This window comes from Triticum aestivum, chromosome 5B (genome assembly GCF_018294505.1).
Source record: "Triticum aestivum cultivar Chinese Spring chromosome 5B, IWGSC CS RefSeq v2.1, whole genome shotgun sequence".
NCBI lineage: Eukaryota > Viridiplantae > Streptophyta > Magnoliopsida > Poales > Poaceae > Triticum > Triticum aestivum.
Window position 1 is genome coordinate 448,860,347 of NC_057807.1, and position 72,089 is coordinate 448,932,435.

Here is a 72,089-nt window from a genome sequence, read left to right on the forward strand (position 1 = left end):
TGAAGCAACTTGGGAAAGCGAGGATTTTCTTCGGACAGAGCATCCACACTTATTTAAGGATCAGCTGAAATCTCGGGGACGAGATTTTTCCTAAGGGGGTAGGTGTTGTGACACTCCAAAAAATTTATTTGGTTTTTATCAAAAACTTTGTGGTTTTGAAAAGAGGCCATTTAAATTTTTTTTTCTACTTTCAGAAAATCTTCCTCTTAAAAACTTCCTTTGCTTTGGCAAGGAATTTTTTTTTTCAAACTTTGGTGTTTGATCCTTTGAAAACTTCTTCTCTGTTGGTTCCCTCTCAAATTCATTTTTGGGAGTTTAATCCTTTTTCTTTTAAAATGAAACTCTATGAAAATTTGGGGATTTTCATATCTTGGAACCACCCTTGACTTTGCATTGTTCCCATGTGGTAAAACCCCTCCAAAACCTCCCCTACACCTTGTGATCAACCTAAGTTCTCTGTCCAAACTAATCCAAACAAGTTTTGGATTTTATTCTAATTATTTTTCCTCTCAAATCATTTCTGAAAATTATTTGGAGCCTGAGTGATTTTCAAAGCAAGTACCCTATTGCATTTGAGTTTTTACCTCAAACCAACTCTCCTGGATATTCCTTTGTACCCACAACTCAGAACCATCTTGAACCACTCCTCCTCTTTTCAAATTTTTCAAAATTCAGTCTCTGCAAGTTTGGACCAGATTTACCAAATTTGATGAAATTCATATCTACACTCCTCCAAAAATTCCACCAAAATTCAGGCAACCTATTTGAGCAATGAGAAGCCACTCCACCAAGTTTCAGCTCAAGGAAAAATCCCCAGAGGCCAAATTCATTCTGTCGAACACCTTGCATGCACTGTTGCTGTTCAAAATTCAGAAAATTCAGTTTCAGTGTCATCTTGCGTTCGTCAGTTTCACTCACGCGTTCACAGTGCACTTGGCACGTTCCTCGTAGCCCCTCCCTCTTGTCCGGAGCTTCACACGCGTGCGTGGAGCCTTCCTGGCATCGGTGGCGCGCTGGCCCGCCCTCGCCGGCGTCTTCTGAGGCGTCGGGACCTCCCGTGGCGGCCGACAGAAGGCACACCACGGCAGAACGCCGTTCAGTGCCGCCCAAAGCCCCTTGGCTCTCCGCGTGTCCCTGCCATGCCAGCGCACGCCCGTGGCACCGTCGCCGTGGCCCGGCAAGCACGGAACGTGCTCCCTGCCGCCGACGGGCCGCGCCACCCCCATTCCGTCGAGCTCACCCATAACGCCAAACCCCAGCCCGTTTAGCGCCTAAATGGGACCGGTGGACCTCAACGGCGCTGCCCAAGCCCCTAATCCCCCTGCACATCCACGGCACCGCCGTAATCACTCGCCGGAGATCCCCGTTCACGGCAACCGCCTCGGGCCGCCTATAAAAAGTGCCCCCGAGCTCACCCTCGTGCACGCCTCATCCCCACTCCTCAACAACGCCATGCCAGGCCACTCGGAGGACCTCGAGGAGGTCTCCCCCCCAACTCCGGCCGCCCCGATCCGCCTCGGCCTCCACCACGATTCGCTCCGGTGAGGCCGTCCCCGGCGCCCAAACCCCGTCTGTTACTCTCTCTAGCTACCAGGAGCCTAACCCCCTCGTCAATTTGACCTCTGCAGCCCTGTCCGACGAATTCCTCGACCACCCGAGCCGCCGTCCGCCGGAGCAAAGCTCGCCGTCGACGTGGTACTCGCCGGCAACCACCACCACCACCAACCGACGCGGAATGGCGCCCTGAGCACGGAGGTACCCTCCGATCCCCCTGCCTCGCCGTGGATCGCCGCCGGCGACCACCGCGGCTCTCGGGCGCCGACGAGCTCCGTCTGCCTTTTTTTTTGAAATTCAAACCTGACGCGTGGGACCCCACCGTCAGCCTCTCTGCTCTCTCTGTTGAAACGTTTTCTGGAAGCGCCTTCGGGCAAAGTACGTTTTCCCTTTGAGCTGGCGTAGTTTCTGCCGAAGCGTTTTCTGTTTTTATAAGCTAGCCCCTGGAAACTTTCTGTTTCATTACAGATGAGTCCCTGGGCAAAAACCCTTATAACTTTTAAACAGAAAAGTATTTTTGATTGATTCTTTTTCTGTTCTCTTTAAAATTTTGTCTAGTTTTGTATCAGATTTATTTGAAAAATATTTGGTTTACTTTCTGTGCACTCCTTGGTATTTACGATAGCGCATATATTTTCTTTATACCGTAGATACCGAAGGAGGTGACGGAGCCGCGAACTTCACCGAGCTAGGCTCCGACTACTCTGAACCAGGCAAGCATGTTTGAACTTTTGATATGATGAGTGTCTTGGCATGTTTTGCATTTAGTTAGTTTTATGGCATGTTGAGAAGCATATCGATGAACGTTATTTTATGCGATAATGAGGTAAGTGAGTTCGATGATCCATAAGTGGATGGATGTAAGTATGAATGACCATGTGTTGGCATGAGGATGGGTGAGATGGCAGTGTTGTAGCATGCCAGTCTTATGCCAGACTATGTGACTTCAGTGTCAAACCGTATCGGTCCAGTTCCTCTCATTCCCTTCCCTGTACTACCACATGTTTTCCGCAAGGAATATGGTTTAGTAAGTTGCAAACCGCTTTTCTGGTACACACCAAAAAGGAGAGGCCGTGATGATGGTTCCATGGCCCTGGATTAAAGCCAGTCATCCGGTCAGGGGGCATGGGTGTTTCCGGTTGGGACCGAGAGGGGGGCACCCCTTAGAGCGCGCGTATATAAATTGGATCCCATGCTATTCGAGATTGTGATTTCCCCGTCTCCAAAGTTTTTCTTGGACGATGTCTAGGGTGATTCCTAGCATCGAGAGGTAGGATGGGTGTGTACTGGTTAGCTGTGTTTTCTTCCGAAATACCGTAAACGGAACTAGTCCTTCGTGACTACGAAAATCCGTTGGCTGTGGGAAAATTTTTGTACAAACTCTGCAGAGTCATATATTCCTCCAAATCATCTATTCCCTGTCCTAGATCGATATTATCTTATCCTAATAAAATGTCAGTTTTGATGCCAGAGACTCCGGTGAAACGCATGAGTGCTAAGTCCGGTTAAACGAATATTCCTGTGGATGGACTAACCCATTTATTCTCAAGAATTAAATGTTTATTATGAGTATTATTTACTTGTGAATAAAAGCCCTTTCTGCGATGTTGCTCAGACGTCCGACTGTGGCATTGTTGTATTTTACTTTCTGTCAAAGCCCTTTCTGTGATGTCGCCCCGACGTCCGACTATGGCATTTCTTTTAAAGCCCTTTCTGTGATGTCGCCCCGACGTCCGACTGTGGCATTTCTTTTAAAGCCCTTTCTGTGATGTCACCCCGATGTCCGACTGTGGCATTTCTTTTAAAGCCCTTTCTGTGATGTCGCCCCGACTTCCGACTGTGGTATTTCTTTTAAAGCCCTTTCTGTGATGTCGCCCCGACGTCCGACTGTGGCATTTCTTTTAAAGCCCTATCTGTGATGTCGCCCCGACGTCCTACTGTGGTATTTTTTTAAAGCCCTTTATGTGGTGTCACTAAGACGCCCGACTGTGGCATCATTTCCTTATATTTATATGTTCACCTTTCGAGGCGTCGCTTCAGACACCCGATCGGTATTCATTTATGTTTGGTGGGGATTTCAGGCGGACTACCGCCGTTTCCCTTTTACCTACCTTGTTATGCTAGTTTTTGATTGTACATTGGTGAATTATTCATGACGCATCCATGCATGCATTTGTTATATCTCACGTCTGAACTGTCTTGCGAGTACTTTCAAAGTACTCACTGGCTTGTTGATTTGGCCAGATGCTGACGAAGGTGATCTCATGGATGAAGAGTTTGATAGCGAGTCCGACACCTAGAGGAGTCCCAGTCAGTCTCGTGCGACCCTGGATTTGGTCACTGTTTTATATCCGCTTCGGCTACCTAATAAATTCTTCGAGCCTCACCTCGACGCTCGATGAGATGATAGACTTAGAGTCTTGTATTTCTCTCCCCGCTGTGTTTCTCCACCACCGCCATATCCTCGAGTCAGTAGTATGCCTCCACACCACTGTGTCATGTCCGCCATTATGTATAATTATTGGCGTGCTTGTAATAATTTGGTTGAGCAACCGCAGTTCAACCCTGTAATATATTTTATGCTACTGGCTTATTGTATCAAGAATCTGTCTACCAGTGAGGAGGATTTCTCTCATACTGGACTCAAAAGATTGGTTTCTCAATAAATATTTTTATTGGAAAACTGGTCGTGACAGGGCAATAAGAAAATCAAAAGATCGGTGCAAGTACAACCAAAGAAAGCAAATGCCGAGGTAAGAACAAAGGTAAAAAGCCGAAAGTCACTTTCGCGCAACTATTGGAAAAATATCAGAAGATAAGTGAGGAGAATAGTGTTTATCGGTCAAGTAATGAAAGAGCACCAAGACCACCTCGTAGGCGCAAACCTGAGGATCGGTATTGGCAAAATTAGAATTCTAATGCAGTATATTCATATCCATATTTTGTGCCACCAATGCCAATGCCATGGTACCTTCCTATGATCATGTAAATCCATGTCCATCGTGGGACAGGTATGATATAAGGGTGCATTCTTCATCTTATTTTAGACCATCTCACCAACATTATGCAGCTCCAAAAAGATCAACATTTGAACAAGCACATGTCAAAGACCATGTCAATGATAAGTAATCAGTCCGGAGCTCAAGCAAAAAGAAAGAGGTGGTCAAGCAAGTTTACCGTGTTAAAAAAGATGGTCGTAAGAGTGCTACTTCAGATTCGATCTCAAATGAAAAAGAGCCAATTAAAGTGTTGACATTGGCTACTAAAGGAAATGAGACAAGTCAATCAAGTGCCAATTTTGAAGAGAAGAAGTTGAGAGTGCACAAGGTAAAACCAGAATTGTCATTGCTTCAAACAACATCACAGCCGGGGTGCTCACTCAGCTTATCATATTGGCAAAAGAAGAAATTACAAAAACTTAGGGCACAAGAACTTGAAGAAAGGAACATGGCATGGATTCCCAAAGGAAGTACTCAAAATAAGAATTATGTGCAAGCTTCCATTACAGGAAGTGCCGCAAAGGTGAAGAAGGAAAAGGGTGAAAACTATGAAGGAACAAGTCGAAGGGTTCAACATCTTCGGTCCACACATTACCCATATTCCTCAACTATGCTATTGCATGCATATGTTATGGAATTCGTCATCAGGTTTGGTTGGTTACCCTCAATGGGCTTATTTTAATCCATGGATACAATATAATTTTTTACATCATCAAAGGGTATTACCAAATCATTATATGTTCGATTAGCTTCACTTTTGTTGCTAATTTAAATGGCCGATATATACTTATTGTCCTAAGCACGTACAAAATGGATGATGGGGTGTTGACATCGTGCTTAGAACAAACTTCGTGCAAGTTATTTTTCGCGACACAAGTTTTGCCGAAAAATAGGGGGGGGGGCATGTGTTGACACCAGATTTTGGCATAGTCAAAAACATAATTAAGAAGGCCGCAAACGGAAAAGTGCTCAAAGTGAGAAAGTTCTGTATCGTAAAAAGGAAAAACTTTGATATTTGGGGCATAGCCATCCGATCTCTTTTCTAATGCCAAATTTGTGTTTGAAATACTAAGATTTTGTGTCCAAAACACTATTTGTCTGATTACGCCCCCGAGACAGCCTCATATGGAAAACAGATCTACATGAATTGTCTTCATCTCATCGACACAATCGATTTTGATATAAAAATCGTATCTATCTGAGATCGTATGTAAAAGTTACAGCCACCTGAGTGCAGCCCTGTCATGGAGCAAAAGTGGCGTGCCCCATCAGACACGGTGTCTGATGGGTAGCGCGAGTAACAGTCTATTTTGCACGAGCGATTCGGCTATGAAGATTGCCTCGAATCAAAAAGCGTTCAACAAGAAAGTTGTTCGGTTCGTCAAAACGGTCAAATTTTCTTTTGGTCTCATCTTCATCCAAGGTTGTTTGTGGCCTCTGGGACCTACAAACCGAACTGATGTTCCAGACTTAACTATATCCGAGTTCTGTTAATTTTGAAAAGATTTGGACGTGATTTGGAGTCCTTTTCTTATACGGGAAGTCCATCGGCCCCTTATATACCTAAGGGGTGATGGCCGATTGAACAACACACAGCCGAACAAATTATCTACCACTTTTAATCTTTACTTCTATCCCTCCCCCTTGTATATTTCTTCTTGTTCTTTGTTCGTTCTTCTTCATTGCAGGGTGGGGAACCTCTAGTACCTAGGGGCGGTCAGGCCGACATAGGCAGCCCATAGCCTTTGTGCGTCCAGACGGGATCCCTCCCGGGCATGTGGGGTTTCGGGTCATAAAAAGCGATAGCCGGATTGCTTGCGTACCGCGCTTCCGTACGGGTCTCCTTTGGCGTGAGCTGCGGTGCATAAACCTCGGCGTTGTAGGTACACGGTGACGTGTTCGTGTGTGAACAGGTCCCACGAGGCTCCGCTGACCCTAATCTCGATCCTATAAATTCCTATTTTCAGAGCGAAAAAATAGGAAAGAAAGTTTCATCGTGTTTTACGATACGGAGCCGCCACCACCTCCTGTTCTTCATTGGAGGCTAGATCTTGAGCCCGCTTGGGGCTCTGGAGAGGGGGATCTTTGGCCTTCGTTATCAGCATCTATCCTCCATCACCAATTTCATGATGCTCACAGCTGGGAGTGAGTAATTCCTTCGTAGGCTTGCTGGACGGTGGTGGGTTGGATGAGATTTATCATGTAATCGAGTTAGTTTTGTTATGGCTTGATCCCTAATAACCACTATGCTCCGAGATTGATGTTGCTATGACTTTGCTACAATTAATGCTTGTCACTAGGGCCCGAGTGCCATGATTTCAGATCTGAACCATGTATATTTTCACCATTATATCTATGTTCGTGATCCGATCTTGCAAGTTATATGCACCTGCTACGTGTTATGATCCGCATACCCTAAGGTGACAATAATTGGGATTATTTTTGGTGATTACCATAGTTTGAGGAGTTCATGTATTCACTATGTGTTAATGCTTTGTTCTGGTTCTCTATTAAAAGGAGGCCTTAATATCCCTTAGTTTCCTTATGGACCCCGCTGCCACGGGAGGGTAGGACAAAAGATGCCATGCAAGTTTTTTTCCATAAGCACATATGACTATTTACGGAATACATGCGTACATTATATTTATGCACTGGAGCTAGTTATGTGTTGCCCTAGGTTATGACTGTTATATGATGAATATCATCAAACTTAATCATCGATCCAATGCCTACGAGCTGTCCACATATTGTTCTTGCTAAGTTATTATTGTTGCTGCTGCTATTACAACTGCTACAAAATTATTGCTATCACAGTTACCGTTACTACTAGTGTTACCACTCCTATCAAAACTATCATACTATTGTGCTACTGATCATTTTGCTGCAGATATTTAATCTCCAGGTGTGGTTGAATTGACAACCCAACTGCTAATACTTACAAATATTCTTTGGCTCCCTTTGTGTCAAATCTATAAATTTGGGTTGAAAACTCTACCCTCAAAAATTATTGCGATCCCCTATACTTGTGGGTTATCAATCATCTCTTGGGACCATGCCAGCCGTTCGCTAGTCACGTCCTCTACTATGTAGATCGCGCATCTGGCGAGCTTCTAGCTTCGGCGTGTGTCCTCTATTGTGAATATCATGTTCACAGAGGCCTCAGCAGGATACCCCTTAGCACTGGGGAGGTCGTATCGTGCGCCACCATGCAGGCAGATCGGTTCAATTGTAGATCTCCTGGGCCTTGCCTTGCCTGTCATACACATGTTTGATGTAGCGTGAAGGCGAGATGTCAAGCAATTGCCCTGATCCATCAACGATCAGCTTGAAAGAGCGGAATGTGAGGTTGTGGCCTGGCGAGAGATCGCCGGCCTTTAATGACTTTTGAAGCAGGGTTCCTTCTCCGGTCAACGACCCCAGTGCATGGCGCGCTAACAAACGGAGCAAATTCCCATCATATCCATTGGTAGGGTTAATGACGAGACCAGAAGTATCGAAACAAAGTTTGCACACACAGTTTACCCAGGTTCGGGCCTGCGAAGAGTAATACCCTACATCCTGCTTTGTCTTGGTATTCGTGGTGAGGGGATACCTGATACATCTCTAATGTATCAATAATTTTTGCTTGTTCCATGTTGTTATATTATCATTCTTGGATGTTTTACAATCATTTTCTAGCAACTTTATGTCATTTTTGGGACTAACCAATTGACATAGTGCCCAGTGCCAGTTGTTGTTTTTTACTTGTCTTTTTTACTTCATGGAATATCAATACCAAACGGAGTCCAAACGTAGCAAAACTTTTTGGTGTTTTTTTCAAGACCGGAAGACACTCAGTGGGCCAAAGTAGTACCAGATGAGAGGCCCAGGCACGCCCAGATGGGTTGTGCCCACCTCGGTGACCTCTCACGCCCCCTCTTCCCCTATAAATTCCCAAATGTTCTAGAAACCCTAGGGGAGTTGACGAAACACAATTCCAGCTACCACAAGTTCCAGAACCACAAGATCCAATCTAGACACCATAACGGAGGGGTTCATCATCCTCGTTGGTGCCTCTCCCATGATGTGTGAGTAGTTCATCATAGACCTACGGGTCCATAGGCAGTAGCTAGATGGCTTGTTCTCTCTTTTTGATTCTCAATACAATGGTCTCTTGGAGATCTATTTGATGTAACTCTTTTTTTGCGGTGCGTTTGTTGGGATCCGATGAACTTTGAGTTTATGATCAGATCTAAATCCATGAACATTATTTGAGTCTTCTTTGATCTCTTATATGCATGATTATTTATAGCCTCATATTTCTTCTTCAAATCTTTGGTTTACTTAGGCCAACTAGATCAATTTTTCTTGCCATGGGAAGAGGTGCTTTGTGACGGGGTTCGATCTTACGGTGTTCTTTCCCAATGACAGAAGGGGCAGCAAGACACGCATGTATCGTTGCTATTAAGGATAACAAGATGGGGGCTATTCCTACATGAATAGATCTCGTATACATCATGCCATCATTCTTATTACATTACTCTATTTCTCCATGAACTTAATACACTAGATGTGTGGTGGATAGCCGTCGAGGTCTGGAGTAATATAGTAGATGCAGGTTAGGAGTCTGTCTATAAATCTTGGACGTGATGACTATATATTGATCATTGCCTTGGATATCATCATAATTATTCGATTTTCTATCAAGTGCCCAATAGTAATTTGTTTACCCACTGTGTGCTATTTCTTGAGAGAAGCCACTAGTGAAATCTAGGGCCCCCGGGTCTATTCTTTATCATGTTTGCTATAAGATCTAATTTTGTTTGCTTTCATTTCAGATATATTATTCCAAAAACCCAAAAATACCTTGCTACATGTTTTATTTCTTATTTTATTTCGCTTTTTATCGAGAGCTATTTATCCAATCTATCACAAATATTTTTCTGTCAACTTGCCAATTTCTGGTGTCGTTACCCAGGAGGGATTACCAACCCATCTTACACATCGGGTTGCAAGAACTTGTTCTTTGTGTTCAGGTACCATTTACATAGTATTGCTTGGTTCTCCTACTGGATTGATACCTTGGTTTCATAACTGAGGGAAATATCTACCGTAGATGTACTGCCTCATCCCTTCCTCTTTGGGAAATACCGATGCAGTTTCAAGCAAGATCAATACCTCGTGCAAAGCACTATAATGGTATTTGAGATGTCTACCAAGAGTTGAGTATCATATTGGATCCCGAATGAGGACCCTAGACCTCCCTTTATATAGATAGGAGAGTTTCAAGCAAGATCAAAAGGAATTTCTGGCGTTGTTGCCGGGGAGACATCATCAACATCTATCAGGTTCCTAATCACAAATCTCAACTTCTTGTAATTTACATTATTTTCCATTTGCCTCTCATTTTCATCTCCCCCCACTTCACAAAAAAATTGCCTTTTTATTTTCCTTCCTTTTTGTTTGCCTTTTTCTCCTTCGATCCTTTGTTTGCTTGTGATCTTATTTGCTATCTTTGCTTGTGTTTCATATGTCTTCTATTTGCTTGCATCTTCACTTGCTAAAAATCTATTGATATGGATCCTCATCCACTTGCTAATCTTTTTAAAAGATCCAATTATGATGAACCAATATCTAGTGAGTTCAGTGCACTAGATTATCTTTATCAAGTTTTGCTTGATATTCATGAATCTGAAAATTATGATGAAGTGATAAAAGAGGAAATTTATGAAGTGATTCACAATAGTTCTTTCAATGAAAAGCATGATTGCAATGATATTGTTATAAATTCTATTAATGTCAATTGTGTTAATGATATGGAAAACCTCAAGCTTGGGGATGATGATATTGTTGTATCCACTACTTATTGCAATGATCATGATTGGGGTGATAATGCTTCTTATGATCTTGAAAATTAGTTTATGCCTCATGATGAATATGCTATTGATAGTAATGTTTGCAAAAGTATTGAAAGTGGGTTTGGATGAGTGTCAAATTTAGGTAAAAATAAACCCACATATTCGGAGAGTATTTAATCTTATGAATTGTTTTGATAAATGTGGGTTTGGTGAGGTCGTGACTTTAGTTGATGTTAACCCCACCATCTTGGAAGATTATAATTTTTTATGCATGTGGATCATGAAGAGAAAATTTATATGATAGCTATATTGTTGAATTGGATTATGATCCTACATGTGATTATTATGAGAGAGGAAAATATGGTTTCGGAAATTTTCATGTTACTAAATTACCTCTCTTCATGTTGAGATCACTATTGTTTCTTTCTTCTTGCTTGCATATGCTAGATATTTCGTATCTTGATAATTTGTTTGCTTATAAGATTCCTATGCATAGGAAATATGTTAGACTTAAATGTATTTGTCACATGTTTTATGATGCTCTCTTTGTGTTTCAACTATTATATTTCATGTGAGCATCAATAAAATCTTATGCCTAGCTAAGGGCATAAAACGATAGCGCTTGTTGGGAGGCAACCAAATGAATAAATTTCTGTTCTTGAGTGTTTACACAATTATGCTACTGTTATGATTGTGCTTTTATGTTTTAGTTAGTGTTTGTGCCAAGTAAAGCCATTGGGATCACGTTGGGTGATAGTTGATTTGATCTTGATGGAAAACAGAAACTTTTGTGTCCAGTAGAAGAATTTTGTAAAATCACAGAAGTGACGAAAAATTATGATTTTTTTATGAAGTATTGATATACAAATTTCCTACGTTGTCCTTATTTTTCAGAATTTTTGGGTTTACAGAAGTATGGACAAAGTCCAGATACCTACAGACTATTCTATTTCTAGAAGATTCTGTTTTCATTGCATTGTGTGCTTATTTTGACGAATCTATGGATTGTATCAGGGGGTATAAGCCATCGTAAAGTTGGAATACAATAGATATAATGCAATAATAAAATATGATTTTTTTTTGCAATAGTACTTAGAGTGGTGATTTGCTTTATTATGCTAATGGATCTCATGAAGGTTTTGTTATGTTTTTGTGTGATTGAAGCTTTCAAGTTTTGGGTGAGATCACAATGGATGAAGGAATAAGGTGTTAAAAGAGTCTAAGCTTGGGGATGCCCTATGGCACCCCAAGATAATATTCAACGGGAACCAAGCAACTAAGCTTGGGGATGCTCCGGAAGTCATCCCCTCTTTCTTCAAACGACCATCGGTATTTTACTCGGAGCTATATTTTTATTCGTCACATATCATGAGTTTTGCAGGGAGTGTCTTGTATTATATGAGTCTTTGCTTGTTTTGCTTATTAGTTTGTCAACTATTATGCTATTATTTGTTAGAATTGCTCTTTATGTTTCACTTAAATTTTTTGAGCTATGGAATTGCTCTAGTGCTTCACTTATATCTTTCTGAGAATGGTGTGCTTTAATATTTTTGAAGAAATGCTCTCATGCTTCACTTAGATTAATATGAGACTTAGTAAATTTTTGAAGAAATTCTCTCATGCTTCACTTATATTATTTTGAGAGATGAATTTTTTTATGCTCATGTTCTTCACTTAGATTTATTTGAGCTTGTCAAAAGCAATTGCAATATATACAATTAGTCCCAAAGTGATAGATATTCAAGAGGGATATAATAAAAACTTACATGAAGATCATTGGACAAAATAAACTTGATTCTTTGTAATAGTTTTTAGATATGATGATAGTGATATGTGAGTCTTGTTGGTCGGTAATTATGTTTTAATAAGAATATTGGTGCTAAGGTTTGTGATTCCCTATGCAAGCATGAAAGTGAATAGTTATGCAATGAAATTACATCCTACTTCTGGTGCATTATTCGGTGTTAGTTATGCTTAATGCTTGCTTATGTGATTTTTCATTTCTTGGTTAGTTACTTCTCAATCTTTTTGCTAGCCTCCACTCGTACTAAGTAGAAATACTACTTGTGCATGCAAAATCTTTAAACCCACTTTTTCCATACGAGTCCACCATACCTACCTATATTTGGTATTTCCATGTCATTCTAAGCAAATTTGTATGTGTCATCTCTAATTTTCAAAATGAATTTCCTTTTTTGTGCTCGTACCACTCATGAAGCGGCAGGGCATGGCCAATATTTTCCATGCTAGATGTGTTATTCTCAAGATGAGAGTGTTCATTCACTTGTCATTTCACGATAGTATGGCGGTAATAGGGATGCCCAGGACGAAATGAAAAAGAAATTTACTTTATGATGTCAAATAATAAATTTCTTGGAAAGTGTTGGTATGTTTGGGAACCACCTATGATATATCTAGCATGAACAGTGTTGGGAGTTACTCGGTCATTTTCGTTGACGGGAAAAGTATGCCTCTCAAAAAATTTATCTCTCAATTTAAGACTTGAGCTCTAGCACCTCTACAAATCCCTACTTCCCTCTACGAAGGGCCTATCTATTTACTTGATGCAATTTTTATTTTTTATTTTAGTCTCATTCTTCTCTTATAAAGCACCAACTAGGGGCCACTATGATCGTACTTGATCATTAGATGTAGCTAATATGCGAGTGTGTTTCATGAATGGATCAATGATTGAGCATGATGGCCAAGGGATAAATTTCTTTAGTGTTGATATTTTGAAAGACATAGTTGCTTGTTGATATGCTTGAGTATTGAAATCTTCATGTCAAAACTAGACTATTGCTTTCAACCATATAAAAGTCCAAATGTCCATGCTACAAAAGAAAAGAATATGTAATGAACATTTTAGGCAGCATTGCACATCAAAAATTCTGTTTTTATCATTTACCTACTCGAGGACGAGTAGGAATTAAGCTTGGGGATGCTAATACGTCTCGTTGCTATGTAAAAATTGTTGCGAAAATTTTCAAACCCTACACCCTTGGGGATGACCAAAATTCTTGGAAAACAATTGTTTGGCTTGTGGTAAATCGTAATTACCCATGTAAAAATAAAAAAACTGTAAGAGTTCAAACCTTACACCCTTTATGCATTGGGACTGCTCTACATATTTGGCAGCAATTGGTAAAAAACCATCACACAATTAATGAAAAAGTTAATGGGCGAACCACAATTTGTTTGCAACATATACGAACGAATTGATATCCATTTGATATTAATCGCGTGTTCACTCTTCCCAATATTCTAGTGTGCATGTGTGGGTGGTTTCCCCGGGAGTCCCGATTGATAAGGTATGTTCCCTATGTTTTTCTAGCGTGTGAAGTTTACATTCGGTTAGTGTTTCTCTCATGAGATTTAATGCAACAACAATGTGTGCGTGTTCTAGGATTTGAACTCTGGTTATTTGATTTGGTGAAGCTTCAACCAACTATGCTACTAGTGATTGTTGTATATTTTTACATATTGAAGGTAATCCAGCCATTTTAGACTACGCCAAATGTAATGTGATTTTTTTAATGTTCCCCTTTTAAGGGAAAAAATGTGATAGAGAAGGGAATTAAACCGTTGACCTGATGTGACGACATCAATTGAATCCAATAAACCAACTAAACCAAAAATCTTTTGTATGTATGTCTTCAATTGAGAGCTTATCCATATGTACATGAACCGACCGAGATGATCAGCCTGCCATGTTATAGTAGCAAACATAGTTATCAAGCTACTCATGCTAAACTTACCAGGCTACTCATGACATAGTTATCAAGCTTCTTGTTCTAAAGTTACGAAGGAGCTCATGCTAAAGTTACCAGGCTACTAATACTAAAGTTATCAAACTACTCATGTTATAGTGACCAGGCTACCCTGACAGAGTTACCAACATGTCAATAATTTAGGTACCAGACTGCTCATGCTAAATTTACCAAGCTACTCATGCTATAGTTACCAGTCTGATCATACTAAAGGTACTAGACTGACCATGCTATAGTTATCACGATGTCCATGTGTAAGTTACCAGGCTAATTATGTTGTAGTTACCATGCTTCTTATGTTGTAGTTATTAGGCTGCACACATTAAAGTTACCTTGTTGCCCATGCTAAATTTACCAACATAGTGATTATGTAGTTATCAACATGAGACAAATAGAGTAACTAGTTGCATGTACTACAATGTGTTCAGTGTGTTAGGTCACATTCACCACCGTAATAATCTTGCAGTTATGTTGGTGTTTGCGGCGAGATCTAATTCTAAAACCAATAGCTATCCACGAGTAATTTGATAACCTACATAATGTTCGTGGGTCGAAACACATGAGTGCTACTTCTTGAGCTTGCGTTGGTTTTTCCCTTGAAGAGGAGAGGGTGATGCAACACAGTAGAAATAAGTATTTCCCTCAGTTAAGAACCAAGGTATCAATCCAGTAGGAGAAGAACACGCAAATCACCAATACTTACACAAACAATCAAACACTTGCACCCAACACGATAAAGGGGTTGTCAATCCCTTCACGATCACTTAAAAAGTGAGATCTGATAGAGATAGATAAATTAAAACTAAACAAAAGATAAAATATTTTTGGATTTTTTGGTTCATAGATCTGAAAATAAAAGATTGCAAAATAGTAGATCGGAAACTAATATGATGGAAAATAGACCCGGGGCCATAGGTTTCACTAGAGGCTTCTCTCATGAAGGCAAATAATACGGTGGGTGAACAAATTACTGTCGAGCAATTGATAGAAAAGCGCAAAGTTATGACGATATCCAAGGAAATGATTATGCAATATAGGCATCACGTCCGTGTCAAGTAGACCGAAACGATTCTGCATCTACTACTATTACTCCACACATGAACCAACTCCTGCCTGCATCTAGAGTATTAAGTTCATAAGAACAGAGTAACATATTAAGTAAGATGATACATGATGTAGAGGAATTAACTCAAGCAATATGATGAAAATCACATCTTTTTATCCTTGATGGCAACAATGCAATACGTGTCTCGCTACCCCTACTTTGTCACTAGGTGAAATCACGCAAGATTGAACCCAAAGCTAAGCACCTCTCCCATTGCAATAAAAACCAATCTAGTTGGACAAACCAAACCGATAATTCGAAGAGAAATACAAAGATACCAAGTCATGCATATAAGAATTCAGAGAAGATTCAAATAATATTCATAGATAAGATGATCATAAATCCGCAATTCATCAGATCTCGACAAAGACACCGCAAAACAAGATTACATCGGATAGATCTCCAAGAACATCGAGGAGAACATGGTATTGAGAATCAAAGAGAGAGAAGAAGCCATCTAGCTACTAGCTATGGATCGACCTGTAGGTCTGAGTTGGACTACTCACGCTTCATTAGAAGGGCAACAGATTTGATGAAGATGCCCTCCGTGATTGAATCCCCCTCCGGCAGGCTGCCGGAAGAGGCCCCAAGATAGGATCTCAGGGCAATAGAAGGTTGCAGTGGTGGAAAAGTGGTTTCGTGGCTCCCCCTGATGTTTTTGATAAAAATGGTTGCGGCGGTGGAATATAATTTTATGAAAGCTCAAAAAGAAACTAAGTGGGTTGATACGTCTCCAACATATCTATCCTTTTTAATTGTTCCATGTTGTTATATTATCATTCTTTGATGTTTTACAATCATTTTATAGCAACTTTATATGATTTTTGGGGACTAACCTATTGACATAGTGCCAAGTCCCAGTTGTTGTTTTCGACTTGTTTTTTACATTGCAGGAAATCAATATCAAATGGAGTCCAAGCATCAAAACTTTTTGTGGATTTTTTCTGGACCAGAAGACACCTGTTGAAAGATTGTGGATGTCTCCTAGAGAGGGGGTGAATAGGCGCTTTAAAATAATTATGGTTTAGTCTTTAACAAATGCGGAATAAACCTAGCGGTTAATTTGTCAAGCAAAAAACCTACAACAACTAGGCTCACCTATGTGCACCAACAACTTATGCTAAGAAAGATAAACAACTAAGTGATAGCAAGATATATGACAGAAACAATATGACTAACACAAAGTAAAGTGCATAAGTAAAGGGCTCGGGTAAGATATAACCGAGGCACGTGGAGACGATGATGTATCCCGAACTTCACACCCTTGCAGACGCTAATCTCCATTTGGAGCAGTGTGGAGGCACAATGCTCCCCAAGAAGCCACTAGGGCCACCATAATCTCCTCACGCCCTCGCAAATGCAAGATGTCGTGATTCCATTAAGGGACCCTTGAGGGCGGTCACCGAACCCGTACAAATGGCAAACCTTGGGGGCGGTCACCGAACCCGTACACTTTGGCAACCCTTGGGGCAGTCACCGAAACCCGTCAAATTGCTCGGGGCGATCTCCACAACCTAATTGGAGACCCCGACGCTTGCCTGGAGCTTTACACCACAATGATTGAGCTCCAAACACAACCAACCATCTAGGGCGCCCAAGCACCCAAGAGGAACAAGCTCAAGGGTACCAAGCACCCAAGAGTAATAAGCTTCTCAACTTGTAACTTCCACGTATCACCGTGGAGAACTCAAACCTATGCACAAAATGCAATGGCAAGGGAACACGGAGTGCCCAAGTCCTTCTCTCCCAAATCCCACCAAAGAAACTAATGCTAGGGAGGAAAATGAGAGGAAGAACAAGAAGGAGAACACCAAGAACTCCAAGATCTAGATCCAAGGGGTTCCCTTCACATAGAGGAGAAAGTGATTGGTGGAAGTGGGGATTTAGATCTCCTCTCTCTTTTCCCTCAAAAAGTAGCAAGAATCCATGGAGGGATTCAGAGTTAGATAGCTCAAAGAAGGTCAACAATGGGGGCAAAAACGAGCTCAAGAGATGGGGAACCATTGGGGAAGAAGACCCCCTTAAATAGGTCCCCACGAGTCTACCCGTTATGTGCAGAATAACATAGGAGCGGTACAACCGCTAAGAGCACAGGTACAACCAGTAACAGGCAATAAGCGGTACAACCGGCCCACAACCGCCCAACAACCGCACCACAACAGAAACTAGTCCGGTGGTAGAGCGGTACATGTCCGGTACAACCTCCGGACCAATTCTGGAGCGGTACAACCCTCCAAACACCGGTTGTATCAGTCAACCGGTACAACCTCTCTATGGCGCGGTACAACCTCTCTATGTAAAATAGGTAGGATCAAAACAGCCACAACTTTCGCATACGAGCTCCGAATTTGATGAAACCAAGTTTGTTGGAAAGCTAGCGACAAGGGCTAACACAATCTTGATAGAAATAACAATAAGAAGAAAATAACAAAAGCCATAAGAAAATGGTGAGAACCCTTCCTCGAATAAGACCGGTAAAAACTCCAACACCGAAAACGCAATAGAAGAAGCATGTGAACTCCGTTTTCTAAGAACTCTAGCTTGTCATCAAGATGACCGTAAGCTTTAAGACTTACAAACAAAACCAACCAAGAACCAAGAAAGATGATGCAAGGATGCAATGGTTTGATCTCTCTAAAAATGATACGATCAAGCTACTCATCAAGAGCCCCCCTTGATAATACGACAATCGATCCTATAACCCGGTCTCCCAACTACCATCATGAGACCGGTAAAATAGAAAACCTATCAAGGGCAAACCTTTGCCTTGCACATGGTCCACTTGAGCTAGATGATGATGATCTTGACTCCCTGTTGGACCACCTTTCTTGATTGCATTGGCTCGATGAAGACTAGATGATTGCTCCTCCATACTCCACTATGGGTGAGCCACTCTTCAGCACATCTTCACAAGTCCATTAACAGCACAATGGATGGCAAGCTTCAAGCACTCGATCTCTTCGTGATGCTCCACTTGAACTTGCACACGACAATCTTGATGACGATCACCACTTGATGTCATCCTCTCCATGGGTTGAGTGATATTTTCCTCTTGACGCAAGCCCATGAACATGTACCAAACCCCACGTAGAACTCTCACATAGACCATGGGTTAGTACACAAAGCGCAATGGATAATGCTTACCATACCATGGGATCACTTGATCCCTCTCGGTACATCTTCTACGCTTTGTGAGTTGATCAACTTGATTCACTCTTGACTTAGTCTTGATCAACCTTGAATCTTTCCAACTCTCTTCATTTGGATGATGTCTTGAAGGTAAACATGAGTGATCACACAATCTTCTTCTTCAAGACATGCTTGCAATAAGCTCAACACTCACATGCCCAACCCTAGAATAATTCCTTAATAGCACCTTGGTCAACTCATAAACTCCTTGAAACCAACACATGGACTTCAAGAAGTGCCTATGGACAAATCCTTCAAATATAACTCAAGGCAACCATTAGTCCATAGAGATTGTCATTAATTACCAAAACCAAACATGGGGGCACCGCATGTTCGTTCAATCTCCCCCATTTTGGTAATTGATGACAATCACTTTCAAGAGAGTTTATATAAGGAATTATACATCACCATGCAATGCAACAACCACTAATGCATGTGTAAGTGATGCAAACGCTTGGGAATGCAACAGCCAATAATGCATGCGTAAGAGATGCAAACACTTGGGAACACAACCAAAGCAAGAAAAGATGACTCTCTAAACTTCTCCACAAAACTCTCTGAAACTTCTCCCCCATTGGCATCGATTGCCAAAATGGGAGAAAAAGCTTAGAAGGCCAATATAAATTGGGTTTCTCCACAAATTGTGTATTTTTCCACAAGAGAGTGGAATGCAATACACATATCCAACGGTAAATACTTAGAGGAAGACAAACTATATTGAGGCTCAAAGATTGCAAAAGAATGATATGCCACGAAGAAATAAGAAAGAGAGAAACAAGCAAACAAGCAATCAGAAGATACCAATTGAAGCAAGCTATCAAAAGATACCAATTGAACCAAATAGACCAATGATCCTACGTGCCACAAGAATAAAAGATATTATGATATGAGCAAAGGAGTGTTCTAGAGAAACTAGAGAAGCTCCCCATGATTTGTGCACAATTTAGTTTTGTAATTGGATACATCGAGCACAAAATAGGATCGTCACTTCCCCAAGATCAATAGAACCTCACGACAAGTGCAAGAGAGCGACGGAGTGTTCTAAATACACTAGTGAAGCTCCCCATGATTTGTGCACTCCTTAGAATATTTGCATTAGGATACCAAGTGCACAAAATAGGATCATCACTCCCCAAAAATCAATAGAAACTCACAACAAGTGTAAGTGAGCATATAGGAAACAAAGCCTAGCACTTGCAACAAACACATGGTTGAGCAACATGTAAAAGAGGCAACTTAAGAATAGGCTCAACCAAAATGATGTGTGTGAGTCATGGCAAAGCACTTGAGAAGACTAAAATAAGGATGAGCATTAAGCATCAACATAGTCTTGGATAAATGAGATAAACGGTGCATGACATTCCTCCCCACACACACCCAACTAACAAATGGGTTCACAAGCTCACTAAAAAGAAAACGACAAAGCTTGCGACAACCCATTGTGAAGATAGAAGAAGAAAGCCTCATCAAGACAAGGGATACCAATTAAGATGGCAAAAGCCTCATAAGGAGAAGCATGAGGAAAATAATCTTCACCACATAAGAGTGCATCAAGATGCAACGAGATAAGACATGCACTCAAGGCAAGAGCTTTCACGGAGCCACCAAAGAAATAACATAAAAAAGACAATGTGGACGTGAAAGAAAGGATATCATCTACAAATGTAATTTCTCTCAAGTGTATAAGGTTCTAGGTAGAAGAAATCATGATGATATATGTCTACAAAGAAGGATGTACACCTGAAATAGTTACAACACGAAGGAACAAGATATCCAAAAGGAAGTCATAATATACCAATAAGATATTTGCTTGGAAGCATAGCACATGGCTAGATATGGTCTTATTGTATATAAATGAATTCCTACCACACAACCATTAAAGACATCACAACTAGCAACAAGAGATTATTGTTTGGATGCTTTGAGAAAGGAACCAAGTATCACAAGAAAGAATGAATTACATGTCATGATAGAACCTACACAAGGTTGATGCAAGAAATGTGTGCATGAAGTAGATGATGATACTTGTTACCGAGATACCATTGGAAGGATGTAGTATATACCAATTGAAGGTAGATAGTAGTTCATTGATCATCCTATCTTGACTCCAATAAGCACATGGTGACAACACCTTCCTTGTGAGTGAGCCGAGCATCCAATGAAACTCCAAATTTTCCTAGAAGAACAACACAAACTAAACGGTGCCCAAACTCATTGGGACCAAAGAGTTATAAACACCAATACATAGGACAAACTCCACATAAATATGTGCATATAGATATGAAAATGAATTTCATGCACATCTCATCCAATTTGAGACTTGGTGGAGTTTCCCCTATATATTGGGTCAAAGAAAGAAAACATGCAGCCAAAGAAACTACATGAAGTTAATATGCATGCTCAAGACTTTCAAGAACCGATACCAAATGAAAAAGGGAAAAAAAGTTAAAAAGGATACCAAATGGAGAAATCATCACTTGGAAGATATTGTTAAAGATACATCAAGGAATGAGATATCCACTGAAACACGCTAAAATAAAGATGTCAAAATCCCAAAGAGAGGATGGTTCCAAACAAACCAAGCTCTCAACAAAGTTTCATGATGGCACAAAGTACCAAAAAGAAAGCGGCTTGCCTTCCACCAACACACACTTGATAAGGATCACAAGAAGAGCATTTTATAGAAAATAGGATAGCTCCCCCAAGACTAGTGCATTGTAGAGAATTTGCATTCGGGTACAAAATGCACAAGGTGGGATCACCACTTTCACTATATATAGAAAACACTAGACAAGATCAAGAAATTAACAAGATTCACAAGTGATATGGAAGACAAGGGAGTTGACACAAACCTTGGCAATAGATAAGGCAAATAAAAACAAAAGCCAATGTAAAGATGATCAATAAATTCTACCACACATAAGTGACTACCAATTGTCAAAAGACAAGAAGTATTTGGAAATAATTCCCGGTGGTAGATAACAAGGATATCCAACATCATCTTCACAACAAACACAAGCAAATTGCAACTTATAGATCTAACATGTCACCTAGGAACAATATAATTAATAATATCAACTCTAAGTGACAATATCTCAAATGTACACATTTTCTAGGCTTGTAATATGCACATAGCATATTACTCCCCCATAATGTGATACCAAAGAAAACTTAACAAGAGGAAATAAGAGGATCCAATGAGAGTTAATCAATGGACTTTTAAAATTTGAATTTCTCATGAGAGATATACCACCTAGAGACTAGATAATCTTTTAATATCAATACTAGATGGTATTCCTCATGTACACACATTTATAGGATTGTGAGGTGCATAAAGCACATCACTCCCCCAAAATGGGATGTTCCATTAATATCTCACACGAGCCAACTAGGATACAAACAAGAAGCATAAAGGTTCAACGCAGGACACACACGTGCATGATGTGCAAACCAACACACACATACTTGATTGCTCAAGATAAGCAAGTTAGAAGCACAACATATACAAACACATGCAAGGAACATAACCAAAACATGCAAAGGGGAAAGTAACTTTCAATGTAAACAATTTAAGTACAAGTTACCGCAAGGAGGCACATTGAATATAATATAGAAACTTGATAATCCAATTGACTTGGATCAAGACAATAAGAATGATGAAGTCCCATTAATTCTTCATAATGTAGCCAAGTCTCCAATGCCCTCCAACAACACCTATTGATCAAGTTTGAGCTTGGTTGTCCCCAATCAAGTTGGGTCCTAAGAGGTTAGTCACAATAGGCTTGGCTACCCAAATGGTTCTTTTCTTGACACCACTTTGAGTACCAACAAACTTGGCAAACACATTGCCAACCTTATCCTTCCCAAGAGAATGTATATCATCAATGATAATTGGGTTGGATAAGTTACCACTAGTGCATGAAGAAGCGATGTGACCTGTATCACGGCATAAAGCAACGTCTACTCTTCACTTTCTTCTCACTTGATTTCTCAACAAGAGAAGCATTAACTTGAGTCTTCTTGGGAAGTGGCCTTTCCTCAACTTGAGGTTGAACATGAGATTGAACTTGTGGCCTCTTCCCTTGTTGCTTGTCACTAATGGCCTTCTTCTTCAATGGGCAAGATCTAACATGATGCCCTTCAATTTTGCACTTGAAGCAAATAATCTTGCCGAATTCTTGACTTGTTCTTGGCCCTTCTTCTTGATTCTCCTGGACTTCTTCTTCTAACTGGAGTTGAATCGAAGTCCACCTTTATCATTGGGGGATTTTTTCACAATCAAGATATTGTTGAGTGTGGCCTTCCCTTCATGACACTTTTCCAAGTCTTTCTTCAAAGAAGTGACTTGTGACTTGAGCTCTTTGATTTCCTCTACATGGTTAGTCTCAACACAAGAACTAGAGGAAGTATAAGCTTCATCATTAGAGCAACAAGGCAAGGAAAGCAATTCATCACAAGATGTACCAATGTTATGCATGGATGAATCATGAGGACTAGCACAAGGCAATATAGCATTTTGACTAAAAGTAGTGCTAGTATCCACATGAGGCTCACTTGATGTTACCTTAGCAATCATGGCCTCATGAGCTATCTTTAGCACATTATGTGATACTATAAGATCATCATGAGAGCTTGAGAGCTTTTCATGGCTTTCTTCCAATTTCCCATAATTGCTAGATAGCAACTCAAGTTGAGCCCGTAGCTCAACATTCTCCTTCAAAATGGATGCTTCACAAGAAATAGAGTTAGGAGCAAAATCATCATCATTGACAACAAGAGGAGAAGGCAACTTGGCAAGCTCTTCCAAATAGGAAGCTTTAAGTTGAGCATGAGGCTCGGTGAGTTTGATGAGCTCACTCTTAATGACCCTAGAGCCATTTTCGAGGTGCTCAAAGTCCTCAAGGAGTCTAGCATGAGCAACTTCAAGCTTAGCATTTTTAGTTTTGAAATCATTGGCCACCTCAAGAGCTCTATCATGAGATTCCCTAACTCTACATAATTCTAGAGCAAAAGTCTCCTCAAGAGATTCGGAGGTGGTTTGTTCATGTTCAAGAGCTTGAGATAGCTCCGCGATCTCATTTGCGTAATCACGCTCATGAGCTTCCATTTTCTCAATGGTGACCCCATGCTCCTATAGATGAGATTCCAACTCATCAATATAATTCTTGCCCTCAATAGCAATAGACATGATTTCCATGAAGTTGGAACGAGCAATTTTATTCTTAAGAAGAGCTTTAAAAACCATTTCCCCCTTAATTTTTAAGGCGGCAACATCATCATTCTCTTCATCATAATCGACATCATCATCACAAGATATATTGGGATTCAAGGTGGGAGATACCTTTGAAGCCTTGGCCATAAGGCAAAAAGCATTAGATGATGATGTAGAATACCTTGAAGCACCATTCAAGATCACATCTTGTTCCATGGAGTGTTGGGTTTCCTCTACATTGTTAGCACAACAATTCGAGGAAATGCATGCATTTTTATCATGGAAACAAGATATAGCAAGCATATCATCATGAGATTTAGTCAAGCAATTTCTACATGATATGAAAGGACTATCAACACAAGCATGTGAAACATTTGGAGTGCTCGAAGTGCTAAAGTCCAAAGATGAAGCATTGCAATAAAAAGTGATGAAGGATTATCAACAATAAGCCAACTATCATCATTGCAATGAACACCACTACTCACCGTGTCATTACCTTGTGGCAAACCACATGTAGGTGAAGTAGAAGAAGTTGAGAACGCAACACGGCCGGAGGTGGAGGGAGAACAATCATCCTTACAAATCTTGGACACGCCATATTTATCTTGAAGCTTTGTCCACAACTCATTAGCATCCCGAAACGGCATGAGTTGAAATATAATTACATTGCTAAAAGCAGAAAAAAGCACATTAGAAGCTTGAGCATTGAGATAATAGTTTTTCTCATCATCTAAAGATAATCTTTGGGAATCCTTTGGAGGAGAAAAACCCATATCTACAATTCGCTCCAAATTTGGGTGCATGGCCCTAAAGAGATTAAGCATGCGAATTACCCAAACATCAAAATTTATGCCATCGAAACTAAGAGTGTCAGAGAATCCTAATCCCCTAGTCGACATCTTTACTCTCTAGGCGGTTAAGCCTATCAAAGAGAGACGAGGCTTTGATACCAATTGAAAGATCGTGGATGTCGCCTAGAGGGGGGTGAATAGGCGCTTTAAAATAATTACGGTTTAGGCTTGAACAAATGCGGAATAAAACTAGCGGTTAATTTGTCAAGCACAAAACCTACAAGAACTAGGCTCACCTATGTGCACCAACAACTTATGCTAAGCAAGATAAACAACTAAGTGATAGCAAGATATATGACAAGAAACAATATGGTTAACACAAAGTAAAGTGCATAAGTAAAGGGCTCAGGTAAGATAACCGAGGCACGTGGAGACGATGATGTATCTCGAACTTCACACCCTTGCAGATGCTAATCTCCGTTTGGAGCGGTGTGGAGGCACAATGCTCCCCAAGAAGCCAATAGGGCCACCGTAATCTCTTCACGCCCTCGCACAATGCAAGATACTGTGATTCCACCAAGGGACCCTTGAGGGCGGTCAACGAACCCGTACACTTTGGCAACCCTTGGGGGCGGTCACTGAAACCCGTCAAATTGCTCAGGGCGATCTCCACAACCTAATTAGAGACCCTGATGCCTGCCGGAGCTTTACACCACAATGATTGAGCTCCGAACACCACCAACCGTCTAGGGCGCCCAAGCACCCAAGAGGAACAAGCTCAAGGGTACCAAGCACCCAAGAGTAATAAGCTTCTAAACTTGTAACTTCCACGTATCACTGTGGAGAACTCAAACCTATGCACAAAATGCAATGGCAAAGGCACACGAAGTGCCCAAGTCCTTCTCTCCCAAATCCCACCAAAGAAACTAATGCTAGGGAGGAAAATGAGAGGAAGAACAAGAAGGAGAACACCAAGAACTCCAAGATCTAGATCCAAGGGGTTCCCTTCACATAGAGGAGAAAGTGATTGGTGGAAGTGTGGATCTAGATCTCCTATCTCTTTTCCCTCAAAAAGTAGCAAGAATCCATGGAGGGATTGCTACGTCTTGAGCTAGCGTTGGTTTTCCCCGAAGAGGAGAGGGTGATGCAGCAAGTGTAGCGTAAGTATTTCCCTCAGTTTTTGAGAACCAAGGTATCAATCCAGTAGGAGGCTCCTCAAAAGTCCCACGCGCCTACACAAACAAATTGAGAACTCGCAACCAATGCAATAAAGGGGTTGTCAATCCCTTCACGACCACTTGCAAAAGTGAGATCTGATAGAGATAGTATGATAAGATAAATATATTTTTGGTATTTTATAATATAGATGCAAAAAAGTAAAGATGCAAATAAAAGTAGATTGAAAGCAAATATGATAAGAGATAGACCCGGGGGCCGTAGGTTTCACTAGAGGCTTTTCTCGAGAGCATAAGTATTACAGTGGGTGAACAAATTACTGTCGAGCAATTGACAGAAAAGCGAATAATTATGACGTTATCTAGGCATGATCATGTATATAGGCATCACGTCCATAACAAGTAGACCGACTCCTGCCTGCATCTACTACTATTACTCCACACATCGACCGCTATCCAGCATGCATCTAGAGTATTAAGTTCATAAGAATAGAGTAACGCATTAAGCAAGATGACATGATGTAGAGGGATAAACTCATGCAATATGATATAAACCCCATCTTGTTATCCTCGATGGCAACAATACAATACGTGTCTTGCAACCCTTTCTGTCACTGGGTAAGAACACCGCAAGATTGAACCCAAAGCTAAGCACTTCTCCCATGGCAAGAAAGATCAATCTAGTAGGCCAAACTAAACCGATAATTCAAATAGACTTGCAAAGACAACTCAATCATACATAAAAGAATTCAGAGAAGATTCAATTAATATCCATAGATAAATCTGATCATAAACCCACAATTCATCAGATCTCGACAAACACATCGCAAAAAGAGATTACATCGTATAGATCTCCACAAGAGAGGGGGAGAACATTGTATTGAGATCCAAAAAGAGATAAGAAGCCATCTAGCTAATAACTATGGACCCGTAGGTCTGTGGTAAACTACTCACAACTCATAGGTGGGGCAAGGATGTTCATGTAGAGGCCCTCCGTGGTCGATTCCCCCTCCGGCAGAGTGCCGGCGAAGGCTCCAAGATGGGATCTCATGGATATAGAAGGTTATGGTGGTGGAAATTGTGTTTCATGGTGCCCCTGGATGTTTTCGGGGTCCGTAGGTATATATAGGAGGAAGAAGTATGTCGGTGGACGCCCGAGGGTCCCACGAGACAGGTGGGCGCGCCCTACAGGGGGGGGCGCCCTCCTATCTCATGGAGGCTCCGGTTGTTTCTTGACTTGCACTCCAAGCTCTCCGGATCTTGTTCGTTCCAAAAATCACGCTCCCAAAGGTTTCATTCCGTTTGGACTCTGTTTGATATTCCTTTTCTTTGAAATACTGAAATAGGCAAAAAACAACAATATGGGCTGGGCCTCCGGTTAGTAGCTTAGTCCCAAAAATGATAATAATGTATAAAATAAAGCCCATAAACATCCAAAACAGGTAATATAATATCATAGAACAATCAAAAATTATAGATACGTTGGAGACGTATCTGGGATTGAGAATTAGCAAGCTCAAAGAAGGTCAACAATGGGGGCAAAAACGAGCTCAAGAGATGGGGAACCATTGGGGAAGAAGACCCCCTTAAATAGGTCCCCACGAATATTCCCGTTATGTGAATAATAACATAGGAGCGGTACAACCACTAAGAGCACCGGTACAACCAGTCAAAGGCAATAAGCGGTACAACCGGCCCACAACCGCCCAACAACCGCACCACAACAGAAACTAGTCCGGTGGTAGAGCGGTACATGGCCGGTACAACCTCCAGACCAATTCTGGAGCGGTACAACCGCTCCAAACACTGGTTGTACCAGTCAACCGGTACAACCTCTCTATGGGGCGGTACAACCTCTCTATGTAAAACAGGCAAGATCAAAACAAACACAACTTTTGCATACAAGCTCCGAATTCGACGAAACCAAGTTTGTTGGAAAGCTAGCGACAAGGGCTAACAGAATATTGATAGAAATAACAATAAGAAGCAAATAAGAGAAGTCCCATAAGAAAATGGTGAGAACCCTTCCTCGAATAAGACCGGTAAAAACTCCAACACCGAAAACGCAATAGAAGAAGCATGTGAACTCCATTTTCGAAGAACTCAAGCTTGTCATCAAGATGACCATAAGGTCTAAGACTCACAAAGAAAATCAACCAAGAACCAAGAAAGATGATGCGATGATGCAATGGTTTGAGCTCTCTACGAATGATACGATCAAGCTACCCAACGAGAGCCCCCCTTGATAGTACGACAATCGATCCTATAACCCGGTCTCCCAACTACCACCATGAGACCGGTAAAATAGAAAAATTATCAAGGGCAAACATTTTCCTTGCACATGGTCCACTTGAGCTAGATGATGACGATCTTGACTCCTTGTTGGACCACCTTTCTTCATTGCATTGGCTCGATGAAGACTAGATGATTGCTCCCCATACTCCACTATGGGTGAGCCACTCTTCAGCACATCTTCACAAGTCCATTGACACCACAATGGATGGCAAGCTTCAAGCACTTGATCTCTTCATGATGCTCCACTTGAACTTGCACACGACAATCTTGATGACGATCCACTTGATGTCATCCTCTCCATGGGTTGAGTGATATCTTCCCCTTGACGCAAGCCCATGAACATGTACCTAACCCCACATAGAACTCTCACATAGACCATGGGTTAGTACACAAAGCGCAATGGACAATACTTACCATACCATGGGATCACTTGATCCCTCTCGGTACATCTTCTATGCTTTGTGAGTTGATCAACTTGATTCACTCTTGATTTAGTCTTGTTCAACCTTGAATCTTTTCAACTCTCTTCATTTGGATGATGTCTTGAAGGTAAACATGAATGATCACACAATCTTCTTATTCAAGACATGCTTGCAATATGCTCAACACTCACATAACCAACCCTAGAATAATTCCTTAATAGCACCTTGGTCAACTCATAAACTCCTTGAAACCAACACATGGACTTCAAGAAGTGCCTATGGACAAATCCTTCAAATATAACTCAAGGCAACCATTAGTCCATAGAGATTATCATTAATTACCAAAACCAAACATGGGGGCACCGGATGTTCTTTCACCTGTTGGGCCGAGAAAGTACCCGAGGGGAGCTCCGAGGGGAGCACAACCCACCAGGGCGTGCCTGGGGGCCCAGGCACGCCCAGGTGGGTTGTTCCCACCTCGGCCGCCTCCCGCACCGCCTCTTTGCTCTATAAATACCCCAGTATTCCAGAAACCCTAGGGGAGTCGACGAAAGTCAATTCCAACCGCTGCAAGTTCCAGAACCACCAGATCCAATCTAGACACCATCACAGAGGGGTTCATCATCCTCATTGGTGCCTCTCCGATGATGCGTGAGTAGTTCATTGTAGACCTATAGGTCTGCAGTTAGTAGCTAGATGGCTTCCTCTCTCACTCTCTCTCAAACTATCTCTCTCTCTCTCTCTCTCTCTCTCTCTTGATTCTCCATACAATGGTCTCTTGGAGATCTATTTGATGTAACTCTTTTTGCGGTTTTTTTGTTGGGATCCGATGAACTTTGAGTTTATGATCAGATCTATGTTTTTGTCCATGAAAGTTATTTGCGTCTTTTGATCTCTTATATGCATGATAACTTATAGTCTCATATTTCTTATTTTAATATTTGGTTTAGTTAGGCCAACTAGATTGAATTTTCTTGCCATGGGAAGAGGTGCTTTGTGATGGGTTCAATCTTACGGTGCTTGATCCCAGTGACAGAAGGGGAACCGACACGTATGTATCGTTGCTAGTAAGGATAACAAGATGGGGTCTATTTCTACATAAATAGATCTTGTCTACATCATGTCATCGTTCTTATTACATTACTCTATTTCTCCATGAACTTAATACACTAGATGCATGCTGGATAGTGGTCGATGTGTGGAGTAATAGTAGTAGATGCAAGCAGGAGTCGGTCTACTAATCTTGGACGTGATGCCTATATAATGATCATTGCCTTTATATCGTCATAATTATTTGAAGTTCTATGAATTGCCCGGTAGTAATTTGTTTACCCATCGTATGCTATTTTTCTTGAGAGAAGCCACTAGTGAAATCTACGGCCCCCGAGTCTCTTCTTTATTATATTTCCCTTCGAGATATATTTTTATTTGCTTTTATTTTCAGGTCTATTAATCCAAAAATACAAAAAATACCTTGCTGCAATTTTTATATATTTATTTTATCTCGCGTTCCCACGAGATCTATTTATCCAAACTACTACAATTTTACCTATCTTTTTACCCGTGAGGGATTGACAACCCCTCTCTTATGTCGGGTTGCAAGTATTTGTTCTTTATGTGCAGGTGTTGTTTACGTGGTGTTGCGTGGTTCTCCTACTGGTTCGTTAACGTTGGTCTCATGACTGAGGGAAATACCTACCGTTGTTGTGCTGCATCATCCCTTCATCTTTGGGGAAATACGAACGTAGTTCAAGTCAACATCAAAAGGAATTTCTGGCGCCGTTGCCGGGGAGACATCACCAACATCTACTAGGTTCCTAATCACAAATCTCATCTCCTTGCAATTTACATTATTTGCCATTTTCCTCTCGTTTTCCACTCCCCCACTTCACAAAAATTTGTCGTTTTATTCGTCCTCTTTTTCTTTCGCCGTTTTGCCGTTTGAACTTGTCACCATGAGTGACTTTGGCATGGCAGAAACAGATGATGGCCTAACTCCTAAAATTGGACGATCTAGCAATCTGGATGCTAAAACTTTTGTTTTGGGGCAAGGGAATATTATGGGAAAAGAACATATCCAAGAATATTTCAGTTGTGTCACAAATTTAACTCTTGATGATGCTCCTATATTTAAAAGAACAAAATCTTATGTAGAAGCTATTTCAGCACTAGTTCTGAAACTTAAAAATAGATTCATCTGTACCCATCCTACCTTGCAAAGATTGTTTTATGAGTTACCTGTTATAAAGAATGCCAAAGCTAAAAAGTTGGCTACCCTCGTTCTTATGAATGAATTTGACTACATAATACGGGAAGCTAGGGAAATCTTTGATTTTTATGGTATGAACCGTGAAAAACCGGTGATAGATGAGATGCTCTATAATAGTGATTATATGTTAAGATACTTGCTTGGAAATAATAATTTTTTTATGAGAATCTTAAAAAGGAAGTCCCTATTTTAGAAATAATCCAACAAGTTTTCAATAATAGTGATAGTCGGTTTAACAGGCAGAACTCCGATTTGTCAGCTGAAGCCCCCATGTAATCAAAAGATATTTGGAGAAAATGGCAGAGGCCCTGCTTATAGCAAGGATGCCGGTTTATTATATTGATCATAATATATACGTTGTCAAAATATGTACATAAGAGGAGCCTATGGCTCGGGTGTAGTAGGGCCGAAGGAGATCTATGTTCCACGGCCGCCGGGTCTCCTCCTCAGATTTGCGTGAGTCTGCGTGCTCTCAAACATCAATGAGGTAGTATGATCCATTGTGCAGATTCTTGCTGACCACAAAGGGTCCTTCCCAGGGGGGGGGGTAACTTGTGCATATCGGTCTTATGCTGGATGAGACGAAGCGCCAAGTCGCCTTCTTGAAAGTTTCTTGTCTTGACCCGACGGCTGTGATAACGCCTCAGGTCTTGTTGATAAACCGTTGAACGAGCCAAAGCCATGTCCCGTTTTCATCTAACAGGTCCAGTGCTTCCTGACGTTCTTGCTCGTTGTCCGCTTCAACATAATTGGCAACCCGGGGCGAGTCATGACGAATATCACTTGGGAGTACCGCCTCTGCCCTATAAACCATGAAGAAAGGTGTATAACCCGTTGATCGATTGGTGGTGGTGTTTATGCTCCATAACACAGAAGGTAATTCTTCCACCCAACAACTCGGCGTCCTTTTCAAACGAACCATAAGCCAGGTCTTGATACCCTTTAAGATTTCCCGATTTGCTCTCTTAGGTTGTCCATTAGACTGGGGGTGTGCTACTGACGACACATCAAGCCGGATATGCTCTCTTTGACAGAAATGTTCCATCTCACCTTTGGAGAGGTTCGTGTCATTATCTGTGATGATGCTATGTGTAAAGCCGAAGCGGAAGATCACCTTCTTGATGAATTGAACCGCCATGGCTGCATCACACTTGCTTATGGGCTCCGCTTCAACCCATTTAGTGAACTTGTCAACCGCCACCAACAGGTGGGTCTTCTTATCTTTAGACCATTTAAACGGTCCCACCATATCAAGCCTCCAAGTAGCAAACGACCAAGTGATAGGAATCATCCGTAGCTCTTGAGCTGGAACATGAGCTCAGTGCGAAAACTTCTGACAAGCGTCACACCGCTTTACCAGGTCCTCAGCATCAGCATGAGCTGTCAACCAGTAGAAACCATGACAAAAAGCTTTAGGAACCAGGGATTTTGAACCGGCGTGGTGACCACAATCTCCTTCATGGATCTCACGCAAAATCTCTTGATCCTTGTCAGGAGAAACACAGCGCTGGAACACGCCTGAGACACTACAGTGGTGTAACTTGCCATTGTGAATAACCATGGACTTTGATCGCCGGACTATCTGTCTGGCCAGAACTTCATCATCTGGTAACTCGCCGCAGTTCATATACGCCAAATATGGAACCGTCCAATTCGGAATTACATGTAAAGCAGCCACCAATTGAGCCTCCGAATCAGGAATAGCTAAATCCTCCTCTGTAGGCAAATTAACAAACGGGTTATGCAGGATATCTAGAAAAGTATTGGGTGGTACCGGTTTACGCTGAGATCCCAGCCGGCTTAAAGCATCATCTGCTTCGTTTTTGCGCCGATCAATATGCTCAACCTAATAACCCTTAAAGTGACCAGCCACAACATCCACCTCTCGTCTGTAAGCCGCCATGAGTGGATCCTTAGAGTCTCAAGTGCCAGAAACTTGCAGAGCCACCAGATCAGAGTCTCCGAAGCATCTTACCAGGCTTAAATTCATTTCCTTAGCCACACGAAGACCGTGGAGTAACGCCTCGTACTCAGATGCATTGTTAGTTCAAGGAAACATTAAGCGGAGAACATAACGAATTTTATCACCTCGAGGGGAAATAAGGACAACTCCAGCCCTCGAGCCCTCCAATTGCCTGGACCCGTCAAAGTGGATAGTCCAGTATGTGTTATCCGGTTTGTCTTCCGGTGCCTGCAACTCTCTACAATCATTGATGAAGTCAACAAGCGCCTGAGACTTGATAGTTGTCCGAGGCATATACTTCAACCCGTGTGGTCCAAGCTCAATAGCCCACTTTCCAACCCGGCAAGTTGCCTCCCTGTTCTGAATTATGTCGCCTAAAGGAGCAGAACTGACCACTGTGATGGGATGGCCCTGAAAGTATTGCTTAAGCTTCCCACTCGCCATGAAAACCCCATATACCAGCTTCTGCCAATGTGGATATCTTTGCTTTGACTCGATGAGCACTTCGCTGATATAATAAACCAGTCTTTGAACTGGATATTCCTTCCCAGCCTCCTTGCGCTCAACCACAATAGCCACGCTAACAGCCCGGGCATTAGCAGCCATGTATAATAACATCGGCTCATTATCAACCGGAGCAGCAAGGACCGGCGGTTCAGCCAACTGCCTCTTCAAATCCTCAAACGCCGCATCAGCCGCGTCACTTCAAACAAAAGTGTCTGTTTTCTTCAATATCTGATACAGAGGGATCGTCTTCTCTCCCAAGCGGCTGATAAACCGGCTCAGGGCTGCAATTCGACCTGCCAGACGCTGAACATCATTGATACACACCGGTTTAGCCAGGGACGTAATTGCCTTGATCTTTTCTGGATTAGCCTCAATGCCCCTGTTAGATACCAGAAAACCTAAAAGCTTGCCTGCTGGAACACCGAAGACACACTTGCCCGAATTGAGCATCATCTTGTAAACCCGAAGATTGTCAAAGGTCTGCTTGAGGTCATCTATCAGTGTTTCCTTCTTCCTGGATTTAACCACAATGTCGTCCACATAAGCATGAACATTGCGCCCAATATGAGTATGGAGACAATTCTGTACACATCGCTGATAAGTTGCTTGGGCACTCTTGAGCCCAAAGGGCATAGACACATAGCAGAAGGCTCCAAAGGGAGTGATGAAGGTTGTCTTCTCCTGGTCCTTAACTGCCATTTTGATTTGATCATAGCCAGCATAAGCATCCAAGAAACTCAAACGCTCACAACCCGCCATAGCATCAATGATTTGAATAATACGCGGGAGAGCAAAAGGATCTGCCAGACAAGCTTTGTTTAAGTACGTGTAGTCCACACACATGCGCCAAGTGCCATTCTTATTAAGCACTAGCACCGGATTGGCCAGCCACTCCGGATGAAAAACTTTGACGATAAACCTGGCAGCCAACAGCCGGGCTACTCCTCTCCAATGGCCTTGCGTCTTTCCTCGTTGAAGCAGCGAAAAAACTGCTTGACCGGGTTAAACTTGGGATCAATATTGAGAGTGTGCTCAGTGAGTTCCCTCGGCACGCCTGGCATGTCAGAAGGCTTCCATGCAAAGATGTCCCGGTTCTCACGGATGAACTCGATGAGCGCGCTTTCCTATTTTGGATCCAGATTAGTGTTGATACTAAACTATTTGGATGAATTGCCAGTAACAAAATCAACAAGTTTAGTCTCATCAGCCGGTTTGAACTTAAGGGTTGGGTCATGCTCAGTGGTGGGCTTCTTTAGAGGGGTCATATCTGCCGGATCAACATTGTCTTTGTAGAACTTCAACTCTTCTGTGGCATAAAATGACTCAGCATAGGCCGCATCACCCTCTTCACGGTCCAAAGCAATCTTACGGCTCCCGTGTACCGTGACAGTCCCCTTAAGACCCGGCATTTTGAGCTGCAAATAAATATAACAGGGCCTTGCCATGAACTTTGCGTAAGCCGGCCGGCCAAACAGGGCATGATATGGGCTCTGGATTTTCACCACTTCAAATGTCAAAGTTTCTGACCTGGAATCATGCTCATCACCAAATACAACTTCCAACGCTATCTTGCCAACTGGATATGCCAATTTACCTGGTACCACACCATGAAAAACAATGTTCGACGGTTTAAGATTCTTATCCGTCAACCCCATGTGACGGAAGGTTTCATAATACAGGATGTTGATGCTACTCCCTCCATCCATGAGTACCTTCGTGAACTTATAACCTCCCACCTGAGGTGCCACCACTAAAGCCAGATGACCCTGATTATCAACCCAGGGCGGATGATCCTCTCTGCTCCACACAATGGGCGGCTCGGACCAACGCAAGTAACGGGGTACTGCCGGTTCAACAGCATTAACTGCCCTCTTGTGAAGCTTCTGATCGCGCTTACACAAGCTAGTAGTGAAAACATGATACTGCCCGCCATTCAACTGCTTTGGATGACTCTGAAAACCTGATTGCTGCTGATTCCCCTGATTGTTCTGTTGGTTGTGACCTCCTTGGTTGTTCTGGTTGCCCTGATTATTCTGAAATCCAGAGTTTGAACTTCCGCCACCGTAACCCGGCCTGTGAAAACCTGGACCTGAACCGCCAGACGGACCCTGATCATACCGGAAAAGATTAGAGTTTTTGAACTCCTTCATAATGAAAAAATCCTTCCAGAGGTGCGTTGCTGGAACCTTCTTTGTCCCGTGCTTTGGGAAGGCTGGTTTAACAGGCGCTCCAGATTCATGCCTCCACCACGCTGGGGCGGTTTACCCTTACGACGATGCGCATTGCCCTGCACATTGGTGTTAGCCACAAAATCCGAATTATCCGCTTTACGCTTACCATTGTTCCCATGGTTCGTCTGGTTATTCTGTCCTTTTGAACCGGCATTCTTCTTTCCCTTCTCCTTCTTCTCTTCGTCAGAATCGGGATCTTTGGTATTATCCGAATCAACATATTTAACCAGAGCTGCCATGAATGTGCCCATATCATTGCAGTGGCGCTTGAGCCGTCCCAACTTTATCTTCAGCGACTTAAACCGGCAATTCCCCTCCAATGTTACAATTGCTGTATCGGCATTGATGCGGTCTGATGAATGCATGATTTCTGAAACCCAGTGCACCCAATGCGTTGTTGATTCGTTCTGTCCTTGAACACAAGCAACCAGATCCACAATGGACATGGGTTGTTTGCACATATCCTTGAAGTTCGCTATAAACCGGGCCTTCAATTGATCCCATGACCCGATGGAGTTAGCAGGCAGGCTCTTCAACCAAGTACGAGCTGTTCCTTCCAACATCATGGTGAAGTATTTCGCACATGCCGCTTTATCCACTTCCAGCATCTCCATAGCCATCTAATAGCTTTCAACCCATGACTCGGGGGGTAAATCGGCGGTGTAATTAGGCACCTTCAGCGGGCCCTTGAAATCCTTGGGTAATCGTACATTGCGCAGAGCTGGAGTGAGACACGACACTCCCCATGAGTTAAAAGCAAGCCCGGTACCTCGTTCTACTGACGCCGCTGGCTGAACCGGGGCGGGTTGATGATGACCTACGTACTGTGCCGCTAATGCAGCCTCCCTTCATGCTCTGCCATTATCTACCACGTCCTGAGCATTTGCACCACCACGCGTCGGATTAGGCCCTCGAGGGGTGTCACGGTTCCGCGCACTGCTTGACACAGCCGGCTCATCCATGTACCTGCTATAGCTCCTGCTCGGGCGAGGGGTCGAGTGAATCCTGTCTCGGCTGTATGAATAAGCCTGCTGCTGCACCATAGCGGTCTGAAGAAGATCCCTGGCCCGCCGCATCTCAACTCCCGCTAGCAACTCACCCTCCATCAGAATAGCTACCAATTGGTATGCTGCAGCGATCATGTTATCCAAAGGGGTGGAGAAGTGACCCGGCAGGGGTGTCGTGTACTGCGGCGGGTTATCCGTTCGTCGAGGTGGGCCCATCACTTGTGGTTGATCCGGTGCTCCAGTCCCTGGCACGACAGTCTGGTTTACCGCTGCCAGGTTGCTGGTTCCTGCTCCTGGCGTACTGAAGAGATTCATTGCATTGTAATCCGCCGGCAAGCGAAACTGATGTCTCCTCCTCAATACGTCATTCGAAGCGTTCTGATCCAGCAAGAGTCAATAATTTTCGGCCTGGATCCTCTGTGACTGGGTATCTAAAGCGGCTCGTTCCTCAGCCATCCTTGTTTCCTCAGCCGCTAAGTCCTCCTTGGCCTGAGTTATCTGACCCCGCAACTTTGTGACCTCCGCGTTATGCCGATCTTGAGTCTCCGGGGTAACCGCTGTGGTCAACAACATCGTCCAAGCGTCCAACAAACCGGAAAAAACTTGAGCCGGCCGGCGCGCGGGGCCTCCTGCCCCGGCTGCTGATTCGGAATTCATTGCCGCTGCAGTTGAGTTTTGCAATGTTAGCTGTGTACCGGCCATGAAGATTGCGACCCGATTTGGTGGTTCAAGAAATTCCGGAATACTGCTACCATCGGAATACCCTTAGAACAAGCCATCTTGAACTTGATACAAAGATTCGGTCTCACCGGTGGATGACTCGCCATCGGAATAAACGGTCGTATCACTCTCGGAGACCGATTCAGATTCGATCCCATGGATACATCCTACGAATGCACGCTTCATGGCAGGCTGAATCCGGGCAGGACTCGCACGCTGAGCCGTCTCGACGAGGTCGGTGCAGATGTACGGCTCAGGGCCCGGTTCGCCGATCTTGCCGATGAAGACATGAATTCCTCCGAAGGGGACCCAGTACCCGTACTCGATTGAGCCGGCGTCGGGGCCCTAGCCTGCATCATCAATGTAGAGCTTGTCGTGACGACTCTTAGTCATCTGGCCCACTGCGTATCCCTTGAGCCCTTCGAACTTGCCCTCTAAGAACTTGAAACCGTCATACGATAGCCCCACGATGGGTGCCAACTGTCATGGAATTATCACGTCAGATTTCCTAGTGAAAGGACTTAGTCGTGGAGCCATCGCGATCGGGTTAGCTTAGAGGGGTTAAATCGGACAAAGGACACAGGGAGTTTATACTGGTTCGGCCCCTTGCACTAAAGGTAAAAGCCTATGATCCAGTTGTGGTGTTCTTGATGTGGTCTCGATTGAAGGAAATATGCCCTAGAGGCAATAATAAAGTTATTATTTATTTCCTCATATCATGATAAATGTTTATTATTCATGCTAGAATTGTATTAACCGGAAACATAATACATGTGTGAATACATAGACCAGCATAACTTCACTAGTATGCCTCTACTTGACTAGCTCATTAATCAAAGATGGTTATGTTTCCTAACCATAGACATGTGTTGTCATTTGATTAACGGGATCACATCATTAGGAGAATGATGTGATTGACATGACCCATTCCGTTAGCCTAGCACTTGATCGTTTAGTATATTGCTATTGCTTTCTTCATGACTTATACATGTTCCTGTAACTATGAGATTATGCAACTCCCGTTTACCGGAGGAACACTTTGGGTGCTACCAAACGTCACAACGTAACTGGGTGTTTATAAAGGAGTACTACAGGTGTCTCCAAAGGTACATGTTGGGTTGGCGTATTTCAAGATTAGGTTTTGTCACTCCGATTGTCGGAGAGGTATCTCTGGGCCCTCTCGGTAATGCACATCACTATAAGCCTTGCAAGCAATGTAGCTAATGAGTTAGTTACGGAATGATGCATTACGTAACGAGTAAAGAGACTTGCCAGTAACAAGATTGAACTAGGTATTGGATACTGACTATCGAATCTTGCGCAAGTAACATACCGATGACAAAGGGAACATGTTGTTATGCGGTTTGACCGATAAAGATCTTCGTAGAATATGTAGGAGTCAATATGAGCATCCAGGTTCCGCTATTGGTTATTGACCAGAAACAGTTCTAGGTCATGTCTACATAGTTCTCGAACCCGTAGGGTCCGCACGCTTAACGTTACGATGACAGTTTTATTGTGAGTTTATATGTTTTGATGTACCGAAGGTTGTTCGGGGTCCCAGATGTGATCACGGACATGACGAGGAGTCTCGAAATGGTTGAGACATAAAGATTGATATATTGGATGACTATATTCGGACACCGGAATTGTCCGGGTGATTTCGTGAGAAACCGGAGTGCCGGAGGGCCTTACCGGAACCCCGCGGGGAAGTATTGGGCCTTAGTGGGCCTGAGGGGAGAGAGAGGGCAGCAGCCCAGGAGGTGGCGCTCCCCCATGGGGAGTCCGAATTGGACTAGGGAGGGGGGGGGCGGCCCCTCTTTCCCTCTCCCTCTCCCTCTCTTTCCTTCCCCCTTCCTCCTTCCTAGTGGGACTAGGAAAGGGGAATCCTACTCCCACTAGGAGGAGGATTCCCCCCTCCTTGGCACGCCCCCTAGGGCCGGCTGGCCTCCCCCCTTGCTCCTTTATATACGGGGGCAGGGGGCACCCCAAGACACACAAGTTGATCTTCGTGATTGTTCCTTAGCCGTGTGCGGTGCCCCCCTCCACCATATTCCACCTCGGTCATATCGTCGCGGAGTTTAGGCGAAGCCCTGCGCCGGTAGAACATCATCATCGTCACCACACCATCGTGCTGACAGAACTCATCCCCGACACTTTGCTGGATTGGAGTCCGAGGATCGTCATCGAGCTGAACGTGTGCTGAACTCGGAGGTGCCGTACGTTCGGTGCTTGGATCGGTCGGATCATGAAGACGTATGACTACATCAACCGCTTTGTCATAACGCTTCCGCTTATGGTCTACGAGGGTACGTGGACATTACTCTCCCCTCTCGTTGCTATGCCATCACCATGATCTTGTGTGTGCGTAGGAAATTTTTTGAAATTACTACGTTCCCCAACAGTGGCATCAGAGCCAGGTTTTATGCGTTGATGTTATATGCACGAGTAGAGCACAAGTGAGTTGTGGGCGATATAAGTCATACTGCTTACTAGCATGTCATACTTTGGTTCGGCGGTATTGTTGGATGAAGCGGTCCGGACCGACATTACGCGTACGCTTACGCGAGACTGGTTCTACCGACGTGCTTTGCACACAGGTGGCTGGCAGGTGTCAGTTTCTCCAACTTTAGTTGAACCGAGTGTGGCTACGCCCGGTCCTTGTGAAGGTTAAAACAGCACCAACTTGACAAACTATCATTGTGGTTTTGGTGCGTAGGTAAGAACTGTTCTTGCTAAGCCCGTAGCAGCCACGTAAAACTTGCAACAACAAAGTAGAGGACGTCTAACTTGTTTTTGCAGAGCATGTTGTGATGTGATATGGTCAAGACGTGATGCTATATTTTATTGTATGAGATGATCATGTTTTGTAACCAAAGTTATCGGCAACTGGCAGGAGCTATATGGTTGTCGCTTTATTGTATGCAATGCAATCGCCCTGTAATGCTTTACTTTATCACTAAGCGGTAGCGATAGTCGTAGAAGCATAAGATTGGCGAGATGACAACGATGCTATGATGGAGATCAAGGTGTCGCGCCGGTGACGATGGTGATCATGATGGTGCTTTGGAGATGGAGATCACAAGCACAAGATGATGATGGCCATATCATATCACTTATATTGATTACATGTGATGTTTATCCTTTATGCATCTTATCTTGCTTTGATTGACAGTAGCATTTTAAGATGATCTGTCACTAAATTATAAAGAAGTGTTCTCCCTGAGTATGCACCATTGCCAAAGTTCGTCGTGCCCAGACACCACGTGATGATCGGGTGTGATAAGCTCAACGTCCATCTACAATGGGTGCAAGCCAATTTTGCACACGCAGAATACTCAGGTTAAACTTGACGAGTCTAGCATATGCAGATATGGCCTCGGAACATGGAGACCGAAAGGTCGAGCATGAATCATATAGTAGATATGATCAACATAATGATGTTCACCATTGAAAACTACTCCATCTCACGTGATGATCGGCTATGGTTTAGTTGATTTGGATCACGTGATCACTTAGATGACTAGAGAGATGTCTGTCTGAGTGGGAGTTCTTAAGTAATATGATTAATTGAACTTAAACTTATCATGAACGTAGTACCTGATAGTATCTTGCTTGTCTATGTTGATTGTAGATAGATGGCCCGTGTTGTTATTCCGTTGAATTTTAATGCGTTCCTTGAGAAAGCAAAGTTGAAAGATGATGGTAGCAATTACACGGACTGGGTCCGTAACTTGAGGATTATCCTCATTGCTGCACAGAAGAATTACGTCCTGGAAGCACCGCTGGGTGCCAGGCCTGCTGCAGGAGCAACACCAGATGTTATGAACGCCTGGCAGAGCAAAGCTGATGACTACTCAATAGTTCAGTGTGCCATGCTTTACGGCTTAGAACCGGGTCTTCAACGACATTTTGAACGTCATGGAGCATATGAGATGTTCCAGGAGTTGAAGTTAATATTTCAAGCAAATGCCCGGATTGAGAGATATGAAGTCTCCAATAAGTTCTATAGCTGCAAGATGGAGGAGAATAGTTCTGTCAGTGAGCATACACTCAAAATGTCTGGGTATAATAATCACTTGATTCAACTGGGAGTTAATCTTCCGGATGATAGCGTCATTGACAGAATTCTCCAATCACTGCCACCAAGCTACAAGAGCTTTGTGATGAACTATAATATGCAAGGGATGAACAAGACAATTCCCGAGCTCTTCGCAATGCTAAAAGCTGCGGAGGTAGAAATCAAGAAGGAGCATCAAGTGTTGATGGTCAACAAGACCACTAGTTTCAAGAAAAATGGCAAAGGGAAGAAGAAAGGGAACTTCAAGAAGAACAACAAACAAGTTGCTGCTCAAGAGAAGAAACCCAAGTCTGGACCTAAGCCTGAAACTGAGTGCTTCTACTGCAAGCAAGCTGGTCACTGGAAGCGGAACTGCCCCAAGTATTTGGCGGATAAAAAGGATGGCAAGGTGAACAAAGGTATATGTGATATACATGTTATTGATGTGTACCTTACTAGAGCTCGCAGTAGCACATGGGTATTTGATACTGGTTCTGTTGCTAATATTTGCAACTCAAAACAGGGACTATGGAATAAGCGAACACTGGCCAAGGATGAGGTGACGATGCGCGTGGGAAATGGTTCCAAAGTCGATGTGATCGCAGTTGGCACGCTACCTCTACATCTACCTTCGGGATTAGTTTTAGACCTGAATAATTGTTATTTTGTGCCAGCGTTGAGCATGAACATTATATCTGGATCTTGTTTGATGCGAGACGGTTATTCATTTAAATCAGAGAATAATGGTTGTTCTATTTATATGAGTAATATCTTTTATGGTCATGCACCCTTAAAGAGTGGTCTATTTTTGATGAATCTCGATGGTAGTAATACACATATTCATAATGTTGAAGCCAAAAGATGCAGAGTTGATAATGATAGTGCAACTTATTTGGGGCACTACCGTTTAGGTCATATTGGTGTAAAGCGCATGAAGAAACTCCATACTGATGGACTTTTGGAACCTCTTGATTATGAATCACTTGGTGCTTGCGAACCATGCCTCATGGGCAACATGACTAAAACGCCGTTCTCCAGTACTATGGAGAGAGCAACAGATTTGTTGGAAATCATACATACAGATGTATGTGGTCCGATGAATGTTGAAGCTCGTGGCGGATATCGTTATTTTCTCACCTTCACGGATGATTTAAACAAATATGGGTATATCTACTTAATGAAGCATAAATCTGAAACATTTGAAAAGTTCAAAGAATTTCAGAGTGAAGTTGAAAATCATCGTAACAAGAAAATAAAGTTTCTACGATCTGATCGTGGAGGAGAATATTTGAGTTACGAGTTTGGTTTACATTTGAAACAGTGTGGAATAGTTTCGCAACTTACGCCACCTAGAACACCACAATGTAATGGTGTGTCCGAACGTCGTAATCGTACTTTACTAGATATGGTGCGATCTATGATGTCTCTTACCGATTTACCGCTATCGTTTTGGGGTTATGCTTTAGAGACAACCGCATTCACGTTAAATAGGGCACCATCAAAATCCGTTGAGACGACTCCTTATGAACTATGGTTTGGCAAGAAACCAAAGTTGTCGTTTCTCAATGTTTGGGGCTGTGATGCTTATGTGAAAAAACTTCAACCTGATAAGCTCGAACCCAAATCGGAAAAATGTGTCTTCATAGGATACCCAAGGGAAATCGTTGGGTACACCTTCTATCACAGATCCGAAGGCAAGACATTTGTTGCTAAGAATGGATTCTTTCTAGAGAAGGAGTTTCTCTCGAAAGAAGTGAGTGGGAGGAAAGTAGAACTTGATGAGGTAACTATACCTGCTCCCTTATTGGAAAGTGGTTCATCACAGAAACCAGTTCCTGTGACGTCTACACCAATTAGTGAGGAAGTTAATGATGATGATCATGAAATTTCAGATCAAGTTGTTACTGATCCTCGTAGATCAACCAGAATAAAAACAGCACCAGAGTGGTACGGTAATCCTGTTCTGGAAGTCATGTTACTAGACCATGATGAACCTACGAACTATGAAGAAGCGATGGTGAGCCCAGATTCCGCAAAATGGCTTGAGGCCATGAAATCTGAGATGGGATCCATGTATGAGAACAAAGTGTGGACTTTGGTTGACTTGCCCAATGATCGGCAAGCAATTGAAAATAAGTGGATTTTTAAGAAGAAGACTGACGCTGACGGTAATGTTACTGTCTACAAAGCTCGACTTGTCGCAAAAGGTTTTCGACAAGTTCAAGGGATTGACTACGATGAGACCTTCTCACCCGTAGCGATGCTTAAGTCTGTCCGAATCATGTTGGCGATTGCTGCATTTTATGGTTATGAAATATGGCAGATGGATGTCAAAACTGCATTCCTGAACGGGTTTGTGGAAGAAGAGTTGTATATGATGCAGCCAGAAGGTTTTGTCGATCCAAAGGGAGCTAACAAAGTGTGCAAGCTCCAGCGATCCATTTATGGACTGGTGCAAGCCTCTCGGAGTTGGAATAAACGTTTTGATAGTGTGATCAAAGCATTTGGTTTTATACAGACTTTTGGAGAAGCCTGTATTTACAAGAAAGTGAGTGGGAGTTCTGTAGCATTTCTGATATTATATGTAGATGACATATTATTAATTGGAAATGATATAGAATTGCTGGATAGCATAAAGGGATACTTGAATAAAAGTTTTTCTATGAAAGACCTCGGTGAAGCTGCTTATATATTGGGCATCAAGATTTATAGAGATAGATCAAGACGCTTAATTGGACTTTCACAAAGCACATACCTTGATAAAGTTTTGAAAAAGTTCAAAATGGATCAAGCAACGAAAGGGTTCTTGCCTGTGTTACAAGGTGTGAAGTTGAGTAAAACTCAAAGCCCGACCACTGCAGAAGATAGAGAGAAAATGAAAGATGTTCCCTATGCTTCAACCATAGGCTCTATCATGTATGCAATGCTGTGTACCAGACCTGATGTGTGCCTTGCTATAAGTCCAGCAGGGAGGTACCAAAGTAATCCAGGAGTGGATCACTGGACAGCGGTCAAGAACATCCTGAAATACCTGAAAAGGACTAGGGATATGTTTCTCATTTATGGAGGTGACAAAGAGCTTGTCATAAAGGGTTACGTCGATGCAAGCTTTGACACTGATCCGAACGATTCTAAATCGCAAACCGGATACGTATTTATATTAAATGGTGGAGCTGTTAGTTGGTGCAGTTCTAAACAAAGCGTCGTAGCGGGATCTACATGTGAAGCAGAGTACATAGCTGCTTCGGAAGCAGCAAATGAAGGAGTCTGGATGAAGGAGTTCATATCCGATCTAGGTGTCATACTTGACTAGCTCATTAATCAAAGATGGTTATGTTTCCTAACCATAGACATGTGTTTGTTGGAAATATGCCCTAGAGGCAATAATAAAAGTATTATTATATTTCATTGTTCATGATAATTGTCTTTTATTCATGCTATAACTGTATTATCCGGAAATCGTAATACACGTGTGAATACATAGACCTCAATATGTCCCTAGTGAGCCTCTAGTTGACTAGCTCGTTGTGATCAACAGATAGTCATGATTTCCTGGCTATGGACATTGGATGTCGTTGATAACGGGATCACATCATTAGGAGAATGATGTGATGGACAAGACCCAATCCTAAGCATAGCACAAAGGTCGTTTAGTTCGTTTGCTAGAGCTTTGCCAATGTCAAGTATCTCTTCCTTAGACCATGAGATCGTGTAACTCCCGGATACCGTAGGAGTGCCTTGGGTGTATCAAACGTCACAACGTAAGTGGGTGACTATAAAGGTGCATTACAGGTATCTCCGAAAGTAGCTGTTGGGTTGACACGGATCGAGACTGGGATTTGTCACTCCGTATGACGGAGAGGTATCTCTGGGCCCACTCGGTAATGCATCATCATAATGAGCTCAAGGTGACCAAAGTGTTGGCCACGAGATCATGCATTACGGTACGAGTAAAGTGACTTGCCGGTAACGAGACTGAACAAGGTATTGGGATACCGACGATCGAGTCTCGGGCAAGTAACGTACCAATTGACAAAGGGAATTGTATACAGGGTTTGATCGAATCCTCGACATCGTGGTTCATCCGATGACAACATCGAGAAGCATGTGGGAGCCAACATGGGTATCCAGATCCCGCTGTTGGTTATTGACTGGAGAACGTCTCGGTCATGTCTACATGTCTCCCGAACCCGTAGGGTCTACACACTTAAGGTTCGATGACGCTAGGGTTATAAAGGAAGTTTGTATGTGGTTACCGAATGTTGTTCGGAGTCCCGGATGAGATCCCGGACGTCACGAGGAGTTCCGGAATGGTCCGGAGGTAAAGATTTATATATGGGAAGTCCTATTTTGGCCACCGGAAAATGTTCGGGATTTTTCGGTATTGTACCGGGAAGGTTCTAGAAGGTTCCGGAGTGGGGCCCACCTGCATGGGGGGACCCACATGAACGTGAGTAGTGGGGGAAAGGCCCCACACCCCTGGTCAAGGCGCACCAAGATCCCCCCTTAGAAGGAATAAGATCATATCTCGAAGGGATAAGATCAAGATCCCTAAAAAGGGGGGATAACAATCGGTGGGGAAGGAAATGATGGGATTTCTTTCCTCCCACCTTGGCCAACGCCCCAATGGACTTGGAGGGCAAGAAACCAGCCCCTCCACCCCTATATATAGTGGGGAGGCGCATAGGAGCTGAACACACAAGCCAAGGCGCAGCCCCTCCCCTCCCCAACACCTCTCCTCCTCCGTATATGCTTGGCGAAGCCCTGTCGGAGTACTGCTGCACGAACTACACCACGCCGTCGTGTTGCCGTTGGAGCAATCTTCCTCAACCTCTCCTTCCCCCTTGCTGGATCAAGAAGGAGGAGACGTCTCCCGTCCCGTGCGTGTGTTGAACGCGGAGGTGCTGTCCGTTCAGCACTTGGACATCGGTGATCCGAATCACGTTCGAGTACGACTCCATCATCACCATCCCCTTGGCTAGCTTCCGCTCGTGATCTACAAGTGGTATGTAGATGCAAACTCTCTCCCTTGACTCGTTGCTTAGATGAACTCATAGACGGATCTTGGTGAAACCGTAGGAAAATTTTTAATTTTCTGCAACGTTCCCCAACAGTGGCATCATGAGCTAGGTCTATGCGTAGTTCTCTTTGCACGAGTAGAACACATTTTGTTGTTGGCGTGGATTTTGTCATCTTACTTGCCTCTACTAGTCTTTTCTTGCTTTGGCAGTATTGTGGGATGAAGCGGCCCGGACCAACCTTACACGTACGCTTACATGAGACCGGTTCCACCGACTGACATGCACTAGTTGCATAAGGTGGCTGGCGGGTGTCTGTCTCTCCCACTTTAGTTGGAGCGGATTCGATGAAAAGGGCCCTTATGAAGGGTAAATAGAAGTTGACAAAATCATGTTGTGGTTATTCGTAGGTAAGAAAACGTTCTTGCTAGAACCCAATTGCAGCCACGTAAAAGATGCAACAACAATTAGAGGACGTCTAACTTGTTTTTGCAGCGATTGATCATGTGATGTGATATGGCCAGAAGTTGTGATGAATGATGAATTGTGATGTATGAGATCATGTTCTTTGTAATAGGATTCACGACTTGCATGTCGATGAGTATGACAACCGGCAGGAGCCATAGGAGTTGTCTTTATTTTTTGTATGACCTGCATGTCATTGAAGAACGTCATGTAACTCACTTTACTTTATTGCTAAACGCGTTAGCCATAGAAGTAGAAGTAGTCGTTGGCGTGACAACTTCATGAAGACACGATGATGGAGATCATGATGATGGAGATCATGGTGTCAAGCCGGTGACAAGATGATCATGGAGCCCCGAAGATGAAGATCAATGGAGCTATATGATATTGGCCATATCATGTCACAACTATATAATTGCATGTGATGTTTATTATGTTTATGCATCTTGTTTACTTAGGACGACGGTAGTAAATAAGATGATCCCTTACAAAAATTTCAAGAAGTGTTCTCCCCTAACTGTGCACCGTTGCTACAGTTTGTCGCTTCTAAGCACCACGTGATGATCGGGTGTGATGGATTCTTACGTTCACATACAACGGGTGTAAGACAGTTTTACACAGCGAAAACACTTAGGGTTAACTTGACGAGCCTAGCATGTGCAGACATGGCCTCGGAACACGGAGACCGAAAGGTCGAACACGAGTCGTATGGAAGATACGATCAACATGAGAATGTTCACCGACGATGACTAGTCCGTCTCACGTGATGATCGGACACGGCCTAGTCGACTCGGATCGTGTAACACTTAGATGACTAAAGGGATGTCTAATCTGAGTGGGAGTTCATAATTTGATTAGAACTTAATTATCATGAACTTAGTCTAAAACCTTTGCAAATATGTCTTGTAGATCAAATGGCCGAACGCTCATGTCAACATGAACTTCAACGCGTTCCTAGAGAAAACCAAGCTGAAAGATGATGGCAGCAACTATACGGACTGGGTCCGGAACCTGAGGATCATCCTCATAGCTGCCAGGAAACAATATGTCCTAGAAGGACCTCTAGGTGACGCTCCCGTCCCAGAGAACCAAGACATTATGAATGCTTGGCAAACTCGCGCTGATGATTACTCCCTCGTTCAGTGCGGCATGCTTTACAGCTTAGAACCGGGGCTCCAAAAGCGTTTTGAGCATCACGGAGCATATGAGATGTTCGAAGAGCTGAAACTAGTTTTCCAAGCTCATGCCCGGGTCGAGAGATATGATGTCTCCGACAAGTTCTACAGTTGTAAGATGGAGGAAAACAGTTCTGTCAGTGAGCACATCCTGAAGATGTCTGGGTTGCACAACCGTATGACCCAGCTGAACATTAACCTCCCAGATGAGGCGGTCATTGACAGAATCCTCCAGTCGCTCCCACCAAGCTACAAGAGCTTTGTGATGAACTACAACATGCAGGGGATGGAAAAGACCATTCCTGAAGTGTTCTCGATGCTGAAGTCAGCAGAGGCTGAAATCAAGAAAGAACATCAAGTGTTGATGGTCAATAAGACCACTAAGTTCAAGAAGGGCAAGGGTAAGAAGAACTTCAAGAAGGACGGCAAGGAGGTTGCCGCGCCTGGTAAGCCAGTTACCGGGAAGAAGTCAAAGAATGGACCTAAGCCTGAGACTGAGTGCTTTTATTGCAAGGGGAAGGGTCACTGGAAGCGGAACTGCCCCAAATACTTAGCAGATAAGAAGGCCGGCAAAACCAAAGGTATATTTGATATACATGTAATTGATGTGTACCTTACCAGTACTCGTAGTAACTCCTGGGTATTTGATACCGGTGCCGTTGCTCATATTTGTAACTCACAGCAGGAGCTGCGGAATAAACGGAGACTGGCGAAGGACGAGGTGACGATGCGCGTCGGGAATGGTTCCAGAGTCGATGTGATCGCCGTCGGCACGCTGCCTCTACATTTACCTACGGGATTAGTTTTGAACCTTAATAATTGTTATTTAGTGCCAAGTTTGAGCATGAACATTGTATCTGGATCTCGTTTAATACGAGATGGCTACTCATTTAAGTCTGAGAATAATGGTTGTTCGATTTATATGAGAGATATGTTTTATGGTCATGCTCCGATGGTCAATGGTTTATTCTTAATGAATCTCGAGCGTAATATTACACATGTTCATAGTGTAGATGCCAAAAGATGTAAAGTTGATAACGATAGTCCCACATACTTGTGGCACTGCCGCCTTGGTCACATTGGTGTCAAGCGCATGAAGAAGCTCCATGCCGATGGACTTTTAGAGTCTCTTGATTATGAATCGTTTGACACGTGCGAACCATGCCTCATGGGCAAGATGACCAAGACTCCGTTCTCCGGAACAATGGAGCGAGCAACCAACTTATTGGAAATCATACATACCGATGTGTGCGGTCCAATGAGCGTTGAGGCTCGCGGAGGATATCGTTATGTTCTCACTCTCACTGATGACTTAAGTAGATATGGGTATGTCTACTTAATGAAACACAAGTCTGAGACCTTTGAAAAGTTCAAGGAATTTCAGAATGAGGTGGAGAATCAACGTGACCGAAAGATAAAGTGCCTACGATCAGATCGTGGAGGAGAATATTTAAGTCACGAATTTGGCACACACTTAAGGAAACGTGGAATCGTTTCACAACTCACGCCGCCTGGAACACCTCAGCGAAACGGTGTGTCCGAACATCGTAATCGCACTCTATTGGATATGGTGCGGTCTATGATGTCTCTTACTGATTTACCGCTATCATTTTGGGGATACGCTCTAGAGACAGCTACATTCACTTTAAATAGGGCACCGTCTAAATCCGTTGAGACGACACCGTATGAATTATGGTTTGGGAAGAAACCTAAGCTGTCGTTTCTAAAAGTTTGGGGATGCGATGCTTATGTCAAGAAACTTCAACCTGAAAAGCTCGAACCCAAGTCGGAAAAATGCGTCTTCATAGGATACCCTAAGGAAACTGTCGGGTATACCTTCTACTTAAGATCCGAGGGCAAAATCTTTGTTGCCAAGAACGGATGCTTTCTGGAAAAAGAGTTTCTCTCGAAAGAAGTAAGTGGGAGGAAAGTAGAACTCGATGAAGTACTACCTCTCGAACGGGAAAGTGGTGCAGCTCAGGAAAATGTTCCTGTGATGCCCACACCAACTGAAGAGGAAACCAATGATGATGATCAAGGTACTTCGGATCAAGTTGCTACTGAACTTCGTAGGTCCACAAGGACACGTTCCGCACCAGAGTGGTACGGCAACCCCGTCCTGGAAATCATGTTGTTAGACAACGGTGAACCTTCGAACTATGAAGAAGCGATGGCGGGCCCAGATTCCAACAAATGGCTTGAAGCCATGAAATCCGAGATAGAATCCATGTATGAAAACAAAGTATGGACTTTGACAGACTTGCCCGATGATCGGCGAGCGATAGAAAACAAATGGATCTTTAAGAAGAAGACAGACGCGGATGGTAATGTCACCATCTATAAAGCTCGACTTGTCGCTAAGTGTTATCGACAGGTTCAAGGGATTGACTACGACGAGACATTCTCTCCCGTAGCGAAGCTAAAGTCCGTCCGAATCATGTTAGCAATTGCCGCATACTATGATTATGAGATATGGCAGATGGACGTCAAAACAGCATTCCTTAACGGGCATCTTAAGGAAGAACTGTATATGATGCAGCCGGAAGGTTTTGTCGATCCTAAGAACGCTAACAAAGTATGCAAGCTCCAGCGATCCATTTATGGGCTGGTGCAAGCATCTCGGAGTTGGAATATTCGCTTTGATGAGATGATCAAAGCGTTTGGGTTTATGCAGACTTATGGAGAAGCCTGCGTTTACAAGAAAGTGAGTGGGAGCTCTGTAGCATTTCTCATATTATATGTAGATGACATACTCTTGATGGGAAATAATATAGAATTTCTGGACAGCATTAAGGCCTACTTGAATAAGTGTTTTTCAATGAAGGACCTTGGAGAAGCTGCTTACATATTAGGCATCAAGATCTATAGAGATAGATCGAGACGCCTCATAGGTCTTTCACAAAGCACATACCTTGATAAGATTTTGAAGAGGTTCAAAATGGATCAGTCCAAGAAGGGGTTCTTGCCTATGTTACAAGGTGTGAGATTGAGCTCGGCTCAGTCACCGACCACGGCAAAAGATAAAGAAGAGATGAGTGTCATCCCCTATGCTTCAGCCATAGGATCTATTATGTATGCCATGCTGTGTACCAGACCTGATGTAAACCTTTCCGTGAGTTTGGTAGCTAGATACCAAAGTAATCCCGGCAAGGAACACTGGACAACAGTCAAGAATATCCTGAAGTACCTGAAAAGGACAAAGGACATGTTTCTCGTTTATGGAGGAGACGAAGAGCTTGTCGTAAAGAGTTACGTCGACGCTAGCTTCGACTCATATCCGGATGACTCTAAGTCACAAACCGGATACGTGTATATGTTGAATGGTGGAGCAGTAAGCTGGTGCAGCTGCAAGCAGAGCGTCGTGGCGGGATCTACGTGTGAAGCGGAGTACATGGCAGCCTCGGAGGCAGCGCATGAAGCGATTTGGGTGAAGGAGTTCATCACTGACCTAGGAGTCATACCCAATGCGTCGGGGCCAATCAAACTCTTCTGTGACAACACTGGAGCTATTGCCCTTGCCAAGGAGCCCAGGTTTCACAAGAAGACCAGGCACATCAAGCGTCGTTTCAACTCCATCCGTGAAAATGTTCAAGATGGAGACATAAAAATTTGCAAAGTACATACGGATCTGAATGTCGCAGATCCGTTGACTAAACCTCTCTCGCGAGCTAAACATGATCAACACCAGAACTCTATGGGTGTTCGATTCATCACAATGTAACTAGATTGGTGACTCTAGTGCAAGTGGGAGACTGTTGGAAATATGCCCTAGAGGCAATAATAAAAGTATTATTATATTTCATTGTTCATGATAATTGTCTTTTATTCATGCTATAACTGTATTATCCGGAAATCGTAATACACGTGTGAATACATAGACCTCAATATGTCCCTAGTGAGCCTCTAGTTGACTAGCTCGTTGTGATCAACAGATAGTCATGATTTCCTGGCTATGGACATTGGATGTCGTTGATAACGGGATCACATCATTAGGAGAATGATGTGATGGACAAGACCCAATCCTAAGCATAGCACAAAGGTCGTTTAGTTCGTTTGCTAGAGCTTTGCCAATGTCAAGTATCTCTTCCTTAGACCATGAGATCGTGTAACTCCCGGATACCGTAGGAGTGCCTTGGGTGTATCAAATGTCACAACGTAACTGGGTGACTATAAAGGTGCATTACAGGTATCTCCGAAAGTAGCTGTTGGGTTGACACGGATCGAGACTGGGATTTGTCACTCCGTATGACGGAGAGGTATCTCTGGGCCCACTCGGTAATGCATCATCATAATGAGCTCAAGGTGACCAAAGTGTTGGCCACGAGATCATGCATTACGGTACGAGTAAAGTGACTTGCTGGTAACGAGACTGAACAAGGTATTGGGATACCGACGATCGAGTCTCGGGCAAGTAACGTACCGATTGACAAAGGGAATTGTATACAGGGTTTGATCGAACTCGACATCGTGGTTCATCCGATGACAACATCGAGAAGCATGTGGGAGCCAACATGGGTATCCAGATCCCGCTGTTGGTTATTGACCGGAGAACGTCTCGGTCATGTCTACATGTCTCCCGAACCCGTAGGGTCTACACACTTAAGGTTCGATGACGCTAGGGTTATAAAGGAAGTTTGTATGTGGTTACCGAATGTTGTTCGGAGTCCCGTATGAGATATCGGACGTCACGAGGAGTTCCGGAATGGTCCGGAGGTAAAGATTTATATATGGGAAGTCCTATTTTGGCCACCGGAAAATGTTCGGGATTTTTCGGTATTGTACCGGGAAGGTTCTAGAAGGTTCCGGAGTGGGGCCCACCTGCATGGGGGGACCCACATGAACGTGAGTAGTGGGGGAAAGGCCCCACACCCCTGGTCAAGGCGCACCAAGATCCCCCCTTAGAAGGAATAAGATCATATCCCGAAGGGATAAGATCAAGATCCCTAAAAAGGGGGGATAACAATCGGTGGGGATGGAAATGATGGGATTTCTTTCCTCCCACCTTGGCCAACGCCCCAATGGACTTGGAGGGCAGGAAACCAGCCCCTCCACCCCTATATATAGTGGGGAGGCGCATGGGAGCTGAACACACAAGCCAAGGCGCAGCCCCTCCCCTCCCCAACACCTCTCCTCCTCCGTATATGCTTGGCGAAGCCCTGTCGGAGTACTGCTGCACCAACTACACCACGCCGTCGTGTTGCCGTTGGAGCAATCTTCCTCAACCTCTCCTTCCCCCTTGCTAGATCAAGAAGGAGGAGACGTCTCCCGTCCCGTACGTGTGTTGAACGCGGAGGTGCTGTCCGTTCAGCACTTGGACATCGGTGATCCGAATCACGTTCGAGTACGACTCCATCATCACCATCCCCTTGGCTAGCTTCCGCTCGTGATCTACAAGTGGTATGTAGATGCAAACTCTCTCCCTTGACTCGTTGCTTAGATGAACTCATAGATGGATCTTGGTGAAACCGTAGGAAAAAATTTAATTTTCTGCAACGTTCCCCAACAGTGTTGTCATTTGATAAATGGGATCACATCATTAGGAGAATGATGTGATTGACATGACCCATTCTGTTAGCCTAGCACTTGATCGTTTAGTATATTGCTATTGCTTTCTTCATGACTTATACATGTTCCTGTAACTATGAGATTATGCAACTCCCGTTTACCGGAGGAACACTTTGGGTGCTACCAAACGTCACAATGTAACTGGGTGATTATAAAGGAGTACTACAGGTGTCTCCAAAGGTACATGTTGGGTTGGCGTATTTCGAGATTAGGTTTTGTCACTCCGATTGTCGAAGAGGTATCTCTGGGCCCTCTCGGTAATGCACATCACTATAAGCTTTGAAAGCAATGTAGCTAATGAGTTAGTTACAGAATGATGCATTACGTAACGAGTAAAGAGACTTGCCGGTAACGAGATTGAACTAGGTATTGGATACTGACTATCGAATCTTGGGCAAGTAACATACCGATGACAAAGGGAACAACGTATGTTGTTATGCGGTTTGACCGATAAGATCTTCGTAGAATATGTAGGAGCCAATATGAGCATCCAGGTTCCGCTATTGGTTATTGACCGGAAATAGTTCTAGGTCATGTCTGCATAGTTCTCGAACCCGTAGGGTCCGCACGCTTAACGTTACGATGACAGTTTTATTGTGAGTTTATATGTTTTGATGTACCGAAGGTTGTTCGCGGTCCCGGATGTGATTACGGACATGACGAGGAGTCTCGAAAGGGTCGAGACATAAAGATTGATATATTGGACGACTATATTCGGACACCAGAATTGTTCCGGGTGATTTCGGAGAAAATCGGAGTGCCGGAGGGGTTACTGGAACCCCCCGGGGAAGTATTGGGCCTAGGTGGGCCTGAGGGGAGAGAGAGGGCAGCAGCCCAGGAGGTGGCGCCCCCCCCCATGGGGAGTCCGAATTGGACTAGGGAGGGGGGCGCGGCCCCTCTTTCCCTCTCCCTCTCCATCTGTTTCCTTCCCCCTTCCTCCTTCCTAGTGGGACTTGGAAAGGGGAATCCTACTCCCACTAGGAGGAGGATTCCCCCCTCCTTGGCGCGCCCCCTAGGGCCGGCCGGCCTCCCCCCTTGCTCCTTTATATACGGGGGCAGGGGGGCACCCCAAGACACACAAGTTGATCTTCGTGATCGTTCCTTAGCCGTGTGCAGTGCCCCCCTCCACCATATTCCACCTTGGTCATATTGTCGCGGAGTTTAGGCGAAGCCCTGCGCCAGTAGAACATCATCATCGTCACCACGCCGTCGTGCTGACAGAACTCATCCCTGACACTTTGCTGGATCGGAGTCCGGGGATCGTCATCGAGCTGAACGTGTGCTGAACTCGGAGGTGCCGTACGTTCGGTGCTTGGATCAGTCGGATCGTCAAGACGTACGACTACATCAACCGCGGTGTCATAATGCTTCCGCTTACGGTCTACGAGGGTACGTGGACATTACTCTCCCCTCTCGTTGCTATGCCATCACCATGATCTTGCGTGTGCGTAGGAATTTTTTTGAAATTACTACGTTCCCCAACATCGATTACCAGGTAGCAAATATGCTTTGCCTAGTTCTCGAGGTGTTGTTTCTTGTCCCTGAACCGCCGCCGGGTCATCCCTTTATATACATAGGTTAACGCCCGGCCGGTCTACAGAATCCCGAGGCCGACTCATACTAGTGTCCGGCTCGGTTTCTACTTTCCCTGACTTACAATACAAGTTATACATCTATGACAGTTTACTACTATGGGCCCTAATCCGCATTGGGCTCTGGGCCTCTAAGTCTTCATAGTTGAAACACCATAGCCTTCATCATCATGGGCTCTTGTATCGGATTCCTTATGAGTTAACTCGGCCCCTCCTGGGCGGTTTAACTCAATAGTCATATCCCCAACACTATTCTTGGATTGTTGCTGGAAATCAAAGGGGATATGATGATAAACAACTTGATAGTGCTAAAGTCTCTATGGATGAGGTGTTTTATGTTCTCTTTGCAAAACCACCCGACAAAAACACCTCCAAGGGAAATGAAACCAAAAATGACAACACTTAGATCTTCGCATTATGCCTAGCTGGGGCATAAAACGATAGCTTTTGTTGGGATGCAACCCAACTCGTATCTTTTTTCTTTTTGGTTTTCTTGTTGTTTTCAATAAAATACCCAATTATGCCTCTGTTTAGATGTGTTTTATGGTTTAAATTAGTGTTTGTGCCAAGCAAAGCCTTTGGGATGATTTGGGTGATAGTTGATTCGATCTTGTTGAAAAATAGAAACTTTGCGCTCAGAAAAGTAATTTTCATAAATCATAGAAATGTGTTGTCCTAATTTCCCATGTTGTCCTAATTTTTCAGAATTTTTGGAGTTACAGAAGTATACTAAGTTCCCTGATTACTACAGACTGTTATGTTTTTGACAGATTTTGTTTTCGTTGTGTTATGTGCTTGTTTTGATGATTCTATGGTTTCCTTTGAAGAGTTTTTGCCATGGAAAAGTTAAAATAAAGAAGATATAACACAATAAAAAAATATGAATGGGTTTGCAACAGTACTTAAAGAAGTGATTTGCTTTCTTATACTAATGGATCTCACGAAGGTTTTGTTGAGTTTTGTGTGATTGAAGTTTTCAAGTTTTGGGTGAGATCGCGATGGAAAAATGAATAAGGATTAGCAAAAGGCTAAGCTTGGGGATGCCTGAGGCACCCCAAGATAATCTTCAAGAAGTATCAAGCAACTAAGCTTGGGGATGCCCCCGAATGGCATCCCCTCTTCCTTCTAACAACCATCGGCATTTTACTTGAAACTATATTTTTATTCATCACATATTATGAGTTTTGCTTGGAGCGTCTAGTTTGATATGAGTCTTTGTTTGTGTTGCTTTGTGTTTTAAGTCATCTATCCTTGCTGGACACACCTAGTTGAGGGAGCCAAAATTATGCTATGACTTGTTAGAATTGCTCTCTACGCTTCACTTAAATCTTTATGAGCTATGGAATTGCTCTAGTGCTTCACTTATATCTCTTTGAGCATGGTGTGCTTTACTATTTTTGAAGAAATGCTCTCATGCTTGATTTAGATTTATTTGAGAGTTAGTAAATTTTTTAAGAAATTCTCTCTTGCTTCATTTAAATTATTTTGAGAGAAGAAAAAAAATTATGCTCATGTTCTTCACTTAGATTTGTTTGAGCTATCAGAAGCAACATATGAAATTAGTCCCAAAGTGATAGATATTCAAGAGGGATATAATAAAAACTTTCATGAAGATCATTGGAAAAATAAACTTGATTCTTTGTAATAGTTTTGAGATATGATGATAGTGATATGCGAGTCATGTTGATAAGTAATTATGCTTTAGTTAGAATATTGGTGTTAAGGTTTGTGATTCCCTATGCAGGCACGAAAGTGAATAGTTATGAAATGAAATTACATCCTACTTGTGGTGCATTATTCAGTGTTAGTTATGCTTAATGCTAGCTTATGAGATTTTTCATTTCTTTGTTGGATTCTTCCCAATCTTTTGCTAGCCTTCATTTGCACTAAGTATGATCACTACTTGTGCATCCAAAATCCTTTAAACCAGTTTTTGCCACATGAGTCCACTATACCTACCTATATGGCGTATTCTTTTGCCTTTCTAAGCAAATTTGTATGTGCCATCTCTAATTTTCAAAATAAATTTCAATTTTGTGTGCTTGTATCGCTCATGAAATTGTAGGGGTTGGCTGATTCCATGCTAGATGTGTTATTCTCAAGATGAGTGTTTATTCACTTGTCATTGCATGAGAGTATGGCAAAGGTATTAGGGATGCCCAGTCCTGAAATGAAAAATGAATTTACTTTATGTTGTCAAATAATAAATTCCTTGGAAACTGTTTGTATGGAAGGCACCCATGGATACGGTTAGCCATGGAAAGTGAAAGTATGGTGAAAAAAGGAATAAACTTTATTTTCTATTTGGGAACCACCTATGATATATCTAGCATGGAAAGTATTGGAAACTACTCGATCATTTTCATTGACAGGAAAAGCATGCCACCCAAAATGTTGTATCTCTATTGTTTTTTTGCTTTGAGCTCTGGCACCTCTACAAATGTCTACTTCTCTCTGCGAAGGGCCTTTCTATTTACTTTGTGCAATTTTTATTTGAGTCTCCATCTTCTCTTATAAAGCACCAACTAAGGGGCACTATGATCGTACTTGAGCATTGGGTGTAGCTAATATGCGAGTGTGTTTCATGAATGGATCAATGATTGAACATAATGGGCTAGGGATAACTTGCTTTAGTGTTGATATTTTGAAAGACATGGTTTCTTGTAGATATGCTTAAGTATTAAAGTCTTCATGTAAAAACTAGACTATTGCTTTGAATCATATAAAAGTACAAATGTCCATGCTACAAAGAAAAGAACGTGTGATGAACATGTTAGGCAGCATTCCATATCAAAAATTCTGTTTTTATCATTTACCTACTCGAGGACGAGTAGGAATTAAGCTTGGGGATGCTGATACGTCTCCAATGTATCTATAATTTTTTAATTTTCCATGTTGTTATATTATCATTCTTGGATAGTTTAGAATCATTTTATAGCAACTTTATATCATTTTTTGGGACTAATCTATTGACATAGTGCCAAGTGCCAGTTGTTGTTTTCTGCTTGTTTTTTACACCACATGAAATCAATATCAAACGGAGTCCAAACGCAGAGAAAATTTTTGTGGATTTTTTTTGGATCAGAAGACACTTATTGGGCCAAGAAAGTACCTAAGGGGAGCTTCGAGGGGAGCACAGCCCACCAGGGCGCGCCTGGGGGCCCAGGCGTGCCTAGGTGGGTCGTGCCCACCTCGGCCACCTCCCGCACCGCCTCTTTCCTCTATTAATATCCCAATATTCCAGAAACCCTAGGGGAGTCGACAAAAATCAATTCCAACCGCCGCAAGTTCCAGAATCACCAGATCCAATCTAGACACCATCACGGAGGGGTTCATCATCCTCATTGGTGCCTCTCCGATGATGCGTGAGTAGTTATTTGTACACCTACGGGTCTATAGTTAGTAGCTAGATGTCTTACTCTCTCTTTCTTGATTCTCAGTACAATGGTCTCTTGGAGATCTATTTGATGTAACTCTTTTTTCGTTGTGTTTGTTGGGATCCGATGAACTTTGAGTTTATGATCAGATCTATGTTTTTATCCATGAAAGTTATTTGAGTCTTTTGATCTCTTATATGCATGATTACTTATAGCCTTGTATTTCTTATTCGAATCTTTGGTTTAGTTTGGCCAAATAGATCGATTTTTCTTGCCATGGGAAGAGGTGCTTTGTGATGGGTTCAATCTTACGGTTCTTGATCCCAGTGACAGAAGGGGAACCGACACGTATGTATCATTGCTATTAAGGATAACAAGATGGGGTTTATTTCTACATAAATAGATATTATCTACATCATGTCATCGTTCTTATTGCATTACTCCATTTCTCCATGAACTTAATACACTAGATGCATGCTGGATAGTGGTCGATGTGTGGAGTAATAGTAGTAGATGCAGGTAGGAGTCGGTGTACTAATATTGGACGTGATGCCTATATAATGATCACTGCCTGGATATCGTCATAATTATTTGAAGTTCTATCAATTGCCCAACAGTAATTTGTTTACCCACCGTATGCTATTTTTCTTGAGAGAAGCCACTAGTGAAATCTACGGCCCCAGGGTCTCTTCTTTATTATATTTGCCTTCGAGATCTATTCTTATTTGCTTTTATTTTCAGATCTATTAATCCAAAAATACAAAAATATCTTGCTGCAATTTTTATTTATTTATTTTATCTCGCGTTCCCACGAGATCTATTTATCCAAACTACTACAATTTTACCTATATTTTTATCCGCGAGGGATTGACAACCCCTCTCTTACGTCAGGTTGCAAGTATTTGTTCTTTGTGTGGAAGTGATGTTTACATGGTGTTGCATGGTTCTCCTACTGGTTCGATAACCTTGGTCTCATCACTGAGGGAAATACCTATCGTTGTTGTGCTGCATCATCCCTTCGTCTTTGGGGAAATACCGACGTAGTTCAAGCCAACATCATGGGTGTGCATCCAACTTGCTTGCTCATGAAGACCTAGGGCATTTGAGGAAGCCCATCATTGGAATATACAAGCCAAGTTCTATAATGAAAAATTCCCACTAGCATATGGAAGTGACAAAATAGGAGACTCTCTATCATGAAGATCATGGTGCTACTGATGTCTACTACACAACCTTCTTCTTGTAGACGTCGTTGGGCCTGCAAGTGCACAGGTTTGTAGGACAGTAGCAAATTTCCCTCAAGTGTATGACCTAAGGTTTATCAATCCGTAGGAGGCGTAGGATGAAGATGGTTTCTCTCAAACAACCCTACAACCAAATAACAAAGAGTCTCTTGTGTCCCCAACACACCCAATACAATGGTAAATTGTATAGGTGCACTAGTTCGGCGAATAGATGAAGATACAAGTGCAAAATAGATAGTAGATATAGGTTTTTGTAATCTGAAATAATAAAAACAGCAAGGTAACAAGTGATAAAAGTGAGCGTAAACGGGATTGCAATGCTAGGAAACAAGGCCTAGGGTTCATACTTTCACTAGTGCAAGTTCTATCAACAATAATAACATAGATAGATCATATAACAAGCCCTCAACATGCAACAAAGAGTCACTCCAAAGCCACTAATAGCAGAGAACAAACGTAGAGATTATGGTAGGGTACGAAACCACCTCAAAGTTATTCTTTCGGATCGATCTATAAAAGAGTTCGTACTAGAATAACACCTTAAGACACAAATCAACCAAAACCCTAATGTCACCTAGATACTCCATTGTCACCTCAAGTATCCGTGGGCATGATTATGTGATATGCATCTCACAATCTCAGATTCATCCAACCAACCTAAAAGTACTTCAAAGAGTGCCCCAAAGCTACTACCGGAGAGTCAAGAACGTGTGCCAACCCCTATGCATAGGTTCATGGGTGGAACCCGCAAGTTGGTCACCAAAACGTAAATCAAGTGGCACATGACATCCCATTGTCACCAAAGATAATCACGGCAAGACATACATCAAGTGTTCTCATAAAGACTCAATCCGATAAGATAACTTCAAAGGGGAAACTCAATTCATCACAAGAGAGTAGAGGGGGAAGAAACATCATAAGATCCAACTACAATAGCAAAGCTCAGGATACATCAAGATCGTGTCATAGAGGAACACGAGAGAGAGAGAGAGAGAGAGAGATCAAACACATAGCTACTGGTACATACCCTCAGCCCCGAGGGTGAACTACTCCCTCCTCGTCATGGATAGCGTCGGGATGATGAAGATGGCCTCCGGTGATGTGATTCCCCTCCGGCAGGGTGCCGGAACAGGGTCCCGATTGGTTTTTGGTGGCTACAGAGGCTTGCGGCGGCGGAACTCCCGATCTATCTTCTGTTCTGGAACTTTTTGGGTACATAGATATATATGGGTGCAGGAAGTACGTCGGTGGAGCTATGGGGGTCCCATGAGGCAGGGGGCGCGCCCAGGGGGGCATCCTCGTGAGCACCTCCCGTATCTCCTGACGTGCACTCCAAGTCCATTGGGTGGCTTTCCTTCCAAAAATAACTTCTCCAGTTGATTTCGTTCCGTTTTGACTCCGTCTGATATTCCTTTTCTTTGAAACACTTAAATAGGCATAAAACAGCAAATCTGGGCTGGGCCTCCGGTTAATAGGTTAGTCCCAAAAATAATATAGAAGTGGATAATAAAGCCCAATACTGCCTAAAACAGTAGATAAAGTAGCATGGAGCAATCAAAAATTATAGATACGTTGGAGACGTATCAAGCATCACCAAGCTTAATTCCTGCTCGTCCTCGAGTAGGTAAATGATAAAAAAGAATTTTTGATGCGGAGTGATACTTTGGCACAATTTCAATGTAAATCTTCTTAATTGTGGTATGAATATTCAGATCCTAAAGATCCAAGACAAAAGTTCATATTGACATAAAACTAATAATACTTCAAGCATACAAATCAAAGCAATCATGTCTTCTCAAAATAGCATGGCCAAAGAAAGTTATCCCTACAAAATCATATAGTCTGGCTATGCTCTATCTTCATCACACAAAGTATTTAATCATGCACAACCCCGATGACGAGCCAAGCAATTGTTTCATACTTTAGAAATCTCAAACTTTTTCAACTTTCACGCAATACATGAGCATGAGCCATGGACATAGCACTATAGGTGGAATAGAGTGGTGGTTGTGGAGAAGACAAAAAGGGAGAAGATAGTCTCACATCAACTAGGCGTATCAATGGGCTATGGAGATGCCCATTGATAGATATCAATGTGAGTGAGTAGGGATTGCCATGCAATGGATGCACTAGAGCTAAAAGTATATGAAAGCTCAACTAAAGAAACTAAGTGGGTGTGCATCCAACTTGCTCGCTCACGAAGACCTAGGGCACTTTTGAGGAAGCCCATCATTGGAATATACAAGCCAAGTTCTGTAATGAAAAATTCCCACTAGTATATGAAAGTGATAACATATGAGACTCACTATCATGAAGATCATGGTGCTATTTTAAAGCACAAGTGTGGAAAAGGATAGTATCATTGTCCCTTCTCTCTTTTTCTCTCATATTTTTTTTCTTTTTTTTTCTTTTGGTGGGCTTCTTTGGCCTCTCTTTTTTTGGGCTTCTTTGGCCTCTTTTATTTTTCATAAAGTCCGGAGTCTCATCCCGATGGGGGAATCATAGTTTCCATCATCCTTTTCTCACTGGGACAATGCTCTAATAATGATGATCATCACACTTTTTATTTTTCTTACAACTCAACAATTACAACTCGATACTTAGAACAAGATATGACTCTATATGAATGCCTCCGGCGGTGTACCGGGATATGCCATGAATCAAGAGCGACATGTATGAAAATTATAAAGGTGGCCTTGCCACAAATACAATGTCAACTACATGTTCATGCAAAAAGCAATATGACAAAAGTAATGTGTGTCATATGAACGGAACGGTGGAAAGTTGCATGGCAATATATCTCGGAATGGCTATGGAAATGCCATGATAGGTAGGTATGGTGGCTGTTTTGAGGAAGGTATATGGTGGGTGTATGATACCGGCGAAAAGTGCGCGGTATTAGAGAGGCTAGCAATGGTGGAAGGGTGAGATTCGTAAAATCCATGGACTCAACATTAATCAAAAGAACTCATGCACTTGTTGCAAAAATTTAGAAGTCATCAAAAACCAAAGCACTACGCACATGCTCCTAGGGGGATAGATTGGTAGGAAAAGACCATCGCTCGTCCCCGACTGCCACTCATAAGGAAGACAATCAATAAATAAAATTGTGCTCCGACTTCATCACAAAGCGGTTCACCATACGTGCATGCTACGGGAATCACAAACTTCAACACAAGCATTCTTTAAATTCATAATCACCCCAACTAGCATTGCTTTGATATTATCACCTCCATATCTCAAAACAATTATCAAGCATCAAACTTATCTTAGTATTCAACGCACTCCAAAGAAAGTTTCACATATCTTGAATACCAAGTATATTAATATTAAGCAACTTACCATGCTATTAAAAACTCTCAAAATAATCTAAGTAAAGCATGAGAGATCAATAGTTTCTTTAAAACAAATTCACCACCATGCTCTAAAAGATATAAGTGAAGCACTAGAGCAAAAATTATCAAGCTCAAAAGATATAAGTGAAGCACATAGAGTATTCTAGAAAATTCCAATTTGTGTGTGGATCTCTCTCATTAAAGAATTTCAGATCTTGATACTTATTCAAACAGCAAGAAAAGCTAAATAAAACTACAATGCAAGGATAGCACAACTCATGTGAAGAAGCAAAAACTTAGGCTCAACCGATACTAACCGATGATTGTTGAAGAAGAAAGGTGGGATGCCTACCGGGGCATCCCCAAGCTTAGATGCTTGAGACTTCTTGAAATATTATCTTGGGGTGCCTTGGGCATCCCCAAGCTTGAACTTTTGTGTTTCCTTTAATTCCTCTCATATCATGGTTTCTCTTTTTTCTCAAAAGCTTCATTCACAACAAACTCAACAAGAACTCGTGAGATCGGTTAGTATAAACCAATGCAAAACCTTATCACTTTCTACTGTAACAAATCACTTAAATTATTATTCAACATTGCATACTAAATGCCTCTGCATATTTAATACTCCTATCCTCAAATAAAATCATTAAACAAGCAAACATATGCAAACAATGCAACCATAACAGCAATCTGCCAAAACAGTACAGTATGTAAAGAATGCAAGAGTATCAATACTTCCCTAACTCCAAAAATTATGAACTAAATTACCACTGTAATAAATTTATCAGAGCTTAATATTCAAAATGATTCAACGTTAGACCATGCTCTGACTTTTCTAGGGAATTTTTGCAACAGCGGTAAACTTTCTGTTTTCAAACAGCAACATACAAACTAGCAAAATAAGCATGGCAAAGGCCATCCTTGACCTTTTTTATTGAAACTAAAGATTAAAAACATTATTATAACTAACAGCAAGAAAAAATAACAAAACAAAATGACGCTCCAAGCAAAACACATATCATGTGGTGAATAAAAATATAGCTCCAAGTAAAGTTATCGATGAACGAAGACGAAAGAGGGGCTGCCTTCCGGGGCATCCCCAAGCTTAGGCTCTTGGTTGTCCTTGGATATTACCTTGGGGTGCCTTGAGCATCCCCAAGCTTAGGCTCTTTCCACTCCTTATTCCATAGTCCATCGAATCTTGACCCAAAAGTTGAAAACTTCAACCACACAAAACTTATCCCAAAACTCGTAAGCTCCGTTAGTATAAGAAAATAAATCACAACTTAGGTACTGTAATTAACTCATTCTAAATTCATATTGGTGTAAAACCTACTGTATTCCAACTTATCTATGGTTCATACCCTCCGATACTACTCATAGATGCATCAAAATAAGCAAACAACACAATGAAAACAGAATCTGTCAAAAACAGAACAGTCTGTAGTAATCTGTATCAAACGTATACTTATGGAACCCCAACAATTATGAAATAAATTTCTGGACCTGAGGAATTTGTCTATTAATCATCTGTAAAAAGAATCAACCTAAAATCACTCTCCAGTAAAAAATGGCAGCCATTCTCGTGAGCGCCAAAGTTTCTGTTTATCACAGCAAGATCACATCAACTTCACCCAAGTCTTCCCAAAGGTTCTACTTGGCACTTTATTGAAACAAAAGCTATAAAACATGATTACTACAGTAGCATAATCATGTGGACACACAAAAACAGTAAGGATAAATATTGGGTTGTCTCCCAACAAGAGCTTTTCTTTAATGCCTTTCTAGCTAGGCATGATGATGACAATAATGCTCACATAAAACATACGAATTGAAACATAACGGGAGCATCATGAAGAATATGGATAGCACATTTAAGCCTAACCCACTTTCTATGCATAGGGATTTTGTGAGCAAACAACTTATGGGAACAATAATCAACTAGCATAGGAAGGTAACACAAGCATAGCTTCAATACTTTGAGCACATAGAGAGGAAATTTGACATTATTGCAATTCCTAAAAGCATATGTTCCTCTATCATAATAATTTTTAGTAGCATCATGAATGAATTCAACAATATAACCAGCATCTAAAGCATTCTTTTCATGATCTACAAGCATAGAAAATTTACTACTCTCCACATAAGCAAAATTCTTCTCATTCGGAATAGTAGGAGTATCATAAGAGACTTGAACACTAAAAATTGTTTCCAGGTTAAAAGAGTAATGTTCAGAAAAAGGCTAATCATAATCATGACAAGATTTGTAAATATAATCATCACTACTTTTTATAGCATAAGTTTCATCACAATAATCATCATAAGTAGCAACTTCGTTCTCATCATAATCGATTGAAACTTCTCCCAAGATAGTGGAATCACTAAATAAAGTTGACACTCTTCTAAATCCACTTCCATATTCATCACAATAAAATCCAACATCCTCCAAAATAGTGGGATCACTAATTCCTAAAGTTGACACTCTTCCTAACCCACTTTCATCAATATAATCATCATACATAGGAGGCATGCTATCATCACAACAACTTTGCATATCAAAACTTGGGATGCTAAAAATATCATCTTCACTAAACGTAGCATCCCCAAGCTTGGGACAAACATTAATTCCAGCAAATATATTCTCGAATATTTCATCCTCATCAAACATAGCTTCCCCAAGCTTGGGCCCTTTCATATCATAAGCATAGTCACTCTCATCATTAAAAATATGGATAGCACCAATAGTATAGCAATTACCATCATCACAAGTAGTAGTAGGAGCAACATCATTTGGGAGGGATACATTTTTACCTTTGTTGCTCCTTCTTTTCTTTTTCTTCTTTACATTATGTGTGGGTTCAACCTTCCTCTTTGAGCTCCTTATTGATGAGATTGGTTGAATAGAAAGCTCCTCCTCGTTACCTGATTCATCATAAGAAATAATAGGAGGAGATTGGGAAGCCTCTTCCCTTTAATTAGTATTCTCATCATCTTCCATTTGCTTTCTTTTCTTTAGGTAACTGGCAATATAAGGATTTTCAATGCAATTTTCCGCACAATACATATAAATTTTCTCTAGATCAAAATCAAGGATTTTATCAAGACTGAATTTTGGAATACTCTCAGTTATACGTTTCCTTTCTTCATAACCCAAAAGAAGGCTAAGCTCTTTATGATGCTCAAGGGTAATCAAATTATCACAATATTTGGACACGACTTGATCATGAAACAAATAGCATTGGAGCTTTAAATGACCATGTTCATTGCAAAGTTCACAAGGAGCGCGAAAAATATTGAATCTTTCAGCACATTCATCTAGCTCTTCTTGCAACAATTTGGTTTCTAAGTACTTATGCCTCTTGCAATAAATATCTTCTCTATTTGGTGTGTTCATGCAAACATGCACTCCACAAAAGTTGACATGCTCATAAGAGATATTTTCATCATAACTTGTGCAATCATCATTAGCATAATGGATATTCAAGAATTCGTACTAACAACATTGCAATCATGCTCATCATTCAAATATTTAGTGCCAAGCAATTTAGAGATTTCTTCTTCTAGCACTTGAGCATAATTATCCTTTCCATCAAACTCACGAAAGATATTAAAAATATGAAGCGTATGAGACAAACTTAACTCCATTTTTTTTGTAATTTTCTTTTATAAACTAAACTAGTGCTAAAACAAGAAACAAAAAGATTCGATTGCAAGATCTAAAGATATACCTTCAAGCACTCACCTCGCCAAAAAAGAGCTTAGTTGATGGAGTGTGAGTACCCTTTACCTAGCCTCCCCGGCAACGGCGCCAGAAAAGAGCTTGATGTCTACTACACAACCTTCTTCTCGTAGACGTTGTTGGGCCTGTAAGTGCACAGGTTTGTAGGACAGTAGCAAATTTCCCTCAAGTGGATGACCTAAGGTTTATCAATCCGTAGGAGGCGTAGGATGAATACGGTCTCTCTCAAACAGCCCTGCAACCAAATAACAAAGAGTCTCTTGTGTCCCCAACACACCCAATACAATGGTAAATTGTATAGGTGCACTAGTTCGGCAAAGAGATGAAGATACAAGTGCAAAATAGATAGTAGATATAGGTTTTTGTAATCTGAAATAATAAAAACAGCAAGGTAACAAGTGATAAAAGTGAGCGTAAACGGGATTGCAATGCTAGGATACAAAGCCTAGGGTTCATACTTTCACTAGTGCAAGTTCTCTCAACAATAATAACATAGATAGATCGTATAACAAGCCCTCAACATGCAACAAAGAGTCACTCCAAAGCCACTAATAGCGGAGAACAAACATAGAGATTATGGTAGGGTATGAAACCACCTCAAAGTTATTCTTTCGGATCGATCTATAAAAGAGTTCGTACTAGAATAACACCTTAAGACACAAATCAACCAAAACCCTAATGTCACCTAGATACTCCATTATCACCTCAAGTATCCGTGGGCATGATTATACGATATGCATCACACAATCTCAGATTCATCTATTCAACCAACACAAAGTACTTCAAAGAGTGCCCCAAAGTTTCTACCGAAGAATCAAGAACGTGTGCCAACCCCTATGCATAGGTTCATGGGTGGAACCCGCAAGTTGGTCACCAAAACATACGTCAAGTGGCACATGATATCCCATTGTCACCACAGATAATCACGGCAAGACATACATCAAGTGTTCTCATAAAGACTCAATCCGATAAGATAACTTCAAAGGGGAAACTCAATTCATCACAAGAGAGTAGAGGGGGAGAAACATCATAAGATCCAACTACAATAGCAAAGCTCGGGATACATCAAGATTGTGTCATAGAGGAACACAGGAGAGAGAGATCAAACACATAGCTACTGGTACATACCCTCAGCCCCGAGGGTGAACTACTCCCTCCTCGTCATGGATAGAGTTGGGATGATGAAGATGGCCTCCGGTGATGGGATCCCCCTCCGGCAGGGTGCCGGAACAGGGTCCCGATTGGTTTTTGGTGGCTAAAGAGGCTTGCAGCGGCGGAACTCCCGATCTATCTTCTGTTCTGGAAGTTTTTGGGTACGTAGGTATATATGGGTGCAGGAAGTACGTCGGTGGATCTACGGGGGTCCCACGAGGCAGGGGGGTGCGCCCAGGGGGGTGCGCCCAGGGGGGCGCCCCCACCCTCATGAGCACCTCCCGTATCTCCTGACGTGCACTCCAAGTCCATCGGGTGGCTTTCCTTCCAAAAATAACTTCTCCAGTTGATTTTGTTCCGTTTTGACTCCGTCTGATATTCCTTTTCCTCGAAACACTAAAATAGGCATAAAACAACAAATCTGCTGGGACTCCGGTTAATAGGTTAGTCCAAAAAATAATATAAAAGTGGATAATAAAGCCCAATATTGCCTAAAAGAGTAGATAAAGTAGCATGGAGCAATCAAAAAATATAGATACGTTGGAGACGTATCAGCTACTTTGAAGCACAAGTGTGGAAAAAGGATAGTAACATTGCCCCTTCTCTCTTTTCTATCATTTTTTTATTGGCTTCTTTGGCCTCTTTTTTTATTTGGGCTTCTTTGGCCTCTTTTTTTTATTTCCTCACATGGGACAATGCTCTAATAATGAATATCATCGCACTTTTATTTACTTAAAACTGAAAAATTACAACTCAATATGAGAACAAAATATGACACTATATATGAATGCCTCGAGCGGTGTACCGGGATGTGCAATGACTCAAGAGTGACATGTATGTGAAAATTATGAACGATGGCTTTGCCACAAATACTATGTCAACTTCATGATCATGCAGAGCAATATGAAAGTGATGAGGCGTGTCATAATAAACGGAACGGTGGAAAGTTGCATGGAAATATATCTCGGAATGGCTATGGAAATGCCATAATAGGTAGGTATGGTGGCTGTTTTGAGGAAGGTATATGGTGGGTGTATGGCACCGACGAAAGTTGAGCCGTACTAGAGACGCTAGCAATGGTGGAAGGGTGAGAGTGCGTATAATACATGGACTCAATATTAGTCATAAAGAACTCACATACTTATTGCAAAAATCTATTAGTCATCAAAACAAAGTACTACGCGCATGCTCCTAGGGGAAGGGTTGGTAGGAGTTAACCATTGCACGATCCCGACCTCCACACAAAGGATGACAATCAATAAATAAATCATGCTCCGACTTTGTTACATAATGGTTCACCATACGTGCATGCTACGAGAATCACAAACTTTAACACAAGTATTCTTACCAATCCACAATTATTCACTAGAATGACTCTAGTATCACCATCTTCATATCTCAAAACAAACATAAGGAATCAAATTTCTCATAGTATTCAATGCACTTTATATGAAAGTTTTTATTATATCCCTCTTGGATGCCTATCATATTAGGACTAAATTCATAGCCTAAGCAAATTACCATGCTGTTTAGAGAGACTCTCAAAATAATATAAGTTAAGCATGAGAGTTCAACAATTTCTATAAAATAAAGCCACCGCCGTGCTCTAAAAAGATATAAGTGAAGCACTAGAGAAATTGCCTAGCTCAAAAGATATAAGTGAAGCACATAGAGTATTCTAATAAATCACGATTCATGTGCGTCCCTCTCAAAAGGTGTGTACAGCAAGGATGATTTTGGAAAGCTAAAAAAGAAAAGACTCATATCATACAAGACGCTCCAAGCAAAACACATATCATGTGGTGAATAAAACTATAGCCTCAAGTAAAGTTACCGATTGACGAAGATGAAAGAGGGGATGCCTTCTATGGCATCCCCAAGCTTAGGCTCTTGTTTGTCCTCAAATATTACCTTGGGGTGCCTTGGGCATCCCCAAGCTTTGGATCTTGCCACTCCTTATTCCATAGTCCATCAAATCTTTACCAAAAACTTGAAAACTTCACAACACAAAACTCAATTGAAAATCTTATGAGATCCGTTAGTATAAGAAAGCAAATCACCACTTTATGGTACTGTTGTGAACCAATTCTTTATTTATATTGGTGTAATACCTAATGTATTTAAACTTCTCCATGGTTCATACCCCCCCCCGATACTACCCATAGATTCATCAAAATAAGCAAACGACACATAGAAAATAGAATTTGTCAAAAACAGAACAATCTGTAGTAATCAGAAAATTCCGAGTACTTCTGTAACTCCAAAAATTCTAAAAAATTAGGACAACCTGGGAAATTTGTATATCAATCTTGTGTAAAAAAATTCATATCAAAATCACGCTTCTGTGAATTATGAAATTTAGTTTTATGGGTGGAGAAGTCTTTGTTTATCAGCAAGATCAAATCAACTATCACCATAAGCCATCTCAAAGGTCTTACTTGGTACAAACTCTAATTAAAACACAAAAACACATCTAACCAGAGGCTAGATGAGTAATTTATTGAAAAATAGAACCAAAAAAGCAAGAACAAAAATAAAATTGGGTTGTCTCCCAACAAGATCTATTGTTTAACGCCCTTAGCTAGGCATAAAACATAGATCTAGGTATTGTCATCTTTGGTATGCAATCCATAAGTAGCTCTCATAATAGATTCATATTGTAACTTAATTTTCTTTCTAGGGAAGTGTTCCATGCCCTTCCTTAATGGAAATTTAATTCTAATGTTTCCTTCTTTCATATCAATAATTACACCAATCGTTCTAAGGAAAGCTCTACCAAGAATAATAGGACATGTAGGATTGCAATCTATATCAAGAATAATGAAATCTACGGGCACATAGTTCCTATTTGCAACAATAAGAACATCATTAATCCTTCCCATAGGTTTCTTAATAGTGGAGTCCGCAAGATGCAAATTTAAAGAACAATCATCAAATTCACGTAAGCCTAACACATCAGATAAAGGTTTTGGAACCGTGGAAACGCTAGCACCCAAATCACGCAAAGCATGGCACTCATAATCTTTAATTTTAATCTTAATAGTAGGTTCCCACTCATCATAAGTTTTCTAGAAATAGAAACTTCCAATTCAAGCTTTTCTTCAAAAGATTTCATCATAGCATCAACGATATGTTTAGTAAAAGCTTTATTTTGATTATAAGCATGAGGAGAATTCAACATGGATTGCAACATAGAAATACAATCTATTAAAGAAATTATTATAATTAAATTCCTTGAAATCCAAAAGAGTGGGTTCATTGCTACTTAAAGTCTTGACCTCTCCAATCCCACTTTTATCAATTTTTTCATCTAGATCTATAAACTCTGAATCATTGGGACGCCTTTTAACTAAAGTTGACTCATCTCCAGTCCCATCTTTATCAAGATTTATATTGGAAAACAAATATTCAATAGGAGTCACATCAATCACTTTAAGATCGTCATCATTATTTTCACAAAAACTAGAAGAACATGCTTTTACAAACCAATCTCGTTTACCATGCATCTTAGCGGTTCTTTCTTTACACTCATCAATGGAAATTCTCATAGCTTTCAGAGACTCATTAATATCATGCTTGGGTGGAATAGTTCTAATTTTCAAAGAATCAATCTCAAGAAATTCTATCCACGTTCCTAGCCAAATCATCAATCTTAAGAATTTTTTCTTTAACCAAAGCATTGAAACTCTTTTGCGACGTCATAAATTCTTTAACGCTATTCTAAAAATCAGAGGGCATCTTATTATAATTTCCATAAGAATTGTTGTAGGAATTTCCATAATTATTAGAGGAATTACTAGGAAATGATCTAGGATTAAAATTGCCTCTATACGCGTTATTACCAAAATTGTTCCTACCAACAAAATTCACATGCATAGATTCATTATTATTCTCAATCAAAGTAGACAAAGGCATATCATTAGGATCAATAGGAGCACTCTTGCTAGAAATAATATCATAAGTTCATCCATCTTTCCAATCAAAACATCAATTTCTTCAATCGCATGCACTTTTTTACTAGTAGAAGATCTTTCGGTGTGCCATTCAGAATAATTAACCATAATATGATCTAGGAGTTTAGTAGCTTCTCCTAAAGTAATTTCCATAAAAGTACCTCCCGCGGCTGAATCTAAAAGACTTCTAGAAGCAAAATTCAATTCGGCATAACAAAATTTGTATGATCATCCACAAATTTAAACCATGAGTAGGACAATTTCGTATCATCAATTTCATCCTCTCCCAAGACTGTTCAACATGTTCATGATAAAGTTGCTTAAAATTCATAATGTCGTCCCTAAGGGAGATGATCTTAGCAGGAGGA